The sequence below is a fragment of the Etheostoma spectabile genome, unplaced genomic scaffold (assembly GCF_008692095.1).
Source record: "Etheostoma spectabile isolate EspeVRDwgs_2016 unplaced genomic scaffold, UIUC_Espe_1.0 scaffold00018341, whole genome shotgun sequence".
In the NCBI taxonomy this organism is placed as follows: Eukaryota; Metazoa; Chordata; class Actinopteri; order Perciformes; family Percidae; genus Etheostoma; species Etheostoma spectabile.
The window spans coordinates 1-60,627 of NW_022604214.1; the positions used below are offsets into that span (position 1 = coordinate 1).

The window sequence follows — 60,627 nt, forward strand, 5'->3', positions numbered from 1 at the left end:
TCCGGACAGGTGAAAGGTAGTCTCTGTAACAGCTGGTATGACGCGGGTTGGACACAGAGGGTGGAAACCATGGGTCGAGGTTGACAGACAAAAGAGATGGTGGGTACAACAAGATGAATGGGATATATTATTATACAGCGGGACTATAGTTTCAGACCCCACGAAAAATCCCATAACCCTGTCAGTAATAGAGCAATTGGGAGCAGGAACGGTCAGGATGTGTGGATGTTAGCCATAGGTGTATGGATAGCAGGAAGTGACCAGATAACCCCCCCTGCAGATAAATATTTTGGATCCCTCACGCACAAACACAGAATGACACTGACATGGCAGAGACTACAGTAAAACCCCCCCTGAGGAGAAGACGTAATAGTGCAGGACTTCTCTAAAATGAGGGTGGGAAGATGTGTTAGAGTTATCAGCAGGTGCAGGCCAGGACAATTTATGGATCAGGTGGCTAATACAGAATGCCAAAGAACAACACATGGAAGGGTGCGGTGGCCTGTGCCACAGCTAGACCAGTCATGTTCACTAACCCACCCGCCCCGTTGTTTCCTAATGAGGACCCAGCAGGATATGCATGCATGTTGAACTTCACACACTCTAAGACGCTTTCCCGCAATTGTACTACCCTAGCATCCCTCTTTCCCCCAGGCTTTGAAAAACCAGGGTATTTAACCCGCCTAAAGGGGGAGGGTGCAAGATATCACTGTTTCAATCTCACCGGATCAAGCAAGCCCACAATCAAACTAGGTGATATACCCCCAGACTGGTGTAATACAACTGTACAAAACAAAACAGCCCTAGGCCCAGTGGCTAGAATAGGACTATTCTACTATTGTGGTGGTCTTAGGTTGTACTCCCAGATAAAGTTCCCAAATCAAACGTCAGGAGTTTGTGCTATGGTTAGATTAGCTATGCCCATATCTTTGGTGGGGAGTAGAGTCCACTATACCCACCATAAGGCTGTGCAACTGACCGTAAAGAGAAGGGCGCAGGGCCCGTAGTATGCAAGGCCCGGCTTTTGATCCATGGGCGGGAACCCCAACCTATATAGACAGCATAGGAGTTCCTAGGGGTGTCCCGAATGAATACAAATTGGCAGATCAAATAGCCGCAGGATTTGAGAATATACCACTGCTTTCAGCCATCTTCCCCGTCACTCACTCCCAGCAAAAATGTAGATAGGATAAATTTTGTGCATTATAATGTTTTACGCTTGAGCAATGCAACTAGGGATGCCATCGAAGGCCTGGCGAGCAGATGGCCCCAACGTCCCTCATGGCGCTCCAGAATAGGATGGCGCTGGACATGCTGTTGGCTGAAAAAGGAGGAGTCTGTTCCATGTTCGGAGAGATGTGCTGTACGGTCATCCCTAACAACACTGCCCCGGATGGGAAGGTCACCAGGGCTTTGAACCAACTTCGAGCCCTTTCCCAGGAGATGCATGACGCCTCAGGTGTATCAAATCCATTGGAGGGGTGGATGACAACCTTTTTTGGCAAATGGAAGAATCTTATCACTGCTTGTTGACATCTATTGCTGTTTTTCTCGCTATTCTAGTTACCTGTGGGTGTTGCTGTGTGCCCTGCCTGCGGACCATGATATCCCGGCTCACCACTGCCTTGTCCAAAGAAAAAGCGCCGCCTCCCTATTCCGCTGGGATGCTGCCATTACTCACCATGCCTGAGGACGGGGAGGACGTTGAGGCACTGCAGTTAGTGTAAAAGGTGTTCGCACCTAGTAGGTGCGAAAAGGGGGAATTTGTGGGAAAATAATACAATGACTGAGGTGGGTGGAAACAGGGCACTCAGGAACGGCCACGTAAAAGCTGGCTTAAAGTATATGCTGAATTAACCAAGACTAAATAAGAGTGTGTGTTATGTGTGACATATTATACATTATGCTTTGCAGCTGGGGTACGGCTAGGAGGGAGAGAACAGGAAGGGCTATCTTAGTCAGATAAGCTACAGTGAGCACGAGAAGAGGAGATGGTGAGGCCAAGGACACTGAAGTTCGAGGACGGTCTGATAACTCAGAGAACAGGACGTACAAACTAGAAGGGAGTGAACATAGCTGTCTTGTGAAGTAAATGATAACTGAAAATATAGACAGGCAAGAAGGAAGAGGCAGAGCAGGGATTGTACCCCAGCAACAGTATAGCTGACCAATCAGGCCCCACAAGGGGAACCAATATAACCCTGAGCACGCTATTGTTTAAGTGCCTTTTTGGGAACCTCTGTACTAGACAAGTTTCCATCAGGTCCGTGCACGTTTAACTGCCCGGAAACGCATTTCATCTGTTGACCACAAGAATAAACGCTGTGTTAATTCATCATGGAGTCAGTTGTCAGTTTATAGAAGGATTTCTCCAACAGTCTGTCCGAGGTTTCTGCCTAAAAGGAAGTTTTTCCTCACCACTGTCGCACTGTTGCTTGCTCTGGAGGAAACTACTAGAACTGTTGGGTCCTTGTAAATTCTGGAGTGTGGTCTAGACCTACTCTATCTATAAAGTGTCTCGAGATAACTCTTGTTATGAATTGATACTATAAATAAAATTGAATTGAATTGAATTGAATTGTTATGGTACAATTAAGGGAGCATATCAATCAATCAAGCTGCCTCCACGTGGATCCACAGACACAGGCAATGCACTACGATTTGCACTTTGCCCGTGTCTGGTAACTACTACTAACCAATTGAAAAGTTTATGAACATTGGTCCAAACAGGTAAAACACTGGTTTTCAGGTTGTTGTGGCTGAGTGGTTAAGGTGATGGACCAGAAATCCATTGGGGTCTCCCCGCGCAGGTTCGAATCCTGCTGACCACGAAAGGTATTCTTTAACAGACAACCGACATTATTTCGGCATAACCGACATTTATTTTTCTAACTTTTTGACTTTTTATGACTTTTTATGAATTTTTCGACATACTGTACTATGACTTTTTATGACATTTTATGACTATTTAGTCATAGTATTACTATGACTTTTACAATTTTTTTGACATATTATACTTTGACTTTTTTAGAATTTTTTGACATACTATAGTATGACTTTCATGATTTTTTTTGTCATACTAAACTATGACTTTTATGAATGTTATACATGTTATACCATGACTTTTTAAGACTTATGATTTTTTCGACAGACTATCCTATGACTTATGAAATTTTTGACATACTATACTATGACTTTTTATGATTTTTTTGTCATACTATACTATGACTTTTATGAAGTTTTTGAAATACTATACTGTGACTTTTTATGAATATTTTGACTTACTATACTATACTTTTTATAATTTTTTTGACATTTTATGAATTTTTGACATAGTATACTATGACTTTTATGACTTTTTATGAATTTTCGACATACTATACTATGACTTTTTATGCATTTTTTGACATACTATACTATGACTTTGTGAATTTTTGACAACTATACTATGACTTTTTATGACTTCTTATGCATTTTTTGACATATTATAATATGACTTTTGTGAATTTCTTGAAATACTATACTATGACTGTTTATGTTTTTTTTTTACTTTTTATGAATTTTTGTCATACTATACTATGACTTTTGTTAATTTTTTGAAACACTATACTATGACTTTTTTGACATGCTATACCATGACTTTTTATGAATTTTTGACGTACTATACTATGACTGTTTTTGAAAAGGGGAATTAGCTCAAATGGTAGAGCGCTTGCTTAGCATGCGAGAGGTAGCGGGATCAACGCCCGCATTCTCCAGAGGACTTTAGATTCTTCTTGTTTTACAACAAGAACTATAAATTTAGACTTGTTACGACATACTATACTAGGACTTTTTATGACATTTTATGAATATTTTGTCATACTATACTATGACTTTTATAAATTTTTTGACATACTATACTATGACTTTTAGTGAATTTTTGACATGACTTTTTTTTTGAAAAGGGGAATTAGCTCAAATGGTAGAGCGCTTGCTTAGCATGCGAGAGGTAGTGGGATCAATGCCCGCATTCTCCAGAGGACTTTAGATTCTTCTTGGTTTACAACAAGAACTATAAATCTGGACTTGTTACGACATACTACACTACGACTTTTTAGGAATATTTCGACATACTATACTATGACTTTTTATGAATTTTTTGATAACTATACTTTGAATTTTTATAAATATTTCAACATACTACAGTATGACTTTTTATGTTTTTTTGACATACTAAACAATTACTTTTATGAATATTTCGACATACTATGACTTTTTAAGAATTTTTTGACATAGTATGACTTTTATGAATTTTTGACATAGTACACTATGAGTTTTATAATTTTTTTGACGTACTATACTATGACTTTTTATGTATTTCGACATACTATACTATGACTTTTACGAATTTTCAACATATACTATGACTTTTTATGATTTTTTTGACATACTTAATTATGACTTTATGAATTTTATACATGTTATACTATGACTTTTTATGATGTTTTATGTTTTTTTATACATACTATCCTATGAATTTTTTGACATACTATACTATGACTTTTTATGATTTTTTTGTCATACTAAACTATGACTTTTATGAATTTTTGATACGTTATACTATGACTTTTTATGACTTTTTATGAATTTGTTGACATATTAAACTATGACTTTGTGATTTTTTGACATACTATACTATGACTTTCATGAAGTTTTTGAAATACTATACTGTGACTTTTTATAAATATTTTGACTTACTATACTGTGACTGTTTATGATTTTTTTGACTTTTTATGAATATTTGACATAGTATACTATGACTTTTATGAATTTTTGACATACTATACTATGACTCTTTATGACTTTTTATGAATTTTTGACATACTATACTATGACTTTTTATAAATATTTCGACAAACTATAGTATGACTTTTTAGGAATTTGTCGACATACTATACTATGACTTTTATGAATTTTTTGACATACTAAACTATGACTTTTATGAATTTTCGACACGTTATCCTATGACTTTTTATGAATATTTTGACGTACTATACTATGAGTTACTACGAGGCTTTGAAGACTAAAATTAATTTGTGGATGAAAATATATTTCAAACTGAATCATTGTTTTTTTGGACACACACACACACGCACCCACACACGCACACACACACTTTATGAATAAACCTCAGATAGTACAACCTGTTTTATTAGGAAGTGGTTTTACACTCTTTCAAAATAAAATATTCATGCAACAAAACTTAGTAAGTTAGTAAACTTAGTAAATAAGGTGCTCGGGTTTTAAAACGGCCGCAAACAGAAAAATAAAAACAAAACTGAGTTATTCTGTTCTCCAACAAGAAATAAGGACGAACAAAAGGATCTGTCTCTGTCTTCGTGATTTTGGGTTGGTCCTCTGATCTGTCCCCGTCTTCCCCAGACGGATCTGTCCCCATCTTCTCCTGGCAGACAGATTTATTATTTCAGTTTAATTATTAGGAATCAAAGTCTCCGTGTGTTGGTCCTTTGGTCTGTCCCCGTATTCTCCCTCTGATCTGTCCCCGTCTTTTCCCTCTGATATGTCCCCGTCTTCTCCCTTTGATATGTCCCCACCTTCTCCCTCTGATATGTCCCCGTCTTTTCCCTCTGATATGTCCCCGTCTTCTCCCACGGATCTGTCCCTGTCTTCTCCCTCTGATATGTCCCCGTCTTTTCCCTCTGATCTGTCCCCGTCTTTTCCCTCTGATCTGTCGCCATCTTCTCCCTCTGATCTGTCCCCGTCTTCTGCCACCGATCTGTCCTTGTCTTCTCCCTCTGATTTTCCTTCTTAAATCTTCGTGGGTTTTTCCCAAAATTTGTAAAGCTTTTTTTTTTTACAAGTCACTTTTCACATTTGCACAGGGAAACTCACATCTACAAAGATGAATTGGATTGATGTGATTCCCTGATGGTCTAGTGGCTAGGATTCGGCGCTCTCACCACCACGGCCCGGTTTCAATTCCTGGTCAGGGAATGGTCAGGACTTAACTGATACAGTTGTAACATTTGAAAGAGTAAGTTCCTGGACTTGTTTTTGGTTGATTTGTCAGATTCTTCCTCATTAGTTTAACGCTAGAACCCCAACACTTTTAAAGAGTACCATTTCCTTTAAATCAGCTCCCCGACAGCGGCTGAAACTGGTCCCGGATTGGAATCCGGGCAGAAAACATGTTTGTTTTTTATTTTAATTTTGAACACTGAGTGAGACAATTAAATGGTTCAGTCGAGTCATCAGTGAGCCGGACAACATTTGGCACTATGTCAGCAAGAAGAAACAACATAGATAGAAAAAGAGTACAGGTTTCATTGTCTTTACTAATGCACATACATGTTTTAATTCAAATGTTTACATAACTCTTTAGCCTCATTTGTGTTTTTGTGGATTCCTGGATCCTGAGGTAGGTGATCCTACCGTCACGGTAGAGCTCTCTTTGACAGCAGGAACATGCTCAATGCTGATGTAAAGGTTTTGTCTTTCTTGGACTATATTCAATTTAATACTGTTTTCCTATAACAACGCATATCTGTTGTTATATTTAGGCTACGTATCCACACTACTCCAGCATTTCTGCAACACCTACACAAAGACATCTGGAAACGTTACTCACCCAGCTTAGGTTTGAAAAAGGGTTGAGTTGTAGTCTGTACAGACCGACGGGTAGTTTTGCTGACCTCCCTATAGAAATGTTTAAAAGGATATTCCCCCTTGTTACTGGTTAAACAATGTTGAAATGTTTTCTAAGTCATTCATATTACCCTAACTTTAGCATTGACTTGACTGTTGAATTAAGTAAGTGCTACTTGTTGGGGCAGTTGAACATGACAATGCTACAGACTAATTGAAGATGGATGTCATTGTAATCACATTCAGATCACCTCAAATGGAGACACTGACGATTATTGTGTTCATAAGTGCTTCTCTTTGGGGTTGTCCTGGTAGTGAGTTCATCATCAGACATAGCTCTGAACAAATGCAGAGACAAGTAGGAAGTAAGCAGAAAGGTTATTTGCCCAACCGGATTTGATAAAACATTAGATCTCTGTTACAAAATAGCTCTTGTACAAATAAGGGAGCATATTAATCAATCAAACTTCATCCACAACTATCCACAGACTATGATTTGCACTTTGTCCATGTCTGGTATTACTAACCAATTGAAATCTTTATGAACATTCATGCAAACAGGTATAGGGCTGGGTTTCAGGTTGTCGTGGCCGAGTGGTTAAGGCGATGGACTAGAAATCCATTGGGGTCTCCCCGCGCAGGTTCGAATCCTGCCAACAATGAAAGGCATTCCTTAAGAGCGGTAGAAAACCAACAACATATGACATTATACCAAATTGCAGATGAACCTTCATGAATAATATTGTGTTATCTCATAACTACTGGAAGCCACCAGCCTCCAGCAATGTTTTTCTACAAGATTTGCAGTAAACGTTGTATTGTCCAGCAGAAAGGCAACAGATATGTTACTTTTTGACTATGAACTATATCATGGCAGTGCAAGCATTTTGCCCAGGTTTGATTTCCAGCCACTGCCGTTGCATTAACAGGTTTTGAAGCCATATTCACATTAACCCTCTGAGCCCGAGACACTCGCCCACGAGTAAAAAAGTACCTCTGATTCATAGTTTAATAACTTTTGAACCATCCAAGCAATTTACTCACTTTCAGTTTCGTTTGAATCCAGACGCTTTCGGCTTTACGGAGGTCTTTTCCGGTGTTCCGGTTTAACGAGAGTCCATGTTAACTGGCGACCGTCAGCCAAAAGCGTCTGTTGTTGCCGTAGTGACGACAGCTGTTGAAAACAGGAAGAGAATACGTAGCTGTCCGCGTGAATGCCTTTTTGTTAAGTTGTCATTAAAATGTTCAACATAACGACGTGTTCATTACTTCTCTGAATTCTCTTTGGAATCTAGTCTGAGGAAACTTGTCCGTCGCGTTAGGACCGTGGTTTGCTGTTAGGGACAACAAACACAGCGTTGCTCTTCCTGTTAATGTCAAGAATACGTTTTATTAAATACACCTATTCGTCTTCAGAGCCTGTTTAAGTAAACACGTGTCACGTAGAAAAGTATTTAGCGCTTTTAAAAGTAGAAAAAAAATGAATAATGAGTAATAACTTGGATTCGAACTCGTAGCTGCCTATGTGAGAAAACATATAAGTTTTAGGGGCCTAACGTAGCGCGCCATAGCATCGCATCAAAAGATACCGGGCATGACTTGATATCAACTCAAATGTCACACAGCGTCTCTTAAAATGAAGAGGCAGCCAGATCAACTGGTGACCACACCACACTGCGTGCAAATAACTGACAAATTGTTCTTGCTCAGAAATTGTCTTTATTTTGTTTAATTCCCACAAAATACACGCCCTGTATGTTTGTCAATTGTAAGCACGTTTAAATCCACCTGAAACTCAAATGTCCATCTCTGACAAAACAAATAATAAATAACATGATTTCACATACACGTGTGCTGAATGAATAGTACAGTGCAGATGCAGAACAGTAAGCACGTACAGTCATCAGACAGGTGCGCAGGCAGCCGTACTTTAAAGTCAGTAAGTGGGATAAGGGTTATGAATTTCAAAGGTTTTTTTGTAGTTCATTTCAGTCATCTGCAGCTGAGAACTGGAAGGAGTGGTGACCAAAGGAGGTGTTAAGTAGCCTATAACCTCAAAGTTGAAGCTACTAACACAAATAGCCTATATAATTTATATTAATGTTAGTAGCTTAAGGCTACAGTGGTCACAACTGGATCTGACTGCCTCCTGTTTTAAAGATATGATGTATGAGATAGCTGAGACTTAGTTTTGTCAGAGATGGACATTTGAGTTTCAGGTGGATTTGAACGTGCTTACAATTGACAAACATACAAGGCGTGTATTTTTGTGGGAATCAAACAAAGTAAAGACAATTTCTGAGCAAGAGCAACTTGTGAGTTATTTGCACGCAGTGTGGTGTGGTCACCAGTTGATCTGGCTGCCTCTTCATTTTAAGAGACGCTGTGTGACGTTTCAGTTGATATAAAACCATGCCCCACACTTTCTGTTGCGAAGCTATGGCGCACTGCGTTAGGCCGCTGAATCTTATATATTTTCTCACATAGGCAGCTACGAGTTCGAATCCAAATTAGTACATTCATTTTTTTCCACTTTTAAAAGCGCTAAATACTTTTCTACGTGACACGTGTTTACTTAAACAGGCTCTGAAGACGAATAGGTGTATTTAATAAATCGTATTCTTGACATTAACAGGAAGAGCAACGCTGTGTTTGTTGTCCCTAACAGCAAACCACGTTCCTAACGCGACGGACAAGTTTCCTCAGACTAGATTCCAAAGAGAATTCAGAGAAGTAATGAACACGTCGTTATGTTGAACATTTTAATGACAACTTAACAAAAAGGCATTCACGCGGACAGCTACGTATTCTCTTCCCGTTTTCAACAGCTGTCGTCACTACGGCAACAACAGACGTTTTTGGCTGACGGTCGCCAGTTAACATGGACTCTCGTTAAACCGGAACACCGGGTCTTTCTAGCCTCTACAGGGGGTTTTCTATCCAGCCTGGAACTTCAGCCTCTTTGGGCTTTAAATCCATACTGTTATATCCAAGATTGATCCACTTTATATCCATAATTCATCGCGTTTTGGCTCATTTTCTGACGCTTATCGCTCTTACGTCTCTCTGTCTGTCCTGTGTATTTTTCAGGAAGTACATGCCCATATATGGGAGATAAAAGCACCCCTCTTGTATGGAAGGCCAGAGGGGACAAAAAGGCCTATAGACAAGGCAAAATAATGCAATATTTAGACACATATTTGCTTGTATAACATTGCTGTGGGTGTAATATCAATAAATATGACATTATTATGTTATTATTGGCATAAGTAAATGTCATGAGAGCAAAACGTCTTGACTTTTTTGGAAAAAATGCATGTATTTTGTCAACTGTATAAGTTATGATGATTTTTTCTTCACAGTGTGACTCCCAAGACATATGAGAAGTGTTTTAGAATGGAAAATGGCTTAGGTTTTACTTATATGTCTGTGACATCAATACATATCTGGAAGATTCATTTATTTATTTATTTATCTTTAAGGCCCTACAACCATTTTTAACATGCAAGTGACCTCACTGCAACCCAAATATTCCAATAACCCAGTTTGTCCTAAAAAAAAATGATGTTCATATCTTGACTGTAGACAACAGGGTTGATGTTTTACAAGCTTTTTTATAAAATAAATCCAGATGGAAATTAAACTGTAAAAATGGCCTCAGGGCCCAGAGCGTTAACATTACATGGTTTACCACGGTTTCTTCTTTTATTCAGCGATATTTCAATATCCTTGTGGGAGTCATCCCAAAATCTTCAGGAGATGTAGCTCAGTGGTAGAGCGTATGCTTTACATGTATGAGGACCTGGCATCTCCAGCAGGTATTATGGTAGAGTCTTTAAAAGAGCTGCAGAAGATATTACCTCCTGTGGTAATCTGACTGGTAGACAGCACAACAAGCACTTTAAACGTATATGTTTCTATTTACAGTATTTATTAACTGTAGTGTAATGTATTTATTGTTTTATGCTCCAGTTTTAATGGGTGTTACAGCAGGTATGAGCACTGTAGTTTCTATTTTTATGGATGAAATAAACTTGACATGTAATTAAGTTAACTCTTCAGCAGGTAGAGACATTTCACTTCAGACACTTGCAGCAACAGATGCTTTGTTAAACATCAACAGACTCGAAATATACTTACTGCTGATACAAAGCATAGAAACTAGCAGAGGATCCATCGACCTCTGGGTTATGGGCCCAGCACGCTTCTGCTGCGCCACTCTGCTCTGCTGTGCGTGCTCAGGGGCTGGAAAAACAAGCCGAAATATGTTGGTCAAAGGCAGAAAGGAATTGTTCACTTGTGGCCATCAACGACAAAAAGACAAACTTGAAGAATATAAAAAAATGTTATGCATTGTCATGTTTCCTGTATTGAGTACCATTGCCAAACATAACACCATACCTTCTGAAAGCGAGAAGTATTACCCTGTCTCCTTCGTATAGCTCCCATTTGGGGCAGTGCTGGACACTGCTCTCTGGGCAAATCCCTTTTAGGAAGAAACCTCTGATAGATGGCCGTTTGGGTTTGAAATGAAGACTGGCAATAACAGTCACAGTAAAAGACAATGGAACAGTGACTAGAAATAGTAGTTTGTAGTAGTTTATGGCATAGCAGGGCACTGCACGGTATCACAAGGCACTGCAGAGTGTAGCAGGATGTAACATGCCATCGCATGATGTGTAGCAGGACCACGGCAACAGCTGGAGGCATTATTTTGGAGCCTCCTTGATCCAAGGAAACATGCTGGGGGAAAAAGAACAAAAGACTCCGGGGAATGACACGCCAGAGCTAGGTTGGTAACAAGTACTTCTGGGACATGGATGCACACAAATGGAACGATAAAGGAGAGAGGAGCTCAGTGTGTCAAAGGAAGACCCCCAGCAGTCTAAAACTATCACAGTGTAACTAAGAGAGCCAGGGTAAAGAGAGGAGCCTGGTCGGGCTAGAACTCTCCCCTTCAGGATCGGGGCTGTACTGCACTGCCTTCCTCTAGTTTTATTACATTATTGATTATATGGTAAATGAATCTGACGACTATGAAGAGAAGCAGAGAAAAGAAGGGGTGCCATGTCTGCAAATATACACCCTCCCCCGCCGGTCTAGGCAAACGCTGCGACTCCCTAACAATAAAATAAATCAAAGAGGAGATTTTTAAGTTTACTCTTAAATGTGATGACGATGTTTGCGTAAACTACCGTACACGAGGTCAGACCAGACATGAGATTTTTTTGCGGCCTAAGCTCACGTTCAAATTGATAAATTTGCGACCTTTGCGTAGGAATCGGCGTACGCCCGTCCTACGCCTGTTTTAGGTTGTACGCACGTTTCATAAATGAGGGCCCATGTGAGCACAATAAAGATTTCTTTAATAAAGGTTTGTCCTTTATAGTTCTAGATTTTTTTCTAGTTCTTCTGGTCACACTTTGCACTATTTCACATCTTTTGTCTGAGGGTCTCTCTTCTGTCAGGGTTTAACTCTATCTCCCCCACCTCATTTTTTGTCTCTTGTTATGTCTCGGCGCCAGCTGATGCTAGAAATATTATGTTTTTGGTTCGTCCTACCATCTCTACATACGTATGCACATCCCATTCTTTTGAATGTGATAACACAGGACCCCTGAAGAGAATTTCTTCAAATTTTGCAAAAACATGAGATTTGATGAGATTTTGGAAGTCAAAGGTTCAATGTCAAGGTGACTCTGCCCTCATGTCTGTCCATCCGATTCTTGTGAATGCAATATTTCTGAACGCCTAGAGGAAGCACTTTAAATATGGCATACATAACCAATTGGAGTTGCAGATGAACTGATTTCAATTTTGTAGGTCAAAAGTCAAGGTTACTGTTTCATTATGTCTCCAGAACTGTATATGTATTTCTCCAGAACTTTTGAGTTTGAGTGGTGTAAACCCCCAGTGGCCTAATGGATAAGGCACTGGCCTCCTAAGCCAGGGATTGTGGGTCCGAGTCTCATCTGAGGTGTTTTTCAGCAGAGTGGCGGAGTTGACGTGTGCTGGGCCCGTAACCCAGAGGTCAATGGATCGAAACCATCCTCTGCTAACTCTGTTTTGCTGGTGACACAATGTTAGACTCTCTAAAAGGGTGATGAATCAAGAGATTCTGACCCTCAACCTGATTTCCATGGTGAGATGATAACTGCTGGAAAAGTTGTTGACAGCCCATGAAAAGTGGCAAGTCATGTTCTGGCACTTTACTGTCCATTTTAAAAAATCGACATCCACTACCCTGTCAGAACCCTGTAGTAATGCTGACTTTCCAGTGATGTGATTGGTAAGTGGTTGGGCTGTATACAGGTTTTGATCATATCCATTGGTTGCATGGACGGGACTTCAATAGCCAGGTTTCAGTAAGACAAAATAAATCAATATTAGAATCTGATATTAATTCATATACTATTACACCTTTAGAAGAGAGAGATCAGATGTTTAAGAGTACACCTTTAATTCTCCTATTCTTTTGCACTATTGCAAATTTGCTTTATGTGACAATTAAACAACATGTCCTGATCAAAGATAACTCCAAGATTCCTCACAGTGATGCTGGAGGCCAGGGTGATGCCATCCAGGGTATCTATCTTTTTGGATAATGCGTCACGGAGGTGCTTCGGGCCCAGAACAATAACTTCAGTTTAATCTGAATTTAACATTAGAAAATTACAGGTCATCCAGGTTTTAATGTCCTGAAGGCACATTTGAAGTTTAGCTAACTGATTAGTTTCATCCGGCTTGATCGATTGATACAATTGAGTATCGCCTACATAACAATGAAAGTCTATGGTGTGTTTTCTAATAATATTGCCTAAAGGAAGCATATATAAAGTGAACAGGATTGGACCGAGCACAGATCCTTGTGGAACTCCATGACTTACTTTGGCGTGCATGGAGGATTCATCGTTAACATGTACCAACTGAGAAAGACCTGATCTAGTCGGGATGGGGTCTAAGAGGCAGGTTGATGGTTTAGAAAGAAAGAATAGAATTAAATTGATAAAGATCAAGTGAAAAAAAGCAGTCTAAAAATATATCTGGTTTTCCAGCTCTTTCTAAGGTTCCTGAGTTTAGAGATAAGTCAATGCCAGTTAAAGGCAGGTCTTGATGGATTTTGCTTTTAATGGTTATAATTTTATCATTGAAGAAGCTCATAAAGTTGTTACTTCTAAGAGCTCTGGGAATACTTGACTCAACAGAGTTGTCAGCCTGGTTACAGTGCTGAAGATAAACCTGGGGTTGTTCCTTTTTTCCTCTATTAATGACAGGTAGTTTGTCCGTAACTACATCTATGATTTAATACAAGACCAATAACACTGATATTACTTATCTTGCTTGAGACCTTCATCGATTCCCAAACCGGGAGTTGAACCCGGGCCACCTGGGTGAAAACCAGGAATCCTAACCGCTAGACCATGGGATTGATTACATAACGACAACAGGGATTTCATGAATCAATTCATAGTCTGGCCTTCTCTTGTTTGTGAACAAAGAAGCTTCTTGTTGACAGGTTGATTTCTGTTAATAACAAACAACTATAGTCAATAGAAAAGGAAAATATATATATGAAAAGCCGTCTTGGTTCATCTTTCCACTGTTCCTACAATCACCACTTTGGTCTGGTTGGAAACTAAAGGATCTAAACTAAAAGGATGTTCCTCTTGAACTAACAGGTCTATCTCTGTAGGGATCCATCCCATAATGTTGTCACACACTTAGAATAATGATCTGAGTCTGTCAGCAGCAACAACATAACCTTTAGTGGACGCTGACTTTACCTTTAAATTAGGGGTTTAAACAGAGACACAACAGGAAGAATAAATCCATCAAATCAAGTCCCCAATAATCAGCATGTGGCCTTGTTTTATTTCAGGTAGTTCGCATGGAGCTGTTCCACATTCCCAGACATTTAAAACAAGTCAATCATTGGCGTTATTCTACGAGTCAGATGAATAAATCAGCTGTTTGCTATTTGAGCTGCTCTGTTTCCTGCTGCTCCGTCATTCTTTAGTGTCCTCTGGAAACAGGTTGCTATCCTTTATGTTTCTTTTGGATGACATCATCAGTGTCTTTGCTTTAGTCTGAAGAAACTCCAACAGATTTAAAACCACATGCAGTAACAGAAAATACAAACAGGGAATAGAAAATGTCAGACAAAGAATATGAAAGGAAAAGTCCCCAAAGTAGGAAAATATAATAATATAATAATAATAATAATAATAATAATAATAAACAACAATAACTGGAGAGCATCCAATTAAACATGGCCGACTTCCAGTATGTCGGTAATGAAGAGAAGAATGTTTGGACTTATTACAGATTCATTTTATTTTTATTTAACCTTTATTTAACCAGGAACAATCCCATTGAGCTACAGTAACTTTTCTTCCAGGGAGTCCTGCCAAGACAGGCGGCAATAAGTTTCATAATACATAAAAGACAGGACAATGGTTCCATACTACACCACAAATCTCTATAGACACTACAAAACAAACAAGATACTACAACACAAACAAAATACTACACTTAACTTAAGCCAATGCATACATGCAACTTAAAATCAGGTTCCACTGAGATTTGAACTCAGATCGCTGGAGTCAAAGTCCAGAGTGCTAACCATTACACCATGGAACCCTTAAAAGTGTTGCAAGGGTTTGCCTGGAAGTTTCTTTCATAATATCCACATGTATGCTATTGAAGGCACACAACAGTCACAATGAAGATGAAAAAGCAACAATTGCTTGCCAACTTAAGTCATTTAGTTAGCTAAGCGTTCAGAGGATGTGGGAAAAGGCAAGTCAAGAACAGGTTTTGAAGGACTGGCCACAGACAGTGAATACAGCAGTAGATATGTCTACTGTGTACAAACACATGGTAACTTTACATGTGTTGACAATAAAGATGCTCACAAAACGCTGCACTTGCAATTGCGTTTCTTGGGCACATTCATGTCCTCTTACATACAAAGAACTGATAAATTCTTTAATCACGATATCATGTGTCAGACATTAGTTCCAGATGAAAACACTGGTTGTCAGAAGTGGGATTTTAACCCACGCCTCCAGTGGGGACTGCAACCTGAACGCAGCGCCTTGGACCGCTCGGCCATCCTGACTGATCCAACAGATGTTCAGTAGGACCTGTTTAAAAAATTATAAGATAGTGAATTAAACATGTCACTCTATTGTAGGTTCTCAGTCATCCATGTCATAGTTAACAAGGGAAGGTTTCTCAACTGTCAGTCCAAATATATGGGCGTTCATGGAGACATGGAAGAAAGTCACCATTGTGGCAATGTGCTTGACAATGGCATGGCATTGCGCGTGATGTGAAGGGAATGTGCAATACAGGCCAAATCCTATGGTGGGAATCAAGATCCACCAATGTCTCTGTCCACAATGTCCACCTGAATCCAGAAATGTCCCTGCCAGATGGGAAATAGACTGACAATTGGGTCAACATTGTGCAATTATCTTCAAAATGTCCAACTGAGTCCACAGATATACCTGCCAGATGGGAAATAAACTGGTAACTGTCTTCATGGTCTAAATGTGTCAGATATTGCCGTACAATGCCCACATTGAGTCCAGATGTGTCCGTTTTGGTTCTTGATCCATGCTATTACCCCAAAAGTGCACAACTAGGCCAAGGGACATTGGACTTGGTAAAAGGTCCTCCGCAGAAGTTTTGTCTCTCATCCAAGAGACTTCTTTAGTTTTTTACACAGAAAGGGTTTGACACAGTGCCCACTCCCCCATCCATATCTGACAATTGAAAGCTGTGGGGAAAGGGGGGTTCCAAAGCTAATAGACCATTCAACAAGCAATTCTGATGCTCTATACTGGCCCATTCAGGATGAACACTGTATACTCTGACTGCAGCAACACAAGTTCAAATTTCAATGATAGCTTATTTTTATGGTGATTATGAGACTGAATGCAAAGTTTGTTTCCCCCATGCAACTCAAAGCCTATCACTTCCAGTCAATACTGTCAAGTTTGGAGCTCCTTCTGATTACATTAACAACCAGGTGACTCCTCAACATGCCCCCACCAACATAAGCTTACTTTAAACTAGATGTGGAAAGTTGAAAGGTTGAATGTTTTCACCTATGCTGTGGCTTAAAAACAGGTTCCACCGAGATTTGAACTCAGATCGCTGGATTCAGAGTCCAGAGTGCTAACCATTACACCATGGAACCTTCAAAAGAGTTTGCTAGGCAGTTTCTTTCATTATATCTACATGTGTGATATTAAAGGCACACAACAATCACAACAATTAAAATATCACGCCCCAATATATTCTCGGTTTTGAGTCCTCGCCCCTACTATTTACGACATGGCCAGACGTAATCCGGCTAAGAAGCAGCATTTTTCACAGGTGGAGATTGAAACCCTGACATCTCAGTTTAATTTGCAGTAAAGTATACACCTACATGTAAAGTGTACCCATATTTAAATAAACACACGGTAGCAAAGTTTATGCAGTGTTTTTTAATTTTACTCGTGTTTTTTTCGTGAGTCAGTGTAAATATTAGTGCAAATCAGTATTACACTGCTTTTCAGGTTGTTGTGGCCGAGTGGTTAAGGCGATGGACTTGAAATCCATTGGGGTCTCCCCTCGCAGGTTTGAATCCTGCCAACAACGAGAGGGGCTCTTTATTGTGGTCACACATCTCATTATGACAAACGGCAGATGTGCCTTCATGGACAATACTATAATATCAAATAGTTACTGGAAGCCACTGAGCATTTATTTTCATTCTCAATGCCCAGATGTGTTGCAGTTGATATGGCTTTGGTTCCCAGCCAGTAACATTCTTTGAGTGACGTTACTTGCTTTATTTTTCGGGAAGTAACCAGAAAGGTTACTCTCCCAACCCGGTTTGATAAAACATTAGATCTCTGTTATATCGCACAAATAAGGGAACATAACAATCAATTAAGCTGCCTCCATGAGGATCCACAGACATAGACACGTTCCACCACCCGCAATTAAGCCTGTCTCCTCAGCTTCTAGACGCCGCTGCATCACCTCGCATCTGCGTTTGTGACAGTTTCTCACAGTTAGCAAAGCTCACATAAAGCAAATGCTTGTGGCTTAAAGATCGAGCTCCCTGGAGTGAGCCAACTCTGGGATTTATCCTTCTGCAGAAGACCATAGAGGCAGCTTCTCCAATTTCTGAGTAACAGGAAAATAGCCTGATAAGCATACATGTGCAGCTCAACCTCAAAAAGCCATAAATTAAATGCTCGTGGCTTAAAGATCAAGCTGGCGCTCATAAAACATCAGCCAGGCGCAGTCTCTGTGGCGCAATAGATCAGCGCAGTCGGCTGTTAAGTGAAAGGATGGTGGTTCAAGTCCACCCAAAGACGATTGTTGCTTGAATAAACTGGAGTAATCCAACTCTAGGATCTATGAGCGCAAAGATAACCCAAGCGGCCTTATATCAGAAGGTACAGTTCTGCAAACCATGTACATATTAATCTTTGCAGTCATTGGTATGCAGGTCACTTTATGTAATACAAGCAAATACATAAGGCCCCACCCAACAGTTTAGTGATAGGTGGCGTGCAACTGTATGTCAATGATCAAGCTGGTTGCTGTGACCAAGAAACCACCAGCAAAATGACTGATGCATCATCAGTTCCAGAATTTTCTTGGATGCCAAATATTTGAATTCAAAGTCAGAATCCAATTGACATGTAAGAAAAATGCAATGCACGTCCAGCTTCTACATTTCCACATGAGTCAGCTTCCCCAATTTCTAAGTAACAGGAAAATAGCCTGATAAGCATACATGTGCAGCTCAACCTCAAAAAGCCATAAAGCAAATGTTTATGGCTTAAAGATCGAACTCCCATTCATAAAACATCAAGGTTGCGCAGTCTCTGTGGCGCAATAGGTCAGCGCAGTCGGCTGTTAACCGAAAGGATGGTGGTTCAAGTCCACCCAGGGACGTTTGTTGCTTAAATAATCCGGAGTGAGCCAACTCTGGGATTTATCATTTTGCAGAAGACCATAGAGCAGCCCAAAGATAACCCAAGTGGCCTTACCTCTATTAGAAGGTACAGTTCTGCAAACCATGTACATATTAATCTTTACGGTCATCAGAGATGTGAAGTAACAAAACACAAATACTTCATTACTGTACTCCAGTTGAATTTTCTGGTATTTTTACTTTACTATTTATTTTTTGGGCGACTTTTTACTTCTACTCGAATATCGGTACTTTCTACTCCCTACATTTTACAAAATTGGCTTGTTACTTTAGTTTTGTACTAAAGGTCGTCTATCAGGTGTAATTGTGAGTCCATGTCGGAGAATAGCGCGGACACGCACCTCACACCATGAGCAGGCGCGCACGGCACACGGAGACAAAAGTGAGAGTAAAGAAAAAGAGACTAGCTGTCTGGAGGATAATCAGCTGAGATCATGTGCGTCTTTGAGAACTGTAAGTCATATAACTGATGTTGTCAGTTCATGTAAGCCTGTTGTTGTGTTGGTCTGTAGTTCTGGTACATTTAAAAGTTAGCTTGTTTACGTTCTTCTACTGTTACCTAGGTTACACCTGGCTGTTGATTCGATATAATGGCGATTGTTAAATGTCCTTGCTCATTAAGATAATGTAATTAATAGTGGGTTCATTGTTATTATTTACTAGCATATATGATTCCTTGTTATTTATTTATTTTATTACCACACACACAGCCATAGCAGAGCTACCCCCCCCCCCCCCCCCATGTTTATCCTGATGCTTGATTGTAATAAAGCATCAACAGAGAGAAGTTGTATCCGTCTGTGTTTTAACAGACACACCTGGGACCAAATTGGAAACCAGAATCAGCTTTAAATCCAGTCCTAATCTAGTCCTCAATAAATTTTAAATAATTTCACTGGAGTTAGTTATTATTTTTGCATCATCAATACCAAAATGAATCTAATTGAATGGCAATATTCACGGAATTCTCACAAAATCACAACTGAATTCATATCTTGATACTTGCGTGAGAATCTTATTAACCTGGAGTCCCAGTCTCTGTCACAATAAATGCTGACTACCTGAAATAAAACAAGGCCACATGCTGATTATTGGGGACTTGATTTGATGGATTTATTCTTCCTGTTGTGTCTCTGTTTAAACTCCTAATTTAAAGGTAAAGTCAGCATCCACTAAAGGTTGTGTTGTTGCTGCTGACAGACTCAGATTATTATTCTAAGTGTGTGACAACATTATGGGATGGATCCCTACAGAGATAGACCTTTTAGTTAAAGAGGAACATCCTTTTAGTTTAGATCCTTTAGTTTCCAACCAGACCAGAGTGGTGATTGTAGGAACAGTGGAAAGATGAACCAAGACGGCTTTTCATATATATATTTTCTTTTTCTATTGACTATAGTTGTGTTTGTTATTAACAGAAATCAACCTGTCAACATTTCTATTCGTCATAAAGTTACAACGTTAAGTTTTTTACCGCCACTTCAAAATGGAGCTGAACCCGGAGGAGGATTCCTCCCTAACGGCCGCTCTGCTCTGCTCCGTGCCCCCGCTGTCCGGTAATAGTTAAAGCAGATAAAAACCTAAAGGACACTCAAAAGCTTCAAGATAAAACTTACTTAAGAAGCTTCTTCATGTTCAAGAGAAGGCCTGTTTCCAGCCAGACTATGAATTGATTCATGAAATCCCTGTTATTAATATGTGGTCTGTCCCATATGGTCTAGCGGTTAGGATACCTGGTTTTCACCCAGGTGTCCCGGGTTCAACTCCCAGTATGGGAATTGGTATTTAGCCGGTGAAGGTCTGAAGAAAGATCTGTACGATCTCTGACATTGGCCTGTATTGACTCAGAGCTGTAGTTAGGTAATCTAAGTTATATGTGTTTCATGATTGTACTTTTGTTTTTGAATGGTACATAAACAACTGTGCTCGAATTTCTAATCAAAAAACCTGACCTTTCCCATTTTGACAAACTGTTTTGATCCCTTGAGGTATTTCAGTGAAGTCTTTGGTCTTGGACAGTTACCTTGCAATCTAAAACTGTATATCCTATTGTCTCTGGAACAATAGTTGGCAGTTGGAGGAGTAATGGCTCTTTACAGTGAATATGCAAAAGAAGAAGTTCACAAATTCAGCCCAGGTAAATGCTCAGCCCATATTCACACAGACCTAAACCTACTTATTAGTTACAATATTCTAAAATCAACAATGCCAGAGAAAAGTGACAAAGAGTGATAACATTTTTCAGTATGTAAGTATTGGCTTTTCCCTTGCAAACGTTTTGTTCCAATAACATTGACAAGCATACCGTTAGTTACGTCCTTGTGTTTGTCACGATTTGGGGAAGTGGTATTTGCAGGTAGTGTGGCCGAGCGGTCTAAGGCGCTGGATTAAGGCTCCAGTCTCTCTGGAGGCGTGGGTTCAAATCCCACCACTGCCAACTCCTGAAATATTACATACATTGGTACACTCCTTGCTGAGGATTGGCTAGACTTGACTTTCCAGCACCTTGGAGTAGAGTTTACCAAGGAGCCTGAGCATAGTGATACTCCTGTAATGGGCAGGTGCAATTCTTCTTGAAGAGGGGAGCAACCACCCTGGTCTGCCACTCCTTAGGCACTGCCACAGATCTCCACGCAATGTTAAAGAGGTATGTCAACCAAGACAGCCTCTCCTTACAATATTTCTCAACAAATTTAATCAATCCCTGGGGCTTTGCCACTGTGGAGTTCTTTAAACAGTAAAACCAAGGATATTTTTACTATTGTAAAACTAAGTTACAGTAAGGGTATTATACTGTAAAAAAACATGTACAGTTATGATACTGTAATCAGGAAGTTACAGCACGTTGCCAGTAAGTTAACGCAAATTTACAAAAAAAGTCTAACAGAGTTCAGACAAACATCATTGACTTTCTTTCTTGTAAAAAACACAACTCCCTCTCTCTTTACAATATAGTCTGTACATGTCCCTTGCTTCCAAATTCCCATTTTTCATGGGCTGAATCTCAACTAGCACTGACTCTGCAGAGAGAGCCAATCAGAGCTGATCAGCAACAGCTGTGCTACCTGCATGATGGTTTTTACCTGGCATGTAGCACAGGAGCCAGTTTCTCTTGGTGACTGGAGAGATGGGAGCTGTTTGTGTCTTTGTTTTTTGTGCGCTGACTGTTTGGATTAACAAAGGTTGTTACATTTCTTCTGTTTGAAGCTTGTATTCAAATATGTAGCGGAGTGTAGCAAATATAAAGAGTAGGGTTAATTACTCAATAAAAGAAATTTAGCTGGAACAAGTTCATGATATGTGGCGTCAAACAGCAGAAACATTTCATTAACAACAGTTGCATTGTCCTTAGGCTTGAGTTTGCCAGTTGGCGGCACAAATGAAAGACATGATGATGAGCTGCAGAGGAGAATGATTAGAGGTAAGAACGTTAGTGACAGACTCTTTCAAGAGCTTCTTACGGATACTAACTGAATTTATTTGCTGCCACAGATGTGTCTCCCAATGATCTCTCCATGAAGAGGGCCTTCGCACTTCTCCAGTCAATGGAGTCCAAGTTGATCCAAGCTGCTAAAGAAGGTGAGGAGGTTCTGTGAAACCATATTGGGAAAATGCCGCAACTGTGTTTACAGCTGAGGTTCTTTGTGGCACAATGTAGTAAATAAGGTTAAGTTGTCTGGCTTTTGGAATGGGGATTCCAACCCATGTTTAAACTATTTTGACCATACAATGTGGGTATAAAGCTGGCTTAATTAATCAGACATTCATATATTTAATGAATACAACAATTGGTGCTTACTCAACCTCGGCCTATAGCCACATCACTCACACCGTATTGTCTAATATTGCAAGTGTCCAACAGTTACATGAAAATTAAATTAAGATTAAACTCTTTTTATATTCTGTGGCTATTTGCTCTCAAAAGCAACCAAATAGCTAAGGTAGCTTTGTATAGATCATGGAATTTCCCAAACCAAGTGAATGCAGCACATGAACACAACTGCTGTAATAGCTTAATCTCAATTCAGATTCTTTAATGTTGTAAGCAAACTTAACTGGCCTAATTACCAATGAAGTCTTTTGGGGCTATAAAGTCTTAAAAGGGAAGTCTTAATACTTGCTTTGCTTTTTAATAAAAAACGAAGAAGCCTTAATGGTAAATTCTTTACAGTATTATTGTCAAGGGTAGTTGGGACTTAACGATTTCTTCATATTTTTCAGCACAACTGGAAACCAATGAAGTGGAAGCTGAGGCAGCTATTCAAAAACTTGCAGATGTTCAATTGCCCCTGAACGGACCCAAACGGCTCGCTGCCAACCAGACGCTGGGCGACCAGGCTGCCAACCAGACGCTGGGCGACCAGGCTGCCAACCAGACGCTGGGCGACCAGGCTGCCAACCAGACGCTGGGCGACCAGGCTGCCAACCAGACGCTGGGCGACCAGGCTGCCAACCAGACGCTGGGCGACCAGGCTGCCAACCAGACGCTGGGCGACCAGGCTGCCAACCAGACGCTGGGCGACCAGGCTGCCAACCAGACGCTGGGCGACCAGGCTGCCAACCAGACGCTGGGCGACCAGGCTGCCAACCAGACGCTGGGCGACCAGGCTGCCAACCAGACGCTGGGCGACCAGGCTGCCAACCAGACGCTGGGCGACCAGGCTGCCAACCAGACGCTGGGCGACCAGGCTGCCAACCAGACGCTGGGCGACCAGGCTGCCAACCAGACGCTGGGCGACCAGGCTGCCAACCAGACGCTGGGCGACCAGGCTGCCAACCAGACGCTGGGCGACCAGGCTGCCAACCAGACGCTGGGCGACCAGGCTGCCAACCAGACGCTGGGCGACCAGGCTGCCAACCAGACGCTGGGCGACCAGGCTGCCAACCAGACGCTGGGCGACCAGGCTGCCAACCAGACGCTGGGCGACCAGGCTGCCAACCAGACGCTGGGCGACCAGGCTGCCAACCAGACGCTGGGCGACCAGGCTGCCAACCAGACGCTGGGCGACCAGGCTGCCAACCAGACGCTGGGCGACCAGGCTGCCAACCAGACGCTGGGCGACCAGGCTGCCAACCAGACGCTGGGCGACCAGGCTGCCAACCAGACGCTGGGCGACCAGGCTGCCAACCAGACGCTGGGCGACCAGGCTGCCAACCAGACGCTGGGCGACCAGGCTGCCAACCAGACGCTGGGCGACCAGGCTGCCAACCAGACGCTGGGCGACCAGGCTGCCAACCAGACGCTGGGCGACCAGGCTGCCAACCAGACGCTGGGCGACCAGGCTGCCAACCAGACGCTGGGCGACCAGGCTGCCAACCAGACGCTGGGCGACCAGGCTGCCAACCAGACGCTGGGCGACCAGGCTGCCAACCAGACGCTGGGCGACCAGGCTGCCAACCAGACGCTGGGCGACCAGGCTGCCAACCAGACGCTGGGCGACCAGGCTGCCAACCAGACGCTGGGCGACCAGGCTGCCAACCAGACGCTGGGCGACCAGGCTGCCAACCAGACGCTGGGCGACCAGGCTGCCAACCAGACGCTGGGCGACCAGGCTGCCAACCAGACGCTGGGCGACCAGGCTGCCAACCAGACGCTGGGCGACCAGGCTGCCAACCAGACGCTGGGCGACCAGGCTGCCAACCAGACGCTGGGCGACCAGGCTGCCAACCAGACGCTGGGCGACCAGGCTGCCAACCAGACGCTGGGCGACCAGGCTGCCAACCAGACGCTGGGCGACCAGGCTGCCAACCAGACGCTGGGCGACCAGGCTGCCAACCAGACGCTGGGCGACCAGGCTGCCAACCAGACGCTGGGCGACCAGGCTGCCAACCAGACGCTGGGCGACCAGGCTGCCAACCAGACGCTGGGCGACCAGGCTGCCAACCAGACGCTGGGCGACCAGGCTGCCAACCAGACGCTGGGCGACCAGGCTGCCAACCAGACGCTGGGCGACCAGGCTGCCAACCAGACGCTGGGCGACCAGGCTGCCAACCAGACGCTGGGCGACCAGGCTGCCAACCAGACGCTGGGCGACCAGGCTGCCAACCAGACGCTGGGCGACCAGGCTGCCAACCAGACGCTGGGCGACCAGGCTGCCAACCAGACGCTGGGCGACCAGGCTGCCAACCAGACGCTGGGCGACCAGGCTGCCAACCAGACGCTGGGCGACCAGGCTGCCAACCAGACGCTGGGCGACCAGGCTGCCAACCAGACGCTGGGCGACCAGGCTGCCAACCAGACGCTGGGCGACCAGGCTGCCAACCAGACGCTGGGCGACCAGGCTGCCAACCAGACGCTGGGCGACCAGGCTGCCAACCAGACGCTGGGCGACCAGGCTGCCAACCAGACGCTGGGCGACCAGGCTGCCAACCAGACGCTGGGCGACCAGGCTGCCAACCAGACGCTGGGCGACCAGGCTGCCAACCAGACGCTGGGCGACCAGGCTGCCAACCAGACGCTGGGCGACCAGGCTGCCAACCAGACGCTGGGCGACCAGGCTGCCAACCAGACGCTGGGCGACCAGGCTGCCAACCAGACGCTGGGCGACCAGGCTGCCAACCAGACGCTGGGCGACCAGGCTGCCAACCAGACGCTGGGCGACCAGGCTGCCAACCAGACGCTGGGCGACCAGGCTGCCAACCAGACGCTGGGCGACCAGGCTGCCAACCAGACGCTGGGCGACCAGGCTGCCAACCAGACGCTGGGCGACCAGGCTGCCAACCAGACGCTGGGCGACCAGGCTGCCAACCAGACGCTGGGCGACCAGGCTGCCAACCAGACGCTGGGCGACCAGGCTGCCAACCAGACGCTGGGCGACCAGGCTGCCAACCAGACGCTGGGCGACCAGGCTGCCAACCAGACGCTGGGCGACCAGGCTGCCAACCAGACGCTGGGCGACCAGGCTGCCAACCAGACGCTGGGCGACCAGGCTGCCAACCAGACGCTGGGCGACCAGGCTGCCAACCAGACGCTGGGCGACCAGGCTGCCAACCAGACGCTGGGCGACCAGGCTGCCAACCAGACGCTGGGCGACCAGGCTGCCAACCAGACGCTGGGCGACCAGGCTGCCAACCAGACGCTGGGCGACCAGGCTGCCAACCAGACGCTGGGCGACCAGGCTGCCAACCAGACGCTGGGCGACCAGGCTGCCAACCAGACGCTGGGCGACCAGGCTGCCAACCAGACGCTGGGCGACCAGGCTGCCAACCAGACGCTGGGCGACCAGGCCGCCAACCAGACGCTGGGCGACCAGGCCGCCAACCAGACGCTGGGCGACCAGGCCGCCAACCAGACGCTGGGCGACCAGGCCGCCAACCAGACGCTGGGCGACCAGGCCGCCAACCAGACGCTGGGCGACCAGGCCGCCAACCAGACGCTGGGCGACCAGGCTGCCAACCAGACGCTGGGCGACCAGGCCGCCAACCAGACGCTGGGCGACCAGGCCGCCAACCAGACGCTGGGCGACCAGGCCGCCAACCAGACGCTGGGCGACCAGGCCGCCAACCTGACGCTGGGCGACCAGGCCGCCAACCTGACGCTGGGCGACCAGGCCGCCAACCTGACGCGCCTTTGACATGTTTCTGCATGTACCTACTTATATCTGTGGTGATATTAAACTGAACTGATTTTACCATACTTCTCTTATTGAATAATGATTTCATCTGCCAGGAAGCACAACGGTTTCATTTTGCCATTACTTTAAGCATTCCTCCAAACTAAAACAATTGCACGAAAAGGATCACTTTGGGATCAACACTGTTGCAGTTTAGATTAACGACAACAGTCAGCATGGCAAGTACCCACTAGTAGGCTTGAGTCCATTTTAGTTTAAAACTTGTTTTTCCTTTTTGTCTTGGGGTCAAATTTGACTTAAGTTTCTTTATCAAAAATGAGTTTCTATTAACTAAAAATAACATGGGTGGTTATCAATCTTTGCTATTAAAATTAATTATTTCATTAAATTTTAGGGTTTTAAATAGTGTTTGGTTTTCCTAGGTCAATTTAGACCTGGTCGTACAATGGAGCACTATTGTGCTTTACAGCAGATGAGCACATGTAAAGACCCACTAAAACACCCTTACACATACACGGGCCCCCACAAACGCACAATAATACAAACGGCAGCTGCAAACTACCTCATGTAATGGTAACATTGAGCTTTCCAACACATGGAAATGCACACAGTACACTTTTTGTCTTGTGATAAAAGTAACAATGTCTTGTACTGCAAAATATTTTTTAATGTTTAACAATAAGTAAACTTTATGAACATAAAATTTACTCTAGGCTAAGTTTTCCTAGTAACTTTACCAAAAAGGCTCGGGATGCTGTGATTGTTGGTACAATATGAAAATGGTTGGAGAATTTAAGACTATTTATTGAATTAATCAAATTTTAATATGTCAGTGGCTTGTTGATCTTTACATTGTTTAATTCCTCACCTGTTCTTGGACACATTTCTTTGGTTTGATAAAGAATTTGTTAGGCTTTAACGTATCATTGCACTTACAATAATGATCGTAGCTGTTCTCAGTTTAGGTCACCCTGTACATCTCATCTCCAGTTTTTCTTGCGTCCACCATTTGTGTCAAATACTGAGACAAAGACTGGAACGTGGGACTGCCGGGATTAGATAAAGTAGCGGGAAACTCCGTTATTGGTCAAATTTGTAGAAAAGTTGCAATGATTGGGGGTCACACAAAAAGTCTCTGTGATTGGTTGAATTTGTGTGAATTGTATATTGCAACATTGCAAAATGCTGGAGGGACTGAAACACGTACAGTTGTGTTCAGAATAATAGCAGTGTTTTAAAAAAAGTGAATAATGCTCAAAATCAAAAATTAGCATGTCGAGCCATTTACCACTGCTTAAAAATGTTGCGGCACTTACTGTACTTAGAAGGCTGCAACTAAATTAAAAAAAATAAAACCTTCAAATAAACTACTGGTTTCTACTGTGCTGTACTTAAACTGGCAACATCAAGGTAGTGCATCATGGTAGGCATTAGGCAACATAACATTAAACATGTATAGTGCATGAATTGAACAGTCGTTTCCCACAAATTATTCAGTGCAAAAACTTGTGCTGGGCAAGAAGTCACTGCTGTGATATTTATCTATTAACATCAATGTATTAAATCTGAAGTAGAAGAGGCAAACACTGTTATCTCAAATCTTGGGTAGAAGAGGCAAATGATTTGTAAAGAGGAGGCGGAAAAAAACAAAAAACTTCCCCAACTCATCTCAACAAACAGTCCATTCTGAGTGATTCACTCATTGAACAAATCATTCTTCAGCGTCAGTAGACACCCTTTCAGTGGTTTGTTGTCCTCAAGACACATCACACTTTTTTGGATAAATGTGAATGTAAGCTCGAGATTCTTTGGGTACTGTGGGTCTAGTGCATGGACGTAGCCGTGATCTGTCAGCAGAGGTGGGTAGAGTAGCCAAAAATTGTACTCAAGTAAAAGTACTGTTACTTCAGAATAATATGACTCAAGTAAAAGTAAAAGTAGTCATCCAAATAATTACTTGAGTAAGAGTAAAAAAGTGCTTGAAGAAAAAACTACTCAAGTAGTGAGTAACTGTTGAGTAACGTCTGATTTATTTCTTAACACAAGCATCAATCAGACCAACAAAAATACAAAATAATCATATTTAGGCAAATTATAGCTCATCCAATCAATATAATAAATTTAAATGTATTTATTTATTACAAAATAGCTTACTTGAGAGACTTGTCACATCAAATTTGGATGGATACTGCATGTGCAAAACATACTGTATGTAACCTAAAAGACAAAGATCCACCTCTCCACAGCAGAATCTAAAACCACGGCTACGTTTCCTCAGGTTAGATGTTGAGTTGTTGAACGCTCACATGTCCGTTTGTTTTGGTCGACACAGAAGACGCCGCATAACGTAGCTGCTGTTTCCACTTTTCCTAAAAGGTAACCATGCTTTCACTATGAGGCCGGGGGGGGGGGGGGGGGTCCTCCTGGTCTGCATTGCCTTGGCGACATTTGATTCTGACGTCTTTGCTTAGCTACGACTGTAAAGCTAACCTATCGCGCTGCTGCATAGACATATAAAGAGATACGTCTTTATGTGTCTATGCGCTGCTGAAGCGAGTATGATCACGTGACCGCACAACGACGTGTGATTGGTTAAGCACAGTCACGTGGTAGAGCCTTCAGCGGAAGACTCTCTCTCTCTGTCAAAATAAAACATTAAAATGAGGATTGAGGTACGCTGGGGTAAAAACAATGACGCATAGTAACGAGTAACGAGCTCATTGTAGCCCAATGTAGCGGAGTAAGAGTACAGTTTATTTTTACTAATCTACTCAAGTAAAAGTAAAAGTATAGTGAATTAAAACTACTCCTAGAAGTACAATTTTTTCAAAAATTTACTCAAGTAAATGTAACGGAGTAAATGTAACTCGTTACTACCCACCTCTGCTGCTGAGCTACATCTCCAGTGATTGAAATATCACTGAATAAAAGAAGAAACCTGGGTAAAACATGTAATGTTAATGTTGTATATGGCTTCAAAACCTGTAAATGCAACTGCGGTGGCTGGAAATCAAACCTGGGCAAAATGCTTGCACTGCTATGGTATAAATCATAGTCGAAAAGTAACACACCTGTTGCCTTTCTGCTGGACAATACAATGTTCACTGCAAACGTGGTAACACAGACTGAAGCAATTCTGGGACATGGATGCACACAAATGAAAAGATAAAGGAGAGAGGAGCTCAGTGTGTCAAAGGAAGTTCCCCGGCAGTCTAAAACTATCACAGTGTAATTAAGAAAGACAGGGTAAAGAGAGGAGCCTGCACTGTAAGAAAAAATTCCGTAAATTAACAGAAAAAGTACTGGCAGCTCATTACCGGGACTTTCTACCGTAATTAAATAACGGTGTTCCTCCAGTAAAAAAACGGAACATTTACTGTTATTTAATGGTATTCCTACAGTAAAAAAACGGAACATTTACTGTTATTTAATGGTATTCCTACAGTAAAAAAACGGAACATATACTGTTATTTAATGGTATTCCTACAGTTAAAAAACCGAACATTTACTGTTATTTAATGGTATTCCTACAGTTAAAAAACAGAACATTTACTGTTATTTAATGGTGTTCCTACAGTTAAAAAACAGAACATTTACTGTTATTTAATGGTGTTCCTACAGTTAAAAAACAGAACATTTTCTGTGAATCATACATAAATCTGTAAAATAACAGCAAATGTACTGGCAGCTCATTACCTGGACTTTGTCCTGTAATTAAAAGGTTTAACTACAGTAAATGAAAAACATTTTTGGTATTACTTACAGAAATACAAATGCAACTTTTCTGTTACTTGATGGTGCACTTTATTTTGGTAATACATTTTGGTAAAACATCTTAAATCTGTGATGAAAAAAAGATTTTTATTTAACTCATCTTTCAAAATTCTTTAAAAATACAAAAAGGACTAAAGCATTACCCAAAGAGAAATAAAAAAATTAAATAACTTTAAACAACATTAACACAATTTGTCACACTGTACACAAGGTGGGTGTGATGAACACAGGATGAATTAAAGCAGAACACAGAGTAATAAAACATCCAACACGTTCTCACTCTCATCTCATAAGATATGGACGTTTGGTCAGTTGTTACTGGCATTAAAAGTATATATATATTCATATATGCTAAAGTTCCGTGACACCCGGTAATAACAGGACGGTTAAGGACACACACGGGACTTGAACCCCGGTCTCTTGAATGAAGGTCCTGTGTTTGACACATCCACCCCCCCCGACCAACCTCCCTACGACAAATTCCCCATTGCATACTACTCGCTAGATGCTGCTCTCCCCGGTACGTTCCTCACACGCCAAAGGACGCCTTTTTTGTTGCATCAGACGCGGAAAGCCACTGGCCAAACTTCCGTATTTTACGCCATCGGAGTGAGAAAGCGTTGGCTGTAACATAAGTCATTTTCACTAAAAGGCTTTACAATGATAGTAAGTCCATTTTGAATTTAAAAATGTAGCGGTTTACATTTTAAGAACATCTCAGACAGGGTATGAACATCCTTTCTACAACATAACTATAATTTATTTAACATTAGTTAAATAACAAGAATGTGACAGACAAACCAGACAATGAATATGCATTTCATTCTAAAACCATGTGACATGTCTTCCTCTAGTTTTCCTTGTTCCAGGGCAAATAAGTCCATGTCAGTAGAGGGCAGTAGAGAGCAAAAGTCTGTATTCAGAGTACAAAAAGCGTAGATGCACAGGAACAGATGTTTGCACGTTTCTGAGGATCTCTCTGAAAACTTGAAAGAAGCTTGTAAATAGCCTTTAAAGGCCGGGGAAAATAAAGTGTAGTCGGCTGAAATGTCCTCACTTTTGCAAAATGGTCCTTATTTAAAAAAAGTTAATAATACCATGGTTGTCCTCCGTAAAGATGGGTGTCCACAGACACACATCACTCTCCTTTCTCTGTTTGAGATGCTTCTTCTGCTGGAAAACAAAAATAGAATGACTTATTACTATGCATTTTTTTGACTATCAAAGTTCTTTTAATAAGTTTTTGTAATGAGGGTCCACCAAGATTATTTTGGGGCATTTTCAGCCTTTATTTTGACAGGACAGCAGAAGACATGAATGGGAGAGAGAGGGGAATGGCATGGAGCAAAAGGCCGCAGGTCGGAGTCAAACCCGCGTCCACCACATCAGAGTAAACCTCTTTATATGGTCGCCCGCTCTACCAACTGAGCTATCCGGGCGCTTGGGCCCCCCAAGTTTAGACGCAGATGTTGGTGCAGATGGGTCTTGCGCTCTAGGAGGTACAAAGTACATTTTTCATATAGCAATTTTGCAAATTATAAAAATTAAAAGTGCCATCTAATAACCAATTGACGCCAAATTTGGCACAGAGCCTCAATGGCCCATGCGGAACAGCTGTGCTAACTTTTATTTAAGTCAGAATAAATTCTGCGAAGATTCCTCTTGTAGATCACCAACAACAGTTGTGCAGCAGTGTTAAACCCTGAAACACACAGCTCAGATCAGCGGTTACTTGCAGCTCTGCTACAGCAGCAGATAACCTTTAACGTTACCTGCCGGTCACATCGTCTCTAAACAGTCTGCTCAGGGAAGTCCTGCTCAGATCAACAAATGTTAGAGTCCGGCAGCTGCTCACTCTGTTTGTTATAGGACGCACACCGAGCAGATTAATACGCTCACAGATCCAATCTTTGCAGATGTTACCGCTTGGTGTTTGGCTAGATCCACGACTTTGTTCAAGGCCTTAATTTGAGATAATCAAATTTACTTTTAAGACCCCGCGGCTACCTGAACAAAGGTGTGTGCAATTACCTTTAAATCTTCCACGGATTCTTGAAGTCATTAAGGTCCGACAGGAATCTAAGCAGTTTTGGAGGGATGTTGTACTGTTTCCCCCGCTTTTCTGCTTTCGTGCCCCGTTCTGGGTTTATCCCCAGCAGGCACCTGTGGCATACAAACATGTCTAAATTGAAAATGCAAAAATAAATAATACTATAAACCGGACAAAAATGATGGTGAAAACTTACCTCTGGATGAACTCCAGAGTCAGGGCTGCTCCCGTTGGATACTTTATATTCAGCACATAATACAGGCTGAACATATAGCTCACAGCGACTAGTGGACAGCCGATTATGTTAACTGGGACTTCATCCACTGACATCTTGTATCTTCCTTCATCTGTAAAACATAAATAACAACGTACATCTTTCAATTAAACAAATACACAACACCTCCCAATATTTTTAGAGTAGACATGCATTTCCTTACCCATAACTATGATGCACGGGGTGCTTGGCAGCTCTGCTCTGCTCTGAGTAGGCATAGGGGAAATTAGTGAGGGGATATTTGTTGGGCTAAATCATAATTTACTAAATTAAGGAATTGATGTTTTGCAGCAGAACTTACTTCTTCATTTATTAAAAGCACCTTTTGCTCCTCTGAGAGGTACTTCACTAGACCCTGGAGGAGCTTCAATGGGTCTGTAGTAACTCCTGTGATTCCCTTGCTACCAAGAAACTCAGTGATGATCTCGCCCTTCTCCTGAATTTGGTTCAGCAATTTGGTTTGGACAGGAAATCCCATTAGTTTCTCTGTGTGGTCGAGCAGATGGGTGGTGTCGAAGAGGTAAGGCCATTCTTCCATGACTTTGATAATATTTTCCTCACTATTCAGAGTGATGCGCTGGGCATAATATGTTTCAGACATCAGTCTTTTAATGTCACTCTGAGGGAGAAGGTTTTCTTTAAAGGCATCTTGTAGCATTTTCTTTTTACCCTCATTGCTGTTAAAGTCATTCAGTGACTCAGGTTGCCATTGAGTACAACCATAACGGTCAGAAGCTCTGCATTTTTTCTTGGGCCTCTCATCATGGGATGTGCTAAAAGCATACTGTCTTCTGACATTCTCAACCCTGTTCTCCATTTGCATTACAAGGGATGCAAAACCTTGACCCACAACATTTATGCCACATTTGTCCAAGAAGGAATCAGGATATCTCTCAACCAGCTGTTGTGCAACCTGCTTCAACTTGCTTCTGCCTGGTCTGGTGTCAGTAGCCATCATGTCTTCCATGATGATCCGGATCATGTGTCTTCTGTCTTTTGGTAGTGGTCTCTTCTTCTCCTGCAGTGCATTCATCAACGTAACTGGGAACTTCTGCCATGGGATTTGAAACTTCTGTGGAGGTGTCACAGTTGGTGTCACAGTCGGCGTCGCCACCAGATGCTCGTTTAGCGCCACAGTCGGCATTGCCACCAGATGCTCGTTCAAATTTGAATCATTTGAAGCACCGGACACAACAAAGGTGCTCTGAGATGCTAGGGAGGAACAGAAACAATCAAAAAATATGAATTTCAAAAAAAAGAGAATGAGACACTTACAAAGAGCTGAATGTACTGTCATGTGTCATGGGTGTGTGTGTGTGTGTGTGTTTTAATTTCTTATCAAGCCCATTACCTACCTGAGGAAAATGCATGTATCAGCCGCCTGGACTGTATTAACGACAAAATCCCATCCAAGTCAGCTGCTGTTAAAAATGTGCAGTCTTCCAGATTTTTACCTCCAATATCTGTCAACTTGTGTGACAAGAGTCTCTGTTTGCTCCTCTTCCAGTGAAGGCAGTGTGCTTCTGATCTTCTCCCTTACAGGTTCCATGGTGGACTGTGTTTAAGAGTAACCAGCAGTCTGCCACCTTTATGGCAGGGGTTCCCAAAACTTTCAGCCCGCGACCCCCAAAGTAACGGTGCAAGTGACTCGCGACCCCCCCCCCCCCCCCCACTATAAACATTGCGCGCAACCGCGCACGCACTACAGGCGTATCCAAACATGAGCATATTGACGACACAAAATAACACAACAGCCATGACATTATTCTACAGTAATTTACTCATTACTTTAATTTGAACTTAATCTCACCTAATGAGGTGGATGTGCAGTATGTTTGGAGCACAGCAAATTAAAAAGCTCTATATTTTAATTTAAAATAGTTTTTATATACATTACACACTAGGCCCAAAAAATAAAATCCCTTTTACCTATTTCGGCCATACAGTATTCGGTATTTCGTGGTGTTGGTTTTAATCGGTCTGGAGTAACAACTGTGGGCATCAGCGATGGGCCGAAGGTAAAGCCAGAGTAGGTAACGCAGGCTACCACCATGAGTACGGCGTGGATGGACTCCGTTCTTTACCAGAAGGCAGCGCCGGGCGCTCGCTCTGTGGACGGAGCGGTACACGGAGCTAGATGGCCGGTGGCTGCCTACGTGTTTATACAACTTTATACATCCTCAAACTGGCTGGAATCACACACATCCTCTCCAAGGAGGGCACCAGCAGGGACATTGTCTGGAGGAAGTTCAGGCAGCAACTGGCAGAGGAGCTGAGACACGAGTTTAGAGGAGGAAAGGGAGCGGGGCGCGGTCCGCAGCAGCGGGGGGGGGGGGGGGGCGCGGTCTGAGGAGCAATGCGCACCACAGCAGACACCAACACGGAGGCAGTGACAGGTTACGTTAGGTTATAAATGTTCAAAGAAAATACTTTTAGGTGTTATTTGCATGTTTACATACCATATTTTTCAGATGTGAATGGAATAATTACGTTTTACTACTATGCCATGATATGAGTTATTGAAGCACCTGGGCAACTCAAGTGTATAATTAAACACGTTAAATTGTACATTTTGGTGTTATTTCGTTTTTCTAAAGATATCCTAACACAGTACCTGCATTAAAATTGCAATTAGGTATTTATCATGACAGATTATAGAGTTTAGATGGTTCCAGTACTTTTGGAATCCCGGCAGTTGTAGTGTTAATGTTGGAGACCGCTACTCGGAAAGAAAGAAAATCAAAACAGCTGTTCCCTTTTTATTTGGTTGCTTGGTTTTATTTTAAATGTAGCCACTAGTTTTATCTTGTGTTAAAATCATGGCTAACATGCTATTTCTAATCGTTTTTAAATTTTTATTTTATTTCTGGAAATCAACTCGCGACCCCCCCTCTCTGGCTCGCGACCCCCCTTTGGGAATCACTGCTCTAGAACAGCAATCCTCAGCATAACTCCACTGATTCATTTAAACCTATTTGTATAATTAACACAATTGTTATAAATCCACTACACTATGCATTTTGCATTAATCCACCTACTGTACCAAACACCATAATGTAATTTTCATAAACAAATAATATAACACGTATTAATATCTGTGGTACAGACTTCTTAACACAGTAACATTTTTAACACCACCATTTACTTTAAGTAGTTCTTCCTCAACATTTTAAATAAACTTAAATAATTAATAATAATAATCCCAAATTAACCCCCCACCAATAACAAACAGTGAATATGTTTTATCTATAAAATATTTACATCTATCATACAATTACATCTAAAACTACTATAAAAAAACATTACTAATATAAAACAACAATTATTAACAACACACAACTTTGTCTAGATAAAGAGAATAACACCAAAATAATTTTTAAATAAAATAAACAATTTTTTATTCGTCTACTACAATTTCCTCATCTCCCTCTCCATTATGGACTGCTCCATTCCTTTCCCTATGACTGGTGTCTTCCTCCTCATTCCCCTCTCCCGTCTGTGGGACAGCGGTTGACAATCCTGCAATCTCAGGATCTTCCTCCATGTCATCTGCAACCAAAGATAAAAACACATTTATTGTGAATACCCCTTTGCTCTCACAATAATTATTTTAAAAAGTCAAGAAACCATTATATGATGACAAATACCATATTTCTGTACAAAATCACAATCTACACATGCAACATTGTAAACAGTCTGTTACACAGAAGAACAGTTACATTTTATAATGAATATCATAACAATAAATATTCATGTTCAACTTCCTGAACTACTCCTGGTAACATTAGTTTAAGTGTAAGATGGTAACTTTTACTTCAGTTTAACAAATACTACAATCAACCATAAGACCACAGTTTTAAATGAGACAACAGGCACACCACAACTACACCCAAACACTTACCATCAAAAACTGCTGTGGCCAGAAACAACTGGTCTTCCAGTATTAGTATTTTTGCTTGAAGGCGACTCTCCTCAGCCAAGTGACGCTCCTTCTCCCGCCTCAGGTCACATGACATCCACCGGTTCTTTCCTTCGGTAGCCGCTCTGAGCCGACACTCCTTGGACAACACATCCATGACGTCAGCTATGGCTGATGACATTTTGTTATATAATAATAAACTTTATTTCAGACCCAGGGGGATCCATATCAAAATAAGAACATATACAAACACAAAGATACAAAATACAAAAAAATAAAATAAAATAAAGCCTTCCACAATGTTCAGTGTCTAGTATACAGACATGTTCGCCAATGGTTCCACAATCTGGAGGAAAATCTGACAGAACTACGTACAGGGTTAGCCAAAACAGAGATTGTCATTTTCTGACTCAGATACCCTACACATAATTCTATACATCAGGTTAAAATATATACGTAAATATATAATATATATATTATAATATCGTCACAAGACACATTCTCATCCTTCACCATATACGGCAGAAAAAAAGCAACATAATGACATTAAACTACATCACAAAATACTTTACACAATAAAATAAATCATTATTGTAAGTGCAATGATACGTTAAAGTCCAACAAATACTTTATCAAACCATAGGAATGTGTCCGAGGCCAAGTGAGGAATTAACAATGTAAAGATCAAAAAGCCACTGACACGTTCAAATTTGATTCATTCAATAAATTGTCTTGAATCCTCCAGCCATTTTCATTTTATACTAACACTTGCAGTATCCTGAGCCTTTTTGTAAGGTTACAGGAAAACGGCCTATAGTAATTTTATTTCAAGTTTCCTTTTTAACCTTAAAAAAAACAAAGATATTGCAACATACAAAAGACATTGCAATTTATTGCAATTCAAATGCTTTTTACAAAAGCTCCCGCAAAAATCAGGCATTTTGGGCTGCAAAATCCTGGAGAGACTGGTATGTGTCCATGTGTTAATCTGCTGAAAAGTACAATAATGACCCATTTACCCAGGTGTGTGTACATGTTTATGCTGGAGAGCACAATACATCGTCGAGGACTAAATAACATGCAATGTCAAGACAAGAATCCAAGTAAAAAAAAAGAAAAAACGCTCCAAAAATGTATTTACATTTTGTTATAGATTGGCTTCTACAACTAATTTAGATTAGAATAAAACATTACCATTAAAAGACCCATAAAATAACATTATGTGAAGTTTTATTCACAAACAAAACACACTAGCAAATAATTTATATTCATTGAAATTCACACGAACATCAAAAGAATTAATCCAACCACACAATTATATAAACATCCTTCTTAAATTGCCATCATTGTACACTTTGCGCATTAAATTAACCGTATAAAACAATGTGAGTTACACCAATGACAACTCCAAACAATAACAGAGCCCAACTGGAACTACAGCACGTATGGTCCAACAAGACCTCGGACAACAATCTCCAAAACATAGCATAGGCTTACTATCAATGTTCACTTTGCACCACCTAAACAAATGGAAATGAATCTCTACGAAGGAAAACGCTATTTAAATATAAATTGTTACAAAGTGAAACACTTTGTAAGCACAAAGACGGAAATAAAGACAATCTTACCGTGTTAATAAGAACATGAAGTGATCTTTACAGCGGTAAAGAAATGACCAACACAGTAGGGTAGCGTCAAACGTAACCAACGTAAGATATCCGCTACAATTAATTTATCAAAAGTACAAATACTTAAAGTCAATTACATGACTTAATCTGGTTATTGCAAATAATATAATATTGATTTGCGTCAAATCTCAAAACGTGACCTTTGCCAGAAAACCTTGTTTTAACACACACACACACACACACACACAAGCTCTCGCACGCAAGCTCACACACACACACGCTCTCGCATACACACACACACACACAATGTATCCTATAGAAAGGTATTATTCAGTCATCAGGCCATCATCTGTTACCTGTCTTGTTACGGTCCGTAATGTCCGGTATAAATGGCCAAGCGACCAGGCATCCATCCATCCATCTTCATCCGCTTATCCGGTATCGGGTCGCGGGGGCAGCAGCTCCAGCAGGGGACCCCAAACTTCCCTTTCCCGAGCCACATCAACCAGCTCCGACTGGGGGATCCCGAGGCGTTCCCAGGCCAGGTTGGAGATATAATCTCTCCACCTAGTCCTGGGTCTTTATGCAACCAAGCATGTTTAGGTTAATAATTAATTGTTTAACTACATCAAGAGCACTTAAAACAATCGTAATTTATGCCTCGTCAAAATCAGCACATGCCGCCTATGATAATATTTTACTGTAACACATTGGAGAAGTTTGTTACAGGGCGCATTTACACACAAAACACATACAGTCAACAGTGTAACTTCAGTGATTTTTGCAGAAGCTAATAGTTGACATGTTTATAACCACAAATTTGTTTGGTGTTTGAATTTGTGATAAACAGTGAACACGTTTATTAATACAATACTTACAACTATAATTAAACACTAATATAAACAAATAACATGAAAAAAAAAAACAAACACACACCAAAGGTCTTTAGTCGTCCAGCCATGCCATGTCTTCACATTTGAAGGACGCCCGTCTAACACCATAGTCCCAAAGCAGCTCGCGGTTGACGGCTACGTCTTTCGTGGCCAACAACAGTACGGTGTCTTTGGGTCCATCTGCAAAGTTTAGCTGGAACACCACAGGCTTCACATTGAAAGCCTTGCCCGAGTGGTGCAACCCCCTTCCAAAGGTGTCCTTGCCAGGGTGACACTCGCAGGGGAACATCTGGGAATCCATGCATAGTTTTGTCCCCAGGTGTCCCCTGAAGAAGAGATAGCACATCTGTCCCTCTGGTATATCTTTCATCTTCTTCTTCCCCTCTCACTATGAGACGAGCATTCCGTGGTAGTCACATATCACATCACCTTTTGAGAATCGCATGGTAGTGAATACGTATAAATGTATAAACAACTGTTGCTTCCATGGCAACGTCATTGCAACGTTTGGACTTTGCCTTTATTTTTTTCCTCACCTTTACCCTTGGTTTCTCCAAAATCCTTCAAGTCGATCCCCTTCCACTTTTGCTCCACCACTGACTTGATGATGTCTTGGTTGTCTTCTATCGCTGCTTTCAATGGCGATGGCCACATCTGAAGAACATCCCATGCAGAGTGGACATTTGTCCTCCACTTCTCCTTGGCCACAACAGCTTTAACTTTTTCCTCTGTCCTTCTCTGCCTGCCAAAGGAACCTGGGAGTGTGTGAGAGAGAGAGAGAGAGAGAGTATATGACTTCTCATATAGTCCTCTACTCCAGTTGTTTTTCATGTTTTGTTGTTTGCTTTTTTACATTAGACACTAGATATATTACAGTATATAGCGAGATGTGTAGCAGGAGAAAGAGGACCAAAATGGAGGTTGGCAAAAAAACACAAGGGAATAAACTGTTTAAAACTCCACGGAAAAAATCCCAAAGGCCGCAGGGATCTAGGGGAAAAAAGGCGAGAAAGACAGGACTAATACACAAGGAAGAGACTTACAGCAGGGCATACGGAAACAGGCAGCAAGACAAGGTACTGACAGGCAGACAAACTAGAACAATCTGACAAGAGACAAGGGAAGCACAAACATTAACTACACCAGGTAACAAGAGGCAGGTGACAAGAGGGCAGGGAATCAGGTGGGAAACATCAGGTAATCACAAGAGCAGGAAGACACAGGAAGTAAACTAGAGGCTAAACAAGACAAAAACAGACTTCAAAATAAAACAGGAAACAGAACAAGCAGACACACAGGGGATCACAAGACAGCAGGGGGTCAGGGATGCTGGGCGTCCGCTCTGGGTCGGGGAAGCTGGTCGCTGGCTGGAGGGTAGGGGTGGCGCCACCTGGGACTGGGGATCTAAGGGGCCGGGCGCCAGCTGAGGCTGGGGATCCAAGGCGCGGTCGGGGGTCAGAGGCGAGGAACCACGGGCCAGTCCGGGATCATCGAGGCCGCACACCGGCTCCAAGTCCACACAAACGCTTGCCGGAGCTGACTCCCGGGGCTCCTCCTGGGGAGAACTGGTCAGTGGTAGCTCGCTGGTGGGAACCAGGTAGGTCAGTAGGCTCGCCTCCAGCTGGTAGACCTCCCTGGCCATCGCAGCTAAGCCCGGCACCTTTAGGATCCAGGGCTCGTCTGACATGACGCCCCTCATCGGGGAGCAGATGTGAGTTGGCGCCCCACATCAGTCATCTTTCCCAGTTCCCCGAGGAACCGGCGGAGGGCGTATTCCAGCCGAGCGAGCTTCTCCAGACTCCGGCCGGCGCTGGGAGAGGGCCACACTCCTTCTCCACCTACTCCCACCGCACCATCATGAGACGCCATGTCAAGGTGGGGTCCGTCTTGTGTAGGCGGTGGAAGAGACGTCCGCAGCCGGATCGAGCGGGTGGAGGAGCAGCTCAAAAATAGAACCTGCTGTAGATGGACATCTTGGGCTCTCCGCCAATCAGATTAAGCAGCTGCCATTTAGAAGTATCAGCTTTTTTATAGCCGGCTCCAAAGATGAAAGCAACCGCAGACCACATCACACCAAAGCTTAGAAAAACCGTCTTCAGCACCTCGAACAACGGCCAGAGTCTCTGGCATTCAGACAAGCAGAAGAAAACCGTCTCCACTTGTCCACAGAAAGGACACCCACTTAAAAAGTCTTTTTCCGCAGAGGGGATTTATACAAAACCCTCCAGGATGGTTTCACACCACTGTCCACTCCCAGTCTCCGTCTCCACACCGTGTCCACTCTACGGTCCAGTTTATACCTTTTAAGGAATTTCACACACTTGTACATACCCTTCCCTGTGACAGTGTACAAGTTCACAACCTTAGAGTCTGTCACATTTAAAAAATCCCCAGAAAATCCATATAGTTTAGGAAGAAATCCCAGCTCCGGAAATGTCCGCCCCAGCACAATAATCCCGGAGCATCCGACCCTCCTCCACCGTCAGTCTCTCAGTCCACTTCTCTAGAACGGTCCTGGTCTGGCGAAGAGACCTCTGCCCCAGAAGAGAAGCCACAGCAGATGTATCAGTCAGCCCCGGCCCTGTCACCTCCACTATTCTCCTCAGGGTGACAGCTCCAGCGGTGCACAGCCTGTTGGTGAGGCCCTGTGTCCTGCTGTCCTGGACGCCCATCCTAGCAGCATGTATGAGGGGCTCCTCAAACAGCCAATGCAGAGAGCACGTAGGCTCAACTCTCTTCCACTCAAAAAAGTTCCATACCTTAAAAAGTGACTGATAAAAAGGAGATAATCCACACAATTTTATAAACTAAAAACCCAATAATGACGAGTAATACGCTGCTCTGGTATTACGAAGGGCCTTCCTATACGTTTAAGACTATCTTGCCAAATCACACTAAAATTTTTCTAGTTTGTTGAAACGCCAAATCTTCTCAAGTTTCCGTGATATTTGCTTTAATTTGCGAGTTTCAGTGTTATACCATGGAGCTAACCGTCTTTGTTTTATTATCTTCTTTTTTAGAGGGGCAACAGAGTTTTCGGTTTTGAGGCCTCGCCCCTACTATTTACGACATGGCCAGACGTAGTCCGGCTAAGAAGCGGCACTTTTCAGAGGTAGAGATTGAAACCCTGACATCTCAGTTTAATTTGCAGTAACGTGTACACTCTTGTAGCCCTACATGTAAGATGTACCCAAATAAACACACAGTAGCAAAGTTTATGCAGTGTTTTTTTATTTTACCCGTGTTTTTTTCGTGAGTCAGAGCCAGGCAACAGCTGGGAGGGAGAGCATATTAAAAGCCTTTATAAATGAGTTGCATGCTTCTTAGAGAGGAGACAATATGACAACTTTATGAAATGTGTTATTGAATTACATTCCATCTTCTCAACTCCTCCTCGGACAATGAGGAGTCAGTCTGTGTGGTCATCTTATTGGGGTTCTTCACCACTTGAACTTGTCTCAAGATCATCGTCATCAACTTCCAGAGCATTTTGCAGTGCTTTTAACCTTAACCTTCTAGTTTTGTAGCCTGTAACCTTGTCCGGCAGAGCAACGTAAAATCTGTCTGCGGTGCTGGGGTCATGTCTGCGGTGCTGGGGTCATGGCACATCTTCTTGGCCACCTGCTTTCTCTCCGTTTCGGAGAGGTGTTTGCTGGCCTGGAAACCCAAACAAAGACGTTTTTTACAAATGATAAGATAACAGTACTTGACAGCAAATGTATGTCAACAATCTTAAACAACACTCCCAAAAAACCTAAAACACCCAGTCGCTAAATTGTGTTTACGTCAAATTTACTTCAATTTAAATGCAAACATAAACATCATCTCAATTCTAATTCTAGCCCCCAAATTGATGACTCCTACTTCCAAATTCTGATCAATGGCCAGAATCAAACTTATATTAAGTTCTTACTTGAGTGAAGACGCTGCTCTGGACCTGGGTGAAAAGTCACATTCCCCTTCATACCGGCATCCACCCAACACTGTCAGAAATAGGGGTACAGTAAGGGTCCATTTCTGTCCCCCAAGGTACAATCTATACTAACGTACCCCATGGGGCTCATTGTTGGACCTCAAGGAACATATATGGACCTTTTTGAAGGTCAAAAAGGTCCATATATGTTCCCAAGCATTAAAAGCATTTTTTTTTAAAGTTAAAGTACAATATCAAGAGACAGCCTCTGCTAAGTCAAATGTTTTGTAAAAGTTGTTGAACCCTCTGAGCCCGAGACACTCGCCCACGAGTAAAAAAGTACCTCTGATTCATAGTTTAATAACTTTTGAACCATACAAGCGATTTACTCACTTTCGGTTTCGTTTGAATCCTGACGTTTTCGGCTTTACGGCGGTCTTTTCCGGGTCTTTCTAGCCTCTACAGGGGGTTTTCTATCCAGCCTGGAACTTCAGCCTCTTTGGGCTTTAAATCCATACTGTTATATCCAAGATTGGTCCACTTTTTATCCATAATTCATCGCGTTTTGGCTCATTTTCCGCCGCTGGATCGCTCCTCCGTCTCTGCCCTGTCTGTCCCGTCTATTGTTTCAGGAAGCGCATGCCCATATATGGGAGATAAAGGCACCCCTCTTGTATGGAAGGCCAGAGGGGACAAAAATGCCTATAGACTCTATTGAAGGCCAAATAATGCAATATTTAGACACATATTTGCTATAACATTGCTGTGGGTGTAATATAAATAAATATGACATTATTATGTTATTATTGGTTACTACTAAATGTCATGAGAGCAAAACGTCTTGACTTTTTTGGAAAAAAATGCATGTATTTTGTCAACTGTATAAGTTATAATGATTATTTATTCACAGTGTGACTCCCAAGACATATGAGAAGTGTTTTAGAATGGAAAATGGCTTAGGTTTTACTTATATGTCTGTGATATCAATACATATCTGGAAGATTCATTTATTTATTTATTTATTTATTTATTTATCTTAAAGGCCCTACAACCATTTTTAACATGCAAGTGACCTCACTGCAACCCAAATATTCCAATAGCCCAGTTTGTCCTAAAAAAAATGATGTTCATATCTTGACTGTAGACAACAGGGTTGATGTTTTACAAGCTTTTTTATAAAATAAATCCAGACATCCTCAGGGCCCAGAGCGTTAACATAGGCAAAGGCTAATTACTGCTAACTAACATGCTAGTTAACATTAACATAGGCACAGGCTAATTACTGCTAACAAGCATGCTAGTTAACATTAACATAGACACAGGCCAATTACTGCTAACTAACATGCTAGTTGTTTTGCTAGTGTTTTAGAATGGAAAATGGCTTAGATTTTACTTATATGTCTGTGATATCAATACATATCTGGAAGATTAATTAATTTATTTATTTATTTATATATCTTTAAGGCCCTACAACCATTTTTAACATGCAAGTGACCTCACTGCAACCCAAATATTCTAATAACTAGGGATGAGCGAGTACAGCATTATCTGTATCTGTATCTGTATCATGAACTATCCGGATCCGTTCTCGGACTGGGCGGGGCCTAACCCGGAAGTGGTCAGATTTAACCCGGAAGTGGGTCGGGTTCTCTTGAAATGGGGGGGGGGGTTATCAGATATTAAAATAGTTATGGGTTGATCAGAAATTGTTATATTTATTGCTGATTAGAAAACTATTTCCATGACAGCATCAGCATTGAGTGTCATTGGTTTTGTCATGGTAACAAACAAACTATATAGGCCTACAGTATATAACAAGTTTTGCAACAATAAATACAACAATGTGATTGCAATTATTAAGTAAAATGTAATGAACAAGAGTTTTCATACTCAATAATATAACTATTTTTTAACTTTTAAGTTTTCTATGATCAGTGTGATCATATCATATCATTTTTTGGTTCTTTTTATTTTCACACCAGGTATGTGTGAGTGTGTGTGTCTGTGGGTGAGATGTAGAGAGAGAGAGGCGGGGGGTTGGAATGTGTTTGTGTGTGTATCTTAATTTGTAATATTATTCATTTATACCGCAACTGCCTTTTATTTATTTTTTATAAAACACAGCAAGAAAGTTTCAGACACTCAAAAAACTGGTTAGAGCCAGCAGGCGGTTTAAAAAAACAAAAAAACTCCGACGGCAGAGATGCAACACGAGTCGCATTCTACCAACACCATGTCTAAACAAACCCCGTTACCAGAAGTCTCCTGGTTACTAGGTACTAGTTCAAACCGAAGTATAAAACAAACCTGAAGCTTGAAGAAACCCTAAATGTTAACAGAAAAAGCCTGCGGACCTGAGAAGAGACGGAGTGAGCTGTTCACTTCTCTGTGTCCTGAGTGTGTGTGAGCGGAGTTGCACACAGCAACACGAGAAAACTTTGTTAGTAGGGAGGGGCGCTGGGACTAGCCTATCACAGAATAGTGTAGGGGAGGGTGCTGGGACTAGCCTATCACAGAATAGTGTAGGGGAGGGGCGCTGGGACTAGCCTATCACAGAATAGTGTAGGGGAGGGGTGTTGGGACTAGCCTATCACAGAACGGAGACACAGTCAGTGGAGACTTTCACTAAATCCGATTACGGATATTGACTCACATTACTCGGATAATACTTGTACTCGGCAAAAGTGCTTTATCCATACCGGATACTCGTTTCAGCCGAGTATTCGGCTCATCCCTAGTACTAACATTTTAGCATTGTTCAACCAGTAACCAGGAAGAATATCCTTTTAAACATTTCTTCATGAAGGAAATCCTGGACTTCAGAGGTCAGCAAAACTACCCCAACAAGTAGCACTTACTGCATACATGACTCAAGTCAGTGCTTGTGTTTGGGTAGTTTTGCTGTCAGATGATTTCAGTTTACTAGTGTTGGGAAGAATTGTGAAATAGACTGTCTCTGCATTTGTTCAGTGATATGTCTGATGATGAACTCACTACCAAGACAACCCCAAAGAGAAGCACTTATGAACACAACAATCATCAGTGTCTCCATTTGAGATGATCTGAATATGATTACAATGACATCCATCTTCAGTTAGTCTGTAGCATGTCATGTTCAACTGCCCCAACAAGTAGCACTTACTGAATTCAACAATCAAGTCAATGCTAAAGTTAGAGTAATAGGAATGACTTAGAAAACATTTCAGCATTGTTCAACCAGTAAACAAGGATAATATCTTTTTACAACTTTCTTCTTGGAGGAAATCCTGGACTTCAGAGGTCAGCAAAACTACCCCAACAAGTAGCACTTACTGCATACATAACTCAAGTCAGTGCTTGTGTTTGGGTAGTTCTGGTGCCAGATGAATGCATTTTACTAGTGTTGGGAAGAATTGTGAAATAGCCTGTCTCTGCATTTGTTCACAGATATGTCTGATGATGAACTCACAACCAAGACAACCCCAAAGAGAAGCACTTATGAACACAATAATCATCAGTGTCTCCATTTGAGGTGATCTGAATGTGATTACAATGACATCCATCTAAAGTTAGTATTTAGCATTGTCATATTCAACTGCCCCAACAAGTAGCACTTACTGAATTCAATAGTCAAGTCAATACTAAAGTTAGGGTAATAGTACTAACATTTTAGCATTGTTCAACCAGTAACCAGGAAGAATATCCTTTTACAACTTTCTTCTTGGAGGCAATCCTAGAATTCAGAGGTCAGCAAAACTACCCCAACAAGTAGCACTTATTGCATACATGATTCAAGTCAGTGCTTGTGTTTGGGTAGTTTTGCTGTCAGATGATTTCATTTTACTAGTGTTGGGAAGAATTGTGAAATAGACTGTCTCTGCATTTGTTCAGTGATATGTCTGATGATGAACTCACAACCAAGACAACCCCAAAGAGAAGCACTTATGAACAACCCCAAAGAGAAGTACTTATGAACCCATTAATTATCAGTGTCTCTATTTGAGATGATCTGAATGTGATTACAATGACATCCATCTTCATTTACAGTCTGTAGCATTGTCATGTTCAACTGCCCCAACAAGTAGCACTTACTGAATTCAACAGTCAAGTCAATGCTAAAGGTAGAGTAATAAGAATGACTTACCAAAACAATCATTTACCCAGAGACACAATCTAGAATGAATTATATCACATTTTAGCATTGTCCAACTAGTAATACAACGTAAAATAGCTGTTACTGTTAAGTCTTTCGATAATATACTGGGAATCAGTTGTCAGAAAAACAACCCCATAGATTAGCACTAACTAAAATCAATCCAATGCCAATGCTTGAGTTAGACCAACGTCAAAGTCTTACAGTAAGCAACCTTCTTTGCCCATGATCTTCTCCATAGTCCCAATGTTTCTTCTGGCATCTTCTGTGCTGTGGAAGTGATTCCTTACACAGATGTGCCATCTTAAATACTGAATGCAGCCATTTTCACTCAACCACACCTTCTTTTTGATCAAGTTTCAGTGGTCTTGTCTATTGTAAGTAAGGAATGGCTTCATGAATAGACAACCATCATCCCAACGTATGCCATTAACAGTCTATGAGTGGTCAATTAGAGTCCAATAACTTTCTTTGGGGCAACTCCTTTTTCCTCCAGATCGAGCTCATTCAGCATTAGAAAGTACCAGTTAGTGCTGAATATCTATTCCAAAACCCCCATTCTTTTATTTATTTAGCTAGCGGTGGGACAACTGGTGAAATGTACTTGTTCTGCATGTGTTAGTGTCTGATGATGAACTCACTACCAAGACAACCCCAAAGAGAAGCACTTATGAACCCATTAATCATCAGTGTCTCCATTTGAGATGATCTGAATGTGATTACAATGACATCCATCTTCATTTACAGTCTGTAGCATTGTCATGTTCAACTGCCCTAACAAGTAGCACTTACTGAATTCAACAGTCAAGTCAATACTAAAGTTAGGGTAATAGTAATAACATTTTAACATTGTTCAACCATTAACCAGGAAGAATATCCTTTTAAACATTTCTTCATGGAGGAAATCCTGGACTTCAGAGGTCAGCAAAACTACCCCAACAAGTAGCACTTACTGCATACATGACTCAAGTCAGTGCTTGTGTTTGGGTAGTTTTGCTGTCAGATGATTTCAGTTTACTAGTGTTGGGAAGAATTGGGAAATAGACTGTCTCTGCATTTGTTCAGTGATATGTCTGATGATGAACTCACTACCAAGACAACCCCAAAGAGAAGCACTTATGAACACAACAATCATCAGTGTCTCCATTTGAGATGATCTGAATATGATTACAATGACATCCATCTTCATTTACAGTCTGTAGCATTGTCATGTTCAACTGCCCCAACAAGTAGCACTTACTGAATTCAACAGTCAAGTCAATGCTAAAGTTAGAGTAATAGGAATGACTTAGAAAACATTTCAGCATTGTTCAACCAGTAAACAAGGAGAATATCCCTTTTAAACATTTCTTTATGGAGGAAATCCTGGACTTTAGAGGTCAGCAAAACTACCCCAACAAGTAGCACTTACTGCATACATGACTCAAGTCAGTGCTTGTGTTTGGGTAGTTCTGGTGCCAGATGAATGCATGTTACGAGTGTTGGGAAGTATTGTGAAATAGCCTGTCTCTGCATTTGTTCAGATATATGACAGGTGATGAACTCACTACCAAGACAACCCCAAAGAGAAGCACTTATGAACCCATTAATCAATGGTGTCTCCATTTGAGATGATCTGAATGTGATTATAATGACATCCATCTTCATTTACAGTCTGAAGCATTGTCATGTTCAACTGCCCCAACAAGTAGCACTTACTGAATTCAACAGTCAAGTCAATGTTAAAGTTAGAGTAATAAGAATGACTTACCAAAACAAGCATTTATCCAGAGACACAATCTAGAATGAATTATAACACATTTTAGCATTGTCCAACTAGTAATACAACGTAAAATAGCTGTTACTGTTAAGTCTTTAGATAAAATACTGGGAATGAGTTGTCAGAAAAACAACCCCATAGATTAGCACTAACTAAAATCAATCCAATGCCAAAACTCGAGATAGACCAAAGTCAAAGTCTTACAGTAAGCAACCTTCTTTGCCCATGATCTTCTCCATAGTCCCAATGTTTCTTCTGGCATCTTCTGTGTTGTGGAAGTGGTTCCTTACACAGATGTGTCATCTTAAATACTGAATGCAGCCATTTTCACTCAACCACACCTTCTTTTTGATCAAGTTTCAGTGGTCTTGTCTATTGTAAGTAAGGAATGGCTTCATGAATAGACAACCATCATCCCAACGTATGCCATTAACAGTCTATGAGTGGTCAATTAGAGTCCAATAACTTTCTTTGGGGCAACTCCTTTTTCCTCCAGATAGAGCTCATTCAGCAATAGAAAGTACCAGTTAGTGCTGAATATCTATTCCAAAACCCCCATTCTTTTATTTATTTAGCCAGCGGTGGACAACTGCTGAAATGTACTTGCTCTGCATGTGTTCGTGTCTGATGATGAACTCACAACCAAGACAACCCCAAAGAGAAGCACTTATGAACACAATGATCATCAGTGTCTTTATTTGAGGTGATCTGAATGTGATTACAATGACATCCATCTTCATTTACAGTCTGTAGCATTGTCATATTCAACTGCCCCAACAAGTAGCACTTACTGAATTCAACAGTCAAGTCAATGCTAAAGTTAGGGTAATAGTAATAACATTTTAACGTTGTTCAACCATTAACCAGGAAGAATATCCTTTTAAACATTTCTTCATGGAGGAAATCCTGGACTTCAGAGGTCAGCAAAACTACCCCAACAAGTAGCACTTACTGCATTCATGACTCAAGTCAGTGCTTGTGTTTGGGTAGTTTTGCTGTCAGATGATTTCAGTTTACTAGTGTTGGGAAGAATTGTGAAATAGACTGTCTCTGCATTTGTTCAGTGATATGTCTGATGATGAACTCACTACCAAGACAACCCCAAAGAGAAGCACTTATGAACACAACAATCATCAGTGTCTCCATTTGAGATGATCTGAATATGATTACAATGACATCCATCTTCAGTTAGTCTGTAGCATTGTCATGTTCAACTGCCCCAACAAGTAGCACTTACTGAATTCAACAGTCAAGTCAATGCTAAAGTTAGAGTAATAGGAATGACTTAGAAAAAATGTCAGCATTGTTCAACCAGTAAACAAGGAGAATATCCCTTTTAAACATTTCTTTATGGAGGAAATCCTGGACTTTAGAGGTCAGCAAAACTACCCCAACAAGTAGCACTTAATGCATACATGACTCAAGTCAGTGCTTGTGTTTGGGTAGTTCTGGTGCCAGATGAATGCATTTTACTAGTGTTGGGAAGAATTTTGAATTAGCCTGTCTCTGCATTTATTCAGAGATATGTCTGATGATGAACTCACTACCAAGACAACCCCAAAGAGAAGCACTTATGAACACAATAATCATCAGTGTCTCCATTTGAGGTGATCTGAATGTGATTACAATGACATCCATCTTCAATTAGTATTTTGCATTGTCATGTTCAACTGCCCCAACAAGTAGCAATTACTGAATTCAACAGTCAAGTCAATGCTAAAGGTAGAGTAATAAGAATGACTTACCAAAACAATCATTTATCCAGAGACACAATCTAGAATGAATTATAACAGATTTTAGCATTGTCCAACTAGTAATACAACGTAAAATAGCTGTTACTGTTAAGTCTTTAGTTAAAATACTAGGAATCAGTTGTCAGAAAAAAAAACATAGATTAGCACTAACTAAAATCAATCCAATGCCAATGCTTGAGTTAGACCAATGTCAAAGTATTACAGAAAGCACCCTTCTTTGCTCATGATCTTCTCCATAGTCCCAATGTTTCTTCTGAAATCTTCTGTGTTGTGGAAGTGGTTCCTTACACAGATGTGCCATCTTAAATACTGAATGCAGCCATTTTCACTCAACCCCACATTCTTTTTGATCAAGTTTCAGTGGTATTGTCTATTGTAAGGAAGGAATGGCTTCATGAATAGACAACCATCATCCCAATGTATGCCATTACCAGTCTATGAGTGGTCAATTAGAGTCCAATAACTTTCTTTGGGGCAACTCCTTTTTCCTCCAGATAGAGCTCATTCAGCATTAGAAAGTACCAGTTAGTGCTAAATATCTATTCCAAAACTCCCATTCTTTTATTTATTTAGCCAGCGGTGGACAACAGCTGAAATGTACTTGCTCTGCATTTGTTATTGTCTGATGATGAACTCACAACCCAGACAACCCCAAAGAGAAGCACTTATGAACCCATTAATCATCAGTGTCTCCATTTGAGATGATCTGAATGTGATAACAACGTCATCCATCTTCATTTATAGTCTGCAGCATTGTCATGTTCAACTGCCCCAACAAGTAGCACTTACTGAATTCAACAGTCAAGTAAATACTAAAGTTAGGGTAATAGGAATGACTTAGATAACATTTCAGCATTGTTCAACCAGTAAACAAGGAGAACAAGGAGAATATCCCTTTTAAATATTTCTTCATGGAGGAAATCCTGGACTTCAGAGGTCAGCAAAACTACCCCAACAAGTAGCACTTACTGCATACATGACTCAAGTCAGTGCTTGTGTTTGGGTAGTTTTGCTGTCAGAGGATTTCATTTTGCTAGTGTTGGGAAGAATTGTGAATTAGCCTGTCTCTGCATTTGTTCAGAGATATGTCTGATGATGAACTCACTACCAAGACAACCCCAAAGAGAAGCACTTATGAACACAATAGTCATCAGTGTCTCCATTTGAGGTGATCTGAATGTGATTACAATGACATTCATCTTCAGTTAGTCTGTAGCATTGTCATGTTCAACTGCCCCAACAAGTAGCACTTACTGAATTCAACAGTCAAGTCAATGCTAAAGTTAGAGTAATAGGAATAACTTAGAAAAAATGTCAGCATTGGTTAATGGGAATATCCCTTTTAAACATTTCTTTATGGAGGAAATCCTGGACTTTAGAGGTCAGCAAAACTACCCCAACAAGTAGCACTTACTGCATACATAACTCAAGTCAGTGCTTGTGTTTGGGTAGTTCTGGTGCCAGATGAATGCATTTTACTAGTGTTGGGAAGAATTTTGAATTAGCCTGTCTCTGCATTTATTCAGAGATATGTCTGATGATGAAATCACTACCAAGACAACCCCAAAGAGAAGCACTTATGAACACAATAATCATCAGTGTCTCCATTTGAGGTGATCTGAATGTGATTACAATGACATCCATCTTCAATTAGTATTTAGCATATTTCATGTTCAACTGCCCCAACAAGTAGCACTTACTGAATTCAACAGTCAAGTCAATGCTAAAGGTAGAGTAATAAGAATGACTTACCAAAACAATCATTTACCCAGAGACACAATCTAGAATTAATTATAACAGATTTTAGCATTGTCCAACTAGTAATACAACGTAAAATAGCTGTTACTGTTAAGGCTTTAGATAAAATACTAGGAATCAGTTTTCAGAAAAACAACCCCATAGATTAGCACTAACTAAAATCAATCCAATGCCAATGCTTGAGATAGACCAACGTCAAAGTCTTACAATAAGCAACCTTCTTTGCTCATGATCTTCTCCATAGCCCCGATGTTTCTTCTGGCATCTTGTGTGTTGTGATATAGAAGCAGTGGAAGTGGTTCCTTACACAGATGTGCCATCTTAAATACTGAATGCAGCAATTTCCACTCAACCCCGCCTTCTTTTTGATCAAGTTTCAGTGGTCTTGTCTATTGTAAGTAATGGATGGCTTCATGAATAGACAACCATCATCCCAATGTACGCCATTAACAGTCTATGAGTGGTCAATAAGAGTCCAATAACTTTGCTGAATATCTATTCCAAAACTCCCATTCTTTTATTTATTTAGCCAGTGGTGGAGAACAGCTGAAATGTACTTGCTCTGCATTTGTTAGTGTTTGATGATGAACTCACAACCAAGACAACCCCAAAGAGAAGCACTTATGAAACCATTAATCATCAGTGTCTCCATTTGAAATGATCTGAATGTGATAACAATGACATTCATCTTCATTTACACTCTGTAGCATTGTCATGTTCAACTGCCCTAACAAGTAGCACTTACTGAATTCAACAGTCAAGTCAATGCTAAAGTTAGGGTAATAGGAATAACATTTTAGCATTGTTTAACCAGTAACCAGGGAGAATACCCCTTTTAAACATTTCTTTATCGAGGAAATCCTGGACTTTAGAGGTCAGCAAAACTACCCCAACAAAAAGCACTTACTGCATACGCAACTCAAGTCAGTGCTTATTGTTTGGGTAGTTCTGGTGCCAGATGAATGCATTTTACTAGTGTTGGGAAGAATTGTGAATTAGCATTTGTTCAGAGATATGTCTGATGATAAACTCACTTCAAAGACAACCCAAAGAGAAGCACTTTAGAGAAGCACTTTAGAGAAGCAAGTTAGGGTAATAGTAATATCATTTTAGCATTGTTTAACCAGTAACCAGGGAGAATATCCCTTTTAAACATTTCTTCATGGAGGAAATCCTGGACTTCAGAGGTCAGCAAAACTACCTCAACAAGTAGCACTTACTGCATACATGACTCAAGTCAGTGCATGTGTTTGGTAGTTTTGCTGCCAGATGATTTCATTTTACTAGTGTTGGTAAGAATTGTGAAATAGCCTGTCTCTGCATTTGTTCAGTGACATGTCTGATGATGAACTCACTACCAAGACAACCCCAAAGAGAAGCACTTATGAACACAATAATCATCAGTGTCTCCATTTGAGATGATCTGAATGTGATTACAATGACATCCATCTTCAGTTAGTCTGTATCATTGTCATGTTCAACTGCCCCAACAAGTAGCACTTACTGAATTCAACAGTCAAGTAAATAATAAAGTTAGGGTAATAGGAATGACTTACCAAAGCAATCATATATACAGACACAATCTAGAATGAATTATAACACATTTTAGTATTGTCCAACTAGTAATACAACGTAAAATAGCTGTTACTGTTTCTCCTGGCATCTTCTGTGTTGTGGAAGTGGTTCCTTACACAGATGTGCCATCTTAAATACTGAATGCAGTAATTTCCACTCAACTCCACCTACTTTTTGATCAAGTTTCAGTGGTCTTGTCTATTGTAAGTAATGAATGGCTTCATGAATAGACAACCATCATCCCAATGTACGCCATTAACAGTCTATGAGTGGTCAATAAGAGTCCAATAACTTTCTTTGGGGCAACTCCTTTTTCCTCCAGATAGAGCTCATTCAGCACTAGACAGTACCAGTTAGTGCTGAATATCTATTCCAAAACTCCCATTGTTTTATTTATTTAGCCAGTGGTGGACAACTGCTGAAATGTACTTGGTCTGCATGTGTTAGTGTCTGATGATGAACTCACTTCAAAGACAACCCAAAGAGAAGCACTTATGAACCCATTAATCATCAGTGTCTCCATTTGAGATGATCTGAATGTGATTACAATGACATCCATCTTCATTTACAGTCTGTAGCATTGTCATGTTCAACTGCCCCAACAAGTAGCACTTACATTGGCGACAAGGCAGGCCTGCGTGATTACGTGATTACGGTAAGCGTACCTGACTCATTTCCGTTTCCTGTGCCTTTGTGTTTGCGTGTTGGTAGCTCTGCTGCTCACGACATACCAGTTCAGGTTGTTAGATTTGCTATTACAGCGGCTAACTGTCCGCTAAACACTTATTCTTATAGCAGTTCTGCCTAAGCACTCACATATCTTCTCATTTTTTTTTTTAGCGACTTTTGTTAAATAACAGCTGTTTTAACGCTTGGTAGCTAACGCTACCATACTTTAGCTTAGCCGCTAACGACTTTAGCCTAGCAGTTAGTTATGTCGGCCCCCTCTCCGACTTTCTCCTGCTCGATGTGTGAGATGTTTAGTTACTCCTCTGCATTCTTTAGCGGTGATGGCGTGTGTAACAAGTGTAGTTTATTTTTGGACGTGGAGGCGAGGCTTAGTGAGTTAGAAGTCCGGATCCGCACCATGACAGATCAGTCGTCAGTTACTGTAGCTAACCCCCCCCCGGTAGTCGGCACGGGCCGGCCTGAGCCTGAGTTAGCCTCTGGTAGCCGTTCCTCGCGAACTCCGGAGAAGTCAGGACATAGAGCGTGGGTTACTGTGCGAGGACGAGGAAGAGACAGTCGTAAGCTTTCCAAGACGTCGGACCGCCACCAGCCTGTTAGCGTTTCTAACAGATTTTCCCCACTCAGCAACCCCCCCGCTGAGAAACCAACTCTGGTTATCGGCAGCTCCATTCTGAGAAACGTGAAGTTAGCGAAGCCGGCAGCCGTAGTTAAGTGCATCCCGGGGGCTAGAGCGGGCGACGTTGAGTCTTATCTGAAACTGCTGGCTAAGGATAAACGTAAATACAGCAAGATTGTTATTCACGTTGGCGTTAATGACTCCCGGTTACGGCAATCGGAGGTTACTAAGATTAATGTTGAATCGGTGTGTACATACGCGAAGTCAATGTCGGACACCGTAGTTTTCTCTGGACCCTGCCAAATCTAACCAGCGATGACATGTATAGCCGCATGTCGTCATTTCGCCGCTGGCTATGGAGGTGGTGTCCAGATAATGATGTGGGCTTTGTGGATCACTGGCAGTCTTTCTGGGGAGGACCTGGTCTGATTCGGAGAGACGGCATTCATCCCACTTGGGCTGGAGCAGCTCTCATTTCTAGAAACATTGACAAGTTTATTGGTGGACCTAATCCTTGACAATCCATAGTTGGGACCAGGAGGCAGAGTCCCAGTCTAACACACTTCTCTGCTCCTTTATTCCAGGTGTTACCTAGTAAAAATCCCATAGTGACGGTGTCTGCCCCCCGACCATTAAAATTAATTAAATCAAAGGTAAACAGAAGAGGAGCAGTGCATGAAAACCTCATAAAAATTAAAACCACAAGTGCAATAGTTCAAAAGAATAGGAGAATTAAATGTGGACTCTTAAACATCAGATCTCTCTCTTCTAAAGGTGTACTAGTAAATGAATTGATATCAGATTCTAATATTGATTTATTTTGTCTTACTGAAACCTGGCTGGGTAATGGAGAATATGTTAGTCTAAATGAGTCCACCCCCCCCAGTCATATTAATACTCACATTCCTCGAGGCGCAGGCCGAGGAGGTGGAGTTGCAGCTATCTTTGATTCTAGTCTACTAATTAGCTCTAAACCTAAACTAAATTATAACTCATTTGAAAGTCTTGTTCTTAGTCTTTCACACCCAAGTTGGAAATCAATGCAACCAGTTCTATTTGTTATAGTGTACCGAGCACCTGGTCCATACTCTGAATTTTTATCCGAATTTGCAGAGTTTCTATCGAACTTAGTGCTAAAAACGGACAAAGTTATTATTGTAGGGGATTTTAATATTCATGTGGACGATGAGAATGATAGCCTTAGCACTGCGTTTATCTCTCTATTAGATTCTATTGGCTTCTCTCAAAGTGTACATAAACCGACTCACCGTTTTAACCACACCCTCGATCTTGTTCTGGTATATGGTGTTGAAATTGAACATTTAATAGTGTTCCCACAGAATCCCTTTCTATCTGACCACTGTTTGATAACTTTTGAGTTTATACTGCTGAACTACACGCCGTTAGGCAAAACGTCCTATACAAGATGTCTATCTGATAGTGCTGTAGCTAAATTTAAGGATGCGATTCCGTTAGCATTTAATTCATTACCAAGTCCCAAAGTAACGGAGGACTCCTATGCTATTAGTCCCTCCCAAATCGATCATTTTGTTGATAGTGCAGCAGGCTCGCTACGAATGACTCTAGACTCTGTTGCCCCTCTAAAAAAGAAGATAATAAAACAAAGAAGGTTAGCTCCATGGTATAACACTGAAACTCGCAAATTAAAGCAAATATCGCGGAAACTTGAGAAGATCTGGCGCTCCACCAAACTGGAAAATTCTCGTTTAACCTGGCAAGATAGTCTTAAAACGTATAGGAAGGCCCTCCGTTATGCCAGAGCAGCGTACTACTCGTCATTGATAGAGGAAAATAGGAACAACCCCAGGTTTCTTTTCAGTACTGTAGCCAGGCTAACAGAAGGTCACAGCTCTACTGAGCCAAGTATTCCCATAGCTCTTAGTAGTAACGACTTTATGAGGTTCTTCAATGATAAAATTATAACTATTAGAAGCAAAATTCACCAAGACCTGCCTTTAACTGGCTTATCTCTAAACTCAGGAACCTTAGAAACAGCTGTAAAACCAGATATATGTTTTGACTGCTTTGCTTCACTTGATCTTTATCAATTTAATTCAATTATTTCTTCATCTAAGCCATCAACCTGCCTCTTAGATCCCATCCCGACTAGGCTATTTAAAGAAGTTTTACCATTAGTCAACACTTCACTACTGAATATAACCAATTTGTCTTTATTAACAGGCTATGTACCACAGCACTTTAAAGAATGCCTCTCGTTGTCGGCAGGATTCAAACCTGCGTGGGGAGACCCCAATGGATTTCTAGTCCATCGCCTTAACCACTCGGCCACGACAACCTGAAACACAGCCCTATACCTGTTTGCATCATAGACCGTTAATAGAAGTGGACAGAGCATCCAGTTTCGAAAAGTGCAACCACTGCGGAAGTAACTTAAACCTGCATTCTATCTGAATTCCTGCAGAGGGCGACACGCGTGGTTGCAAAAGAGGTCGGTTTCTATAGAAGTCTATGGAGAAATGAGCCACTTCTCACTTGATTTATTACCTCAGTAAACATCTTCATAATGAGTTTATGGTTTCGATCGCTAGTTCTAAGTATTCTGCAACACAGAATGATGTTCATTTTTTAAATTACGGTCTCGTTGATTTTAAAATCGGCGATAAAGCCGGGGGTATGATGTGATTGACAGTTCTTGGCCTGTCAATCATGACATAGTGTTAGCAAAGCTTGTCCATGGTACGTAAACTTCATTTTGGGGGTTTACTACGTTTTATCGCTGTGGCTGTGACACTTTGGTCGGATAATAATTTCTTGTTTAGCGGTCGGTTGCACGGCAAGACACTCAAAGGAATCGGCAGGTCAGTTTTTCCGGTAAGTAAAATTAGATTTTGTTTTAATAAGAACTTTTTCGTTAGCCAACGTTAGCATCTCAATTAATATCAGTTAGCTAGCTTCTAGATTGCACCTTGCTAAGCAAGCTAGCGGGCTAACTAATAATACTATGCAGACCGTATAAACGCATACAGTCTACCGATCTCGCCTATGATCTGTTGATCAGTAATAGGTGGTATTAATGCTAATCAAGGCGCATGTAATGGTAACGTTAGCTTAAAATCAAAGCCTGATGTAACTAACGTTATATTGCAAATTCATAAACCCTATTAGCACGGAATAAGATCATCGTGTGATTTAGAAATAACCCCTCACATCTGAGTTTGGTGTGGCGGATTTGTACGTCAAACGTAGACCTGCTTTTGACTCAAATATATGTATCCCGAAAGTTGGGCAACGTTACCCGGAGGCGGGCGAAAGCCTGCACACCCCACCCCAGTCGGGGCTGCGGATCTTTCTGGGCGAGAGGTTACAGGCACATACCCTGTCACCCTCGCCGCGGCAGCAGCCACAGCGTCACCATCACCACACGGACAAAGCTGCGGGCGGGAGCGCGTTGACTTGGAGACGGAGGTCTCCGGGTGGGGGAGTGGGTCAGATTGTTAGCGATAAAATGGCGCACCTGAAACAATTAGACATTATTGTAAAGTTACGTTGGGGTATGACTTTATATTAATCTATTAAATATACATTTCAATCATTTTCATTACAGATGCATACAGCAGATGTGGTGCCTTGTTAGTGTAAATTGATAGTGTATACACCTTCTGGATGTATGAAACATGAATTTCTTTCCAAACAGACTTCCTTTTGATGAGGCCAGGCTGAAGCTATGGTTGGTGAACATGAGGAGAGAGACCAGAAAATGGAACCACAAAGAGTCAAGTCTGCAGTTCACACTTTGAGGAAGATCAGTTTTTTAGAGACAAGCAGGTATTATTAATTTAAATGCATCATTTAGTGTGTGTCTCATAAATTAGCTCATATATTAAAATAATTGTGATCTACCGTGCCTTAACTACATGTTTGTCTTTTACTGTAACTACAAAGGTATCCACACTGAAAACTGAATGACCAGAGCCTCCAGGAGGAAGACCTGGTGTATAGAGCCTCCAGGAGGAAGACCTGGTGTTTAGAGCCTCCAGAAGGAAGACCTGGTGTATAGAGCCTCCAGGAGGAAGACCTGGTGTATAGAGCCTCCAGAAGGAAGACCTGGTGTATAGAGCCTCCAGGAGGAAGACCTGGTGTATAGAGCCTCCAGGAGGAAGACCTGGTGGATAGAGCCTCCAGGAGGAAGACCTGGTGGATAGAGCCTCCAGGAGGAAGACCTGGTGTATAGAGCAGCGTATTTGGTGCCATTTCTTAACCCCCCCCCCGTTTGTTAAGCATCCTTGGGTTTGTGAAAGGCGCTATATAAGTCAAAGTTATTATTATTATTATTATTATTATTATTTCATCTGGATGTGGAAACCAGACTGCGTTGACCACATTCAAAGTTCTCAAATGTGTTCTGATTGTAATAATGCCAGAAAATCATTTTCGGTTCAGCTTCTTCTGCTGGAAAGACGGACCAACTTTTGGCACTTGGTATTTAGAGTTTCAGGTTCTTGTGGTTGACTTAGTTTCTGCTGTAGTTTGATAGGTGATATAGATTATAGGTTTATTTATATTTTATGTATTATGTACTATTAGAATTAAATATTGACATTGCATGTCCTTGTATGGTTTTTAGTTTTCATACTTTAAAAATGTCAGTAACTAATGATTAAATCAAATGTACCTGATACATTTGATTTAATCATTAGTTACTGACATTTAATAAGTTGTTTAATTCTTCTTTGCAATTTGTGATCATACGGTATGATTTTACAATAGCCCTGCACAGAGCTGAGACAACACCTAGTGCATTTTCAATTACCTACCAAAAACGTTCAAAATACACACAAGAAAAGCAAGCATGGTTACATTTAAGTTATATTTATGTGTATTAAAGCCATAATAGACACTTTTAATCAATTACAAATTCTATGAAATTACCAATGTCTTCTTGTATGACTACAATGCTGGATGTTCCTATAGTTACTTCAGAAAAACAACAAATGTAGGTTTAGAAGGACCTTTATTTCACATTGAAATGGGCATCAACTTTAAAAAAATACATAAACCAAACACTTAAGATTTTAAAAATGTATGAATTAAATAATGTAGTTCACCTTTTACAATTCCACACATAAAACACTGCTGTGGGTTAAGGTAAAGGCAAACTTAACTGTCACAAGACATTTCTGCATAATAGAGAGGTCGTTGAATCTCTAGTGCCACATTGTTAGTACCACCCTGTTAATTACAGTAGAAATGGTGACATTACAAACCACCATATAAAATACCGCTTAACATATAAGCTTAAAGCACTTGTGCTATCATGCCTGGATACTGCAGGTGGAGGTGCTGCAGGTTCTCGTTCATTCCTGCGACGAGGTTACCGCCCTTGACATCTGCCAGGTCATTCCCGCCACAGTGAATAAAGGAGGACATACGGGACAGCTCTTCCTTTTGGGACTGGTAAAAGAAAGGGAGAAGTCTCTTCCACTGCAGACCAGCCCAGACCGGCCCAGCCAAACCAATAGATGTAGATATCCTCAATACCAAGGTTGTTCCCCATGGTCTTTGCCGCTCTCTCTGCCCCACGCCGGACGTAGCTGTCTCCAATGATCCAGACTGTTGGATGGAAAACGCATTGTAATAGCAAGAAAAGCAGAATATTTTAAGCTATAGAGATAAAGGATAAA

The 60,627-nt window shown here is 41.5% G+C and overlaps 1 long non-coding RNA gene and 8 other non-coding genes across 10 annotated transcripts; 5 read left to right on the forward strand and 4 right to left on the reverse strand.

The window, feature by feature from the left end:
- The first annotated feature begins 7,228 nt into the window (after nucleotides 1-7,228).
- Nucleotides 7,229-7,310, forward strand: trnas-aga (transfer RNA serine (anticodon AGA)). The gene has a single exon. It is a non-coding gene; the product is annotated as a tRNA-Ser (tRNA).
- A 7,906-nt stretch (nucleotides 7,311-15,216) lies between these two features.
- trnaq-uug (transfer RNA glutamine (anticodon UUG)) lies at nucleotides 15,217-15,288 on the reverse strand. Its single transcript has one exon. It is a non-coding gene; the product is annotated as a tRNA-Gln (tRNA).
- Nucleotides 15,289-16,783: 1,495 nt separating this feature from the next.
- Nucleotides 16,784-16,855, reverse strand: trnaq-cug (transfer RNA glutamine (anticodon CUG)). Its single transcript has one exon. It is a non-coding gene; the product is annotated as a tRNA-Gln (tRNA).
- Nucleotides 16,856-17,219: 364 nt separating this feature from the next.
- On the forward strand, nucleotides 17,220-17,301 carry trnas-uga (transfer RNA serine (anticodon UGA)). The gene has a single exon. It is a non-coding gene; the product is annotated as a tRNA-Ser (tRNA).
- Nucleotides 17,302-18,541: 1,240 nt separating this feature from the next.
- trnan-guu (transfer RNA asparagine (anticodon GUU)) lies at nucleotides 18,542-18,615 on the forward strand. The gene has a single exon. It is a non-coding gene; the product is annotated as a tRNA-Asn (tRNA).
- A 1,746-nt stretch (nucleotides 18,616-20,361) lies between these two features.
- trnae-uuc (transfer RNA glutamic acid (anticodon UUC)) lies at nucleotides 20,362-20,433 on the forward strand. Its single transcript has one exon. It is a non-coding gene; the product is annotated as a tRNA-Glu (tRNA).
- Nucleotides 20,434-21,010: 577 nt separating this feature from the next.
- Nucleotides 21,011-21,092, forward strand: trnal-aag (transfer RNA leucine (anticodon AAG)). Its single transcript has one exon. It is a non-coding gene; the product is annotated as a tRNA-Leu (tRNA).
- Nucleotides 21,093-31,025: 9,933 nt separating this feature from the next.
- On the reverse strand, nucleotides 31,026-32,350 carry LOC116680131 (uncharacterized). 2 transcript variants are annotated; one of them, XR_004329642.1, is made up of 3 exons: nucleotides 32,250-32,350; nucleotides 32,035-32,166; nucleotides 31,026-31,176 (listed from the first exon to the last, which is right to left on the reverse strand). It is a non-coding gene; the product is annotated as an uncharacterized LOC116680131 (long non-coding RNA). The 2 variants fall into 2 exon arrangements; XR_004329643.1 differs by having other exon boundaries at nucleotides 31,159-31,173.
- Nucleotides 32,351-57,199: 24,849 nt separating this feature from the next.
- trnas-aga (transfer RNA serine (anticodon AGA)) lies at nucleotides 57,200-57,281 on the reverse strand. Its single transcript has one exon. It is a non-coding gene; the product is annotated as a tRNA-Ser (tRNA).
- Nucleotides 57,282-60,627: the final 3,346 nt, after the last annotated feature.